At 44.5% G+C, this 60,948-nt stretch overlaps 1 long non-coding RNA gene across 3 annotated transcripts; it reads left to right on the plus strand.

Moving 5' to 3' along the window:
• Positions 1-7,547: 7,547 nt before the first annotated feature.
• Positions 7,548-57,355, plus strand: LOC139583172 (uncharacterized). 3 transcript variants are annotated; one of them, XR_011676501.1, is made up of 4 exons: positions 45,583-45,810; positions 48,201-48,340; positions 48,839-49,120; positions 56,979-57,355. It is a non-coding gene; the product is annotated as an uncharacterized lncRNA (long non-coding RNA). The 3 variants fall into 3 exon arrangements; XR_011676502.1 differs by lacking the exons at positions 45,583-45,810; positions 48,201-48,340; positions 48,839-49,120 and adding exons at positions 7,548-7,682; positions 21,027-21,254; XR_011676500.1 differs by having other exon boundaries at positions 48,201-49,120.
• Positions 57,356-60,948: the final 3,593 nt, after the last annotated feature.

The raw sequence follows: 60,948 nt of genomic DNA on the forward strand, positions 1-60,948 counted from the left end.
GTGTTATAAATACATAATACATTCATTATAAATGTTATAGTTGTATTTATAATATTACAAGTTCAATCTGTATTTCAATGCACATATGGTGTGCATTATAAACAAAAGAGGAAGAAAGAGGAGGTGGGGAGAGAGGTGTAGAAGAAAGAAAATGAAAGAGGTAAAACAGAGGAGCGGGAAGACAGCAAATGATTAATGAATTACAGTGCTACCCTAATATTCTCTCAGTTCATCAAAATTACATAGTGTCTCTAGCGGTGTCTCCTAACCAGCCGTGGGCTCCCAGTCGGCCCGAAGGTTATCTTAAGAGCGGGTGAGGTGGCGATGACATGGCTGGCTTCCTCTCTCACATCAAAACATACCTGCAGACGAGAGACAGATGGATAGAGAGAGCATGTTTAAGCCTTGTTTTTTTTATTCTAACACGGTCAGTCATCATAATCATCAGGAGGTGAAATGGTAAACTGACCTTGGATCATTAACTCTGGGACTACTACATCTCTATCTGTATTTCAATGTAAAGCATTTTTAATAATAAGAGGAGGAGTCAGTGGTAGCGTTCACTTGATGTTGCAGCACAGCAAGTGTCTCAGTAGACAGGGGGCATGGGATGTCAGGAACAATGACCCCATTGTCAGTGTTTCCAGATTACAGATTAGCCTCCTGATAAAGCAGGTCCTCCACCTGCTGAATCTGGAATGCTCAAAAGAAACAAATCTGTATTAGTGACGATACATTTAAAGGAAGATCTGTCAAGCCATTCACATATCACAGACCTCTGCATAGTCTGGCTCAGACACGGGTGTTTGGAGCATTCCGATATGCCACAGCTGGTGAGGTGTCAGGTTCGCCTCTGTACTTGAAGGGTGATTGTTCCAACTCTCTGTGAAATGCTGCAGATCTGCCCCCAGACAAGGTAGGAAAACATATCCCACACAGAAGAGGTGGATAAATCAAATCAAATGTATTTATAAAGCCCTTCTTACATCAGAAACCCAGCCTAAAACCCCAAACAGCAAAACCCAGCCTAAAACCCCCAAACAGCAAGCAATGCCGGTGTAGAAGCATAGTGGCTAGGAAAAACTCCCTAGAAAGGCCAGAACCTAGGAAGAAACCTAGAGAGGAATCAGGCTATGAGGTGGCCAGTTCTCTTCTGGCTGTGCGGGTGGAGATTATTACAGAACATGACCAAGATGCTCAAATGTTCATAGATGACCAGCAGGGTCAAATAATAATAATCAGTGGTTGTTGAGGGTGCAACAGGTCAGCACCTCAGGAGTAAATGTCAGTCGGCTTTTCATAGCCGATCATTCAGAGTATCTCTACCGCTCCTGCTGTCTCTAGAGAGTTGAAAACAGCAGGTCTGGGACAGGTAGCATGTCCGGTGAACAGGTCAGGGTTCCATAGCCGCAGCACGGCCAGGTGGACTGGGGACAGCAAGGAGTCATCAGACCAGGTAGTCCTGAGGCATGGTCCTAGGACTCAGGTCCTGAGAGAGAGAGAGAGAGAATACTTAAATTCACACAGGACACCGGATAAGACAGGACAAATACTCCCGATATTACAGACTGACCCTAGTCCCCGACACATAAACTACTGCAGCATAAATACTGGAGGCTGAGACAGGAGGGGTCGGGAGAAACTGTGGCCCCATCCGAACATACCCCCGGACAGGGCCAAACAGGCAGTATATAACCCCACCCACTTTGGCAAAGCACAGCCCCCACACCACTAGAGGGATATCTTCAACCACCAACTTACCATCCTGAGACAAGGCCGAGTATAGCCCACAAAGATCTCCGCCATGGCACAACCCAAGGGGGGGCGCCAACCCAGACAAGAAGATCACGCTAGTGACTCAACCCACTTCAGTGACGCACCCCTCCTAGGGACGACATGGAAGAGCACCAGTAAGCCAGTAACTCAGCCCCCGTAATAGGGTTAGAGGCAGAGAATCCCAGTGGAGAGAGGGGAACCGGCCAGGCAGAGACAGCAAGGGAGGTTCGTTGCTCCAGTGCCTTTCTGTTCACCTTAACACTCCTGGGCCAGACTACACTCAATCATAGGACCTACTGAAGAGATGAGTCTTCAATACAGACTGAAAGGTTGAGACCGAGTCTGCGTCTCTCACATGGGTAGGCAGACCATTCCATAAAAACTGAACTCTATTGGAGAAAGCCCTGCCTCCAGCTGTTTGCTTAGAAATTCTAGGGACAGTAAGGAGGCCTGTGTCTTGTGACTGTAGCGTACGCGTAGGTATGTACGGCAGGACCAAATCGAAAAGATAGGTAGGAGCAAGCCCATGTAATGCTTTGTAGGTTAGCAGTAAAACCTTGAAATCAGCCCTTGCCTTAACAGGAAGCCAGGTAGAGAGGCTAGCACTGGAGTAATATGATCAAATTTTTTGGTTCTAGTCAGGATTCTAGCAGCCGTGTTTAGCACTAACTGAAGTTTATTTGGTGCTTTTTCCGAGTAGCCGGAATGTAGAGCATTGCAGTTGACAAAAGCATGGATTCATTTTTAGGCATAATTTTTGGACAGAAAGTTTCAGATTTTTGCAATGTTACGTAGGTGGAAAAAAGCTGTCCTTGAAACAGTCTTGATATGTTCATCAAAATAGAGATCATGGTCCAGAGTAACGCCGAGGTCCTTCACAGTTTTATTTGAGACGACTGTACAACCATCAAGATTAATTGTCAGATTCAACAGAATATCTCTTTGTTTCTTGGGACCTAGAACAAGCATCTCTGTTTTGTCCGAGTTTAAAAGTAGAAATCGACAGGATAGAATCCGACAGGTCAACGTAGCCATCTTCCTCCAAACTGTGCAGCAAGTTGTAGTACTGACATGTCACGGCACTCCAAACATCTCTCCACAAGCCTTCCACTCTAGCAGAGAAATAAAATGTTTTGTGAAGGGGAGGAACCTAATCTCTGTGGTCCTGTGGTCTTCCTCCATGAATAGTGAACACTGAGGTGGGTCCGAGGTTATAGAAATGCACGTTGTGTGTGTGCCTCTGAGTGGTTACTGACTGTATGTGATGCAGACACCTATCTGAGTGTACCTGAAACATTTAAATATAGAGGGCTATATGTCTCACCACTTGGTTATTGCAAGGCTAACCCCCAGGGAAATCATAACTTGGCAGCAACAGATAGTCCAGTGAAAATGGCTGTGTTTATGTGGTGTACATCTGAAAATTAGCAGCTGACTTCTTAAGGTTTTTAAAATTAATGCATGTGAGACAGGTTCCATGTAACCTCTGGTTATGGACACTTTAAGCAGCAATAAAGCTTCCACGGCCTGGTCCTCGGACAGTGAACATCTGGCAATATCTACATTTTCTACCCCTTGATCAGCTCGCTCTAATGTAAAGAAAATAGCTTATTTTTTGTAGATATGAAAACAATAACTGAGATATGACCGTTCAATCTAAAGCAGCAGATGTCATTTTCAGGATACGTCAATACAGCACAGAAAGCAATCTTAGGAGGTTTGATGAGGAAGATGTCACGGGTTTTTATACAGAAAGTAACTCCTCACAAGACGTTACAATACATTAGTGGTTAGGATGAATATGTATAATACAAGTAATCATTTTTTTCATTCTACTATATCAATATTTACCTTGAAGGCCATCCATTGCTGCCGACTCAATCCATAATGTATCCAAAAGCAGTCGCTGCTTTGTTATTGGCCGCAGTGTCCAGAAAGAACATCTGATCAAGGGGTAGCCTACGCTTGACACCAAACTGGTATTGTGGTTGTTCATTAGGTGATGGGAAATATGCAATAAGCAAACAAAATAATAGACTTACCTTCCTTGAAAATCCATCTATACCGCCAAAGATGACAATGTTGTATCTTGAAAAAAATCATTGGAATTAAAAGTGAAATGTTTAACCTGCTTCATTATTTATGTATTACCAGTTGATGAAGAACAACTCCCATTTCATACATCATTGAAAATGTGTCTACGAATAAGTAAGACTAAAAAAAGTAAAAAAACATCTTAGATTTGATGGAGACATTATTCATCTTAGTACCTTATCAATTTATTTGTATCAATGTGGACGAGAGACAGGGGAGCAGGAACAGAGTATTTTTGCCGAGCAATGCAACGAAGCTGGATCATTCTGGCAATGAAACCTGCGCCATCTACACGCTGCAAAGACTCCCTAACTCTTCACCATTGTACACAATGGCCCAATGCTCAGAGACTTCCTTTGACCATTCTAAAGACCACATGGGGCATCCTTACCTTAATGGCACTGACTTTCTGGTCTAACTCTTCATCTGACATATCAGAAAAGCATTGCCTGACAGAAATATTGTGTTCTTTCAACCTTCTGTAAAAAAAAAAAAGCTAACTAATGAAATATGATTATACATCGACTTTGAAACATATAAGACATATCCTGCTTATGAGTTGCCATGAAAGAAAGTTGATTAATTCAACTGAAAACGGCGGCTCTTCACTTTTCTGAGTGTATATAACCAGCTTCTCAGGCTTCATCTCAGTGTGCTTCATTCTAAAGCTAGAGGACTCCTAATTTCCCCCAGGAGTGATATGTATAATTGTTATCTTCATCCGTTGTCTAGAACTGTCTTTTTGCTTGCTAGGACCATCTACTTTAAGTGCTGCCTGTCTTCCCAGCAGCCTACTTGGTGTGTAAACTGCTGACTGCTCATAACTTGCAGATGATTGTTGACACGTCAACCAGGATCAAGGGGCAGGGTAATTGATGACTTGTTTTTTGTATTCAATGGCTGTATTGGAGGGGAGTGGGTTCTCCTCTCCTTGGCAATCAGCGATTAGTACAGGGAAGTGTGCCCTTCACCTCTGCTAGGCAACTAGCAATTAGTGTTTGTACTTCAGTCTCCCCTGGTTTCTCAGCGGCAGCTGTAAGTGGTGGTCATGTCAGTGGCGGTCTCGTCGGCGAAACTAAGATGGTCGCCAAAACAAAGACGCGTGTTGATCGGCAGAGTTCTTCGAGGGAATGGAAGAGAGGAAGGCTCCACACCACTCTCTCACTTGAGTATCTTACCTTGTTATTTTCTGATGACCTCATTTTGCTCTTTTGAGCTTTGGCAACTGTGTGTGATTTCTATACCTGGCCACCCGGACTATTTACATTGACACCCCTACCCTTTTATTTTTATACCACTGCTGCTCACTGTTTATTATCTATGCATTGTCACTTTACAAATGACCTCAACTAACATGTACACCCGCACATTGACTCGGCACCGGTACCCCCTGTACATCAGCCTCTTTATTGTTATGTCATTTTTTGGGTTAAGGGCTTGTATGTAAGCATTTCACGGTAAGGTCTACACCTTTTGTATTTGGCGCATTTGACAAATACATTTGATTTGAAAGATGTATTGGAAAAGGAAATAATAAAATGGTGGTGTACTGGGAAATATGAATTATTTATGATATCATTGTTGGTTTAATATAGTTTATTGTTTAATAAAAAAAATGTTAAGTGTTTGATTTACTACGTTGACTTATTATAAAAATGTAAGTGTTTGATTTACTACATTGACTTATTATAAAAATGTCAATGTTACACAATCCCCTGATATGAATTATTGATGATATCATTGTTGGTAAAAGAAGAGCCAACTTTTGTTCCTCTTAAAAATGTTATTTTTAACCTTTTGTTGCACAAGACTGTTCGAAAACCACTCACCCAAGTTTCCCTCCTACCCTGTCTACGTTGACAGAATATCCAGTTATCCAGACAATGTAACTGACAACAGACGTCTTGTAGCAGCAGCCCCGCCCCCCCCCCAAAAAAAACTCTACTCAAAAGGCAACATGGAATGTGAGAGCTATGAACAGCCAGCCGTACCCTGAACAAAACAGAAGGAACCCCTCCCCCTCATCCCCCCCTTTCCTTGACTGATATTGTACAAGTTCTGAACAGCTGAACAGGCATAATCAACCACCAACCCCCCCCCCCCCCCCCCCCCCCCAGCTGAAGAGATGACATAAGCATCCTCACACTACACTGCGGATTGCGCCACTAGTGCTCCATCCGGAAGGGGTGCCTGCTGCCGCCGCCGCCACTGCAGAGCCTGTCGCAAATGACGGTGGTCCTCCTGCATCTGTGAATAATTTGGGCCCAAATTGTTTGTTTAGCTTTACTTAAGTGCTACCAGTGTTTCCAATTGTGTGTGTGTCCATGCAGTGATTCAACACAACCACGGACAAAATAAGGTCAAATTAACCCAAAAGTGAACTCCACTTCTCTGTCCTCCTACTCCTCCCCCCCCCTACCCCTTTTCCTCAGGCCATCCTCTTCCAGAAAACCACGAGCCACTTTAAGTAAATGGGGGAGTTGTGTTAAACAAGCCCCTTGAAGGAAGTGGCATGGGAACTGGTGTTTGTTGTTAGTTTGTTGTGTTTCCGTCTGTTTTAAGAAAAACCTCTCTGTTCCCCCTCAGCCCCAAATGTGTTTGTTTGTTGTTTGTGCCAACGCTGAAGAGGAACCTGGTACCTATTAGATTAAAAATACTATACTAAACTATACTAAAATAAGTATTTACAGTGCCCTCAGAAAGTATTCACACTCCTTATTCAACATGTTACAGCCTGATTTTAAATTAGATTTTTTTGGTAACTATGTTTTTCAAAATGTTTAGTGATACAAAACGAAAATCCTAAATGTCTTGTCAGTAAGTATTCATCCCCTTTGTTATGGCGAGCTGAAATAAGTTCAGGAGCAGAAATGTGTCCAATAATAGTGTTAACCATGATTTTTGAATGACAAAGCTGTGTGTGTGTGTGTGTGAGAGTGTGTGTGTGTGTGTGGTGCGTGTGCATTTGTGTGAGCTGCCTAGCCGCAGCCTCTCCTCTGAGACTCAATCCACGAAAGGTTTTCATTACGTTGCCAAGACGTTCTCCCTGCGCGCTCTAATTTCTGATCAACCAGACTCATTAACACAGAACAAAGCGTCTCTAACCTGCTTCGTAACCCTGACGGAGTTCACCGCCAGTAATGAAAAAACGATCCTAACGAGTATGCCAATTAGCCACTCAAACAGGCTCATGACGTAATGGAATACCCCACACACAGAGGCGTCGACCATGGTAGTATAAGAGAAAATATTCTACTGGGGAATAATTAAAAGGACCTAAAATGATTATGAATACATGCGATAGAGTGTCTACTTATCTTGAATTAAATCGTCTCTCTAGAGTTTGTGTCTGTTAATAAGTGCTTTCAAAATATAGCTCAAGGAGGGAGTCTTAGATGGAAGAGAGACGAGGAGAGTGGCTTAGATGTTGTGTGGGATAAAAACAATTAGCGTGTATGCGCGGTTGTGAGAGAGAGGGCGAGACAGAGAACAATAGAGAGAGAGAGAGAGAGAGCATCATTTGAAATGTACCGAGGAACAGCAGTGAGGGAACGGGTGGAGGGGGCATGTGTGTTTAAACAGGGTGGTAGAAGAGAAGTCTGTGTGTTAGAGGATGGGTGCCCCTCCCCAAAACATGCATGCCACTCCCCCTACCCTCATGATTCAGCGGAAAATCCCCAAGTTGCAGGAGTAGGGTATTGGTGTGTCTGGTGTGTGTAGAATGCTGATTACTGGGAAGTCCGCTGGGAACATGGGAATGAGAATAGGAACACACACACAATACGATCATACAAGGAAATGAACGATCAAATGTAAGTCCTGAGGGCGCACACACACACACACACACAGTCTTCATTTATCAAAGTGTTCATGTTGTAAACGCTGAGAGAGTTATGAGTTTGTGTGTGTGTGTGTGTGTGTGTGTGTGTGTGTGTGTGTGTGTGTGTGTGTGTGTGTGTGTGTGTGTGTGTGTGTGTGTGTGTGTGTGTGTGTGTGTGTGTGTGTGTGTGTGTGTGTGTGTGTGTGTGTGTGTGTGTGTGTGTGTGTGTGTGTGTGTGTGTGCGCAGTGGTGGGAAAAGTACTCAATTGTAAAAGGAAAGATACCTGAACAGAAAATGACAACTATAAGTGAAAGTCACCCAGTACAATAACACTTGAGTAAAAGTATCTGGTTTAAAATGTACTTATGTACAATGGTGGAAAAAGTACTCAACTGCCATACTTGAGTAAAAGTACAAGTAAATGCTATCAAATGATTTATATTAAGCGAAAAATGAATCACGGCGAGCTAGGGGCACAATGCAACCCTCGTGGCATCGTCGTAGGATGCCACCTTTCCAACAAGTCAGTCAAATGGCTTCCCTGCTAGAGCTGCCCCTGTCAACTGTGTTGTCATTGTGACGTGGATACGTCTCGGAGCAACAACGGCTCAGCCGCAAAATGGTAGGCCACACAAGCTCACAGAACAGGACCGCCAAGTGCTGAAGCGATTAGCAGGTAAATAATAATCTTTGTAAATTATATCATAAGTAATACTGGTGAAGTTATGTAACACATGCAGTTAACAAAAACATATGTAAATGTCTCCTCTATTCAAAATGACAACCAACTGAATGCATTATTACCAGAACGATGGAAGAGGCAAGTAGAAGAAGGGGGAGAAAGGAAGGAACTTGTCTGGCGGCCCTGCATTAAAGATAAATTGTCATAAATTAAAAAGTATACCAACTACAGCGCCTGGTATGGCAAAAAGAAAAATCTTTTCGTTTTTCAAATTGTCAGTGTCTTGAAGCAAAAATTAGGATCATGTATACTCTGCTAATGACCATACTTAAAAAGACTAACAATATGGCATACTTAGCAAAACTACTGTAGGAATTTGTAGTAAGTGCATGTAGTAAGTGCAATTGATGACAAACACAAGTCATCATGTCTCCCTCTCGGTTCCTTGAAAAACATTAGCAGCCATACCACCCTGCATTCCTCTGCTGGCTCTGATGCTAAGCTAAGCAGAGATGGCCTTGGTCAGTACTTTGACGGGAGACTTCCTGGGAAAACCTGGGTTATGTTCAGTAGGTGGAGAAAATGTTTTGAAACAGAGTGAAGCAGGAAGCTACAACCAGAACGTGTCCAATAAGAAATAATTTTTTTTGTTTTGCAAAACGTTTTGCTACGGTGTGCCCTGCTGAACACACCCCAGGTTGATTATAAAAGTGTTAGAAGGGTAGTAGAAGGCACTCTACATTCAGAACTAAGGACACCCCAATTCCCCCTGGGCGGTGACTGGGGACAATGCCCTGCAAAGGATGCCGTCCTTCACATAAGAAACTAAGGTTCTGACTCTATGGTCACTAGACATCCAATGGCACTTATCACAAGTAGGAGTGCTAACACTTGTGTCCACAAGCAAATTCTGTAGAGTCGACATCACAACAACCAAGTACATACACACGTTTATGTTTTAACGTGTCGAAGGGAGGGACAACCATAACAGAACAACAGCGAACAACAGTGAGTTCTGACTCATTGAGGCCAACGCTCAGGAAGCAACGCATCCTCTGTGTGAGTGTGAGCGTGTGCTGGTATGTGTTAATTTGTCTGCATGTCTGTGTATGCAGCTAAAAGGCAAAGAGCACGGCGGATGTGTTAGTGGGGGACTCACGGTCCAAACACCTCTGGAACAATCAGGGGCGGTCCGCTCGGTTTCCTGTTTGAGTTTTTATGGGCTATGTACTCATCACCACGGAAACACAGACAGGAAATGCCGGCCGCTCTGTGATGAACAAATAGACAGCAAGATTAAAAACACTGGGGAAAGGATAGAATGCGCAAAGAAAGATCGGATACACTCTCTAGTCTATTTTGGGGGGCTGTGCCGACACACATGCACACACACACACACATAGTGACACTCTGGAAGCTCGTCAGGAAACAGGAAGTGAGACGTGCTGATAAAGCCATATGCAGGAAGTGGGTACAGGGGTGGGGCGGTGGAACTGTAAAGGAGAATGGCCCAGACCAGTGCGAGGGAGGGAAGGGTGGGCATGGTTAGGGACCAACCTAGGCCATGGAGGGCAGAGGGGGAACACGGAGCGGGCCTGCCCCAGCCAAGGTGGAGCTTATGATGTCCGGACAGAGCCCCCCGTAGTGATACATAACATTTAACTCCATTTAATATTATAGTAAAACCAGGTGCAATCAATTAATATGCGTTCAGCTGACTAAGATCAGGAAATGGTCCTGAGAAGCGAATGCCAAATGCAAGTATGATTTTATAACTTTGTCAAATAAATGAAATCACATACAAGGCATAAGGCGCAAATTACAAGGAAACACTGACACTAATGTAGCATTCGCAATCTAGACATGCAGATCTTAAGGTTAGCTGACAAGACAAAGCATGAACGAATCAGACCTACTCAGGCCCAAGGCATTTCATACAACCTTACTCCATGGGCAGGATACAGGACGAGAGAGAGCACAACAGGCCTTCATTCCATTTATACCAGATCTGACTTGTTGACCAATCCACAGACCAAACCAGAGGTAATACAACTAAAACATCAAATCGGATGGAATCAGCCAACATCCTATAGGAAGGGGGGGGGTCACATTTATGACCTGTGATGATGACCTGAGGGGGTGTGCTGGGTGCAATAGAGATAAGACAGCATTCCTGAGAGGAAAATTGCATAAAGTGTTGTCAGAGTTCACTCTGAACAACTACAAGTCGCCACGGAGATCATACGTCCATATAGATGGCATCAAAGTTCTCCTCAGAGGACAAGTTTTCGATGGATACCAGACATAGATGCGATAGTGTTATTGTAACACACATTTTTGTAATAAATTCTCTGGTTACTGTTGAAGAGAGATACATTTTGGCCATTCAGAGGGGGGAAGGCCCTTAAATAATTGACCATTGTGTCTTCCTTGTGTCCCTGGGCCATTTTCTATGCAGCCCCAGGTGACAGAGAGCGCGTAGTTTAGGGCCGAGCCTACTCCCCCAACCTTCCCTGAGCCCTAACCCTGGAAGGGCATAAGGGGGTTAAATCCTTCATTTGAAAAATGAGAAAAAAGCAGCAATTGTACTGTTTCTCTATTTTGAGGCGCTGTAGCCAAAATAGTCCAAATTAATTTAAGATGACTCTATAAATCGTTAATTTTGATGTTTTTGCCAGCGAGATCTTAGTCCCGCGATTTTACATCGAAGATGTTTGGTTCAGTATTTCTCAAGTGAAAGAAATGTGCATGAAAACGATTAGTCGCTCATTGAATGACAACACTTATTTGAAAAATCCGTACTGTTGACCAATCACCGACTAAGGGGCGTAGACTTCAGCTGCCGACTTCAGCTAGCCTTCTGTACTACTAAGCTATATGGAATTGTTTTAAGAACGTCATATCAAGGATCATTTTGCTATTTGATTTTGAATGTTAAGACCCCTTGAAGTATCAAAAAAATATATTTAAAAAGTATTTTAGGCCTAACTGCTATTAGCCCATACAAACGAATTGAATAGCAGATTCACTACATGGAACAACAGATAGACCCCCCCAAAAAAATCTAAAGGAAGTTTGTTCTAAAGTGTCTGTCCTATATATGAGAGCTATAAAAAGGTCACATGTATTTAACGCGTTCTTTTTGTCACTAAACAGTCTACAAATATGCAGTATTTCCATAAATGTTTTCAACTGACGAGTCCTACCATTGTTTTCTTGAGAGTCAAATTTTTCCATAAAGGGGTCATAATAGTTTGTAGACCAAACCGTTCAGACGCTACTGACAATTTTGTGAGAAGACCGATTTTCGCAATGTCTGACAAACATCGCTCCAGCTCTGTCACCATTCAAATAAAATGTTATTGGTCACATACACACAGTTAGCAGATGTTATTATGAGTGTAGCGAAATGCTTATGCTTCTAGATCCGACAGTGCAGCAGTATCTAACAGGTAATATCTAACAATTCCATCTAGTAAAGGAATGGGATGAGAATATATGAGTACAAAATATATGGATGAGCAGTGACAGAGCGGCAAGATGCAATAGATAGTAAAGAATAGATAGTGAAGGATACAGTATATACACTATCGTTCAAAAGTGTGGGGTGACTTAGAAATGTCCCTGTTTCCCATGAAATGAGTTGCAAAGGCAATAGGAAACATAGTCAAGACGTTGACAAGGTTATAAATAATGATTTTTAATTTAAATAATAAATGTGCACCTTCTTCACCACACCGTCTGTGTGCGTGGACCATTTCAGTTTGTCTGTGACGTGTACGCCAAGGAACTTAAAACTTTCCACCTTCTCCACTACTGTGCCTTTGATGTGGATAGGGGGTGCTCCCGCTGTTTCCTGAAATCCACGATCATCTCCTATGTTTTGTTGACGTTGAGTGAGAGGTTGTTTTCCTGACACCACACTCAAGCCCACTACTGTGTCGTCTGCAAACTTGATGACTGATTTGGAGGCGTGCATGGCCACGAAGTCATGGGTGAACAGGGAGTACAGGAGGGGGCTGAGCCCTTGTGGGGCCCCTTTGTTGAGGGTCAGACAGGTGGAGATGTTGTTTTCGGCCTGTCAGAAAGTCCAGGACCCAATTGCACAGGGCGGGGTTGAGACCCAGGGCCTCAAGCTTAATGATGAGCTTGGAGGGTATTATGGTGTTGAATGCTGAGCTGTAGTCAATGAACAGCATTCTTACATAGGTATTCCTCTTGTCCAGATGGGATAGGGCAGTGTGCAGTGTGATGGCGATTGTATCATCTCTGGACCTGTTGGGGCGGTATGCAAACTGAAATGTGTCTAGGGTGGTATATAAGGTGGAGGTGAAATAACCCTTGACTAGTCTCTCAAAGCACTTCACGAATGACAGAAGTGAGTACTACAGGGTGATAGTCATTTAGTTCAGTTATTTTTGCCTTTTTGGGTACAGGAACAATGGTGGCCATCTTGAAGCATGTGGGGACAGCAGACTGGGATAGGGAGCGATTAAATATGTCCTTAAACACACCAGCCAGCTGGTCTGTGCATGCTCTGAGGACGCAGCTAGGGATGCCGTCTGGGCCAGCAGCCTTGCGAGGGTTAACACGTTTAAATGTCTTAGTCACGTCGGCCACGGAAAAAGAGAAGGGGGGCCCGCAGTCCTTGTTAGCGGGCTGCATCGGTGGCACAGTATTGTCCTCAAAGTGGGAAAAGAAGGTGTTTAGTTTGTCTGGAAGCAATACATCGGTGTCCGATTAGTCGCTCATTGAATGACAACACTTATTTGAAGAATCCCTACTGTTGACCAATCATCGACTAAGGGGCGTAGACTTCAGCTGCCGACTTCAGCTAGCCTTCTGTACTACTAAGCTATATGGAATTGTTTTAAGAACGTCATATCAAGGATCATTTTGCTATTTGATTTGTTAGCGGGCTGCATCGGTGGCACTGTATTATCCTCAAAGTGGGAAAAGAAGGTGTTTAGTTTGTCTGGAAGCAATACATCGGTGTCCGTGATGAGAAGAGAGAGGGATACAATATGAAGAGATTAGAGAGAACGAAAGGGAGGCCAAGAAAAGGAGAGGAAGTAGTTTATGGTAGTGTACACACTATCATACACACCTATGTGAACCCACACATTGACAAATGCACGCACACACATACACTCAATGCCCTCCTGATACACCCCCGAGCCAACAACAAACCACTTTTTTAATTACCAATGGAATATGATTATATAATGGTTTATAGATTTTAGAAATCATAAAGAGGAGAGAGTCTAGGAGCTGCCTGCCAGACCCTCTGGCTCAGAATAAACAGCTTTGTGAATGTACACTGCTCAAAAAAATAAAGGGAACACTTAAACAACACAATGTAACTCCAAGTCAATCACACTTCTGTGAAATCAAACTGTCCACTCAGGAAGCAACACTGATTGACAATAAATTTCACATGCTGTTGTGCAAATGGAATAGACAAAAGGTGGAAATTATAGGCAATTAGCAAGACACCCCCAATAAAGGAGTGGTTCTGCAGGTGGTGACCATAGACCACTTCTCAGTTCCTATGCTTCCTGGCTGATGTTTTGGTCACTTTTGAATGCTGGCGGTGCTTTCACTCTAGTGGTAGCATGAGACGGAGTCTACAACCCACACAAGTGGCTCAGGTAGTGCAGCACATCCAGGATGGCACATCAATGCGAGCTGTGGCAAGAAGGTTTGCTGTGTCTGTCAGCGTAGTGTCCAGAGCATGGAGGCGCTACCAGGAGACAGGCCAGTACATTTACATTTACATTTAAGTCATTTAGCAGACGCTCTTATCCAGAGCGACTTACAAATTGGTGCATTCACCTTATGACATCCAGTGGATCAGCCACTTTACAATAGTGCATCTAAATCTTTTTAAGGGGGGGGGGGGGGGGGGGGTGAGAAGGATTACTTTATCCTATCCTAGGTATTCCTTAAAGAGGTGGGGTTTCAGGTGTCTCCGGAAGGTGGTGATTGACTCCGCTGTCCTGGCGTCGTGAGGGAGTTTGTTCCACCATTGGGGGGCCAGAGCAGCGAACAGTTTTGACTGGGCTGAGCGGGAACTGTACTTCCTCAGTGGTAGGGAGGCGAGCAGGCCAGAGGTGGATGAACGCAGTGCCCTTGTTTGGGTGTAGGGCCTGATCAGAGCCTGGAGGTACTGAGGTGCCGTTCCCCTCACAGCTCCGTAGGCAAGCACCATGGTCTTGTAGCGGATGCGAGCTTCAACTGGAAGCCAGTGGAGAGAGCGGAGGAGTGGGGTGACGTGAGAGAACTTGGGAAGGTTGAACACCAGACGGGCAGCGGCGTTCTGGATGAGTTGTAGGGGTTTAATGGCACAGGCAGGGAGCCCAGCCAACAGCGAGTTGCAGTAATCCAGACGGGAGATGACAAGTGCCTGGATTAGGACCTGCGCCGCTTCCTGTGTGAGGCAGGGTCGTACTCTGCGGATGTTGTAGAGCATGAACCTACAGGAACGGGCCACCGCCTTGATGTTAGTTGAGAACGACAGGGTGTTGTCCAGGATCACGCCAAGGTTCTTAGCGCTCTGGGAGGAGGACACAATGGAGTTGTCAACCGTGATGGCGAGATCATGGAACGGGCAGTCCTTCCCCGGGAGGAAGAGCAGCTCCGTCTTGCCGAGGTTCAGCTTGAGGTGGTGATCCGTCATCCACACTGATATGTCTGCCAGACATGCAGAGATGCGATTCGCCACCTGGTCATCAGAAGGGGGAAAGGAGAAGATTAATTGTGTGTCGTCTGCATAGCAATGATAGGAGAGACCATGTGAGGTTATGACAGAGCCAAGTGACTTGGTGTATAGCGAGAATAGGAGAGGGCCTAGAACAGAGCCCTGGGGGACACCAGTGGTGAGAGCACGTGGTGAGGAGACAGATTCTCGCCACGCCACCTGGTAGGAGCGACCTGTCAGGTAGGACGCAATCCAAGCGTGGGCCGCGCCGGAGATGCCCAACTCGGAGAGGGTGGAGAGGAGGATCTGATGGTTCACAGTATCGAAGGCAGCCGATAGGTCTAGAAGGATGAGAGCAGAGGAGAGAGAGTTAGCTTTAGCAGTGCGGAGCGCCTCCGTGATACAGAGAAGAGCAGTCTCAGTTGAATGACTAGTCTTGAAACCTGACTGATTTGGATCAAGAAGGTCATTCTGAGAGAGATAGCGGGAGAGCTGGCCAAGGACGGCACGTTCAAGAGTTTTGGAGAGAAAAGAAAGAAGGGATACTGGTCTGTAGTTGTTGACATCGGAGGGATCGAGTGTAGGTTTTTTCAGAAGGGGTGCAACTCTCGCTCTCTTGAAGACGGAAGGGACGTAGCCAGCGGTCAGGGATGAGTTGATGAGCGAGGTGAGGTAAGGGAGAAGGTCTCCGGAAATGGTCTGGAGAAGAGAGGAGGGGATAGGGTCAAGCGGGCAGGTTGTTGGGCGGCCGGCCGTCACAAGACGCGAGATTTCATCTGGAGAGAGAGGGGAGAAAGAGGTCAGAGCACAGGGTAGGGCAGTGTGAGCAGAACCAGCGGTGTCGTTTGACTTAGCAAACGAGGATCGGATGTCGTCGACCTTCTTTTCAAAATGGTTGACGAAGTCATCTGCAGAGAGGGAGGAGGGAGGGGGAGGGGGAGGAGGATTCAGGAGGGAGGAGAAGGTGGCAAAGAGCTTCCTAGGGTTCCTAAGCAGATGCTTGGAATTTAGAGTGGTAGAAAGTGGCTTTAGCGGCAGAGACAGAAGAGGAAAATGTAGAGAGGAGGGAGTGAAAGGATGCCAGGTCCGCAGGGAGGCGAGTTTTCCTCCATTTCCGCTCGGCTGCCCGGAGCCCTGTTCTGTGAGCTCGCAATGAGTCGTCGAGCCACGGAGCGGGAGGGGAGGACCGAGCCGGCCTGGAGGATAGGGGACATAGAGAGTCAAAGGATGCAGAAAGGGAGGAGAGGAGGGTTGAGGAGGCAGAATCAGGAGATAGGTTGGAGAAGGTTTGAGCAGAGGGAAGAGATGATAGGATGGAAGAGGAGAGAGTAGCGGGGGAGAGAGAGCGAAGGTTGGGACGGCGCGATACCATCCGAGTAGGGGCAGTGTGGGAAGTGTTGGATGAGAGCGAGAGGGAAAAGGATACAAGGTAGTGGTCGGAGACTTGGAGGGGAGTTGCAATGAGGTTAGTGGAAGAACAGCATCTAGTAAAGATGAGGTCGAGCGTATTGCCTGCCTTGTGAGTAGGGGGGGAAGGTGAGAGGGTGAGGTCAAAAGAGGAGAGGAGTGGAAAGAAGGAGGCAGAGAGGAATGAGTCAAAGGTAGACGTGGGGAGGTTAAAGTCGCCCAGAACTGTGAGAGGTGAGCCGTCCTCAGGAAAGGAGCTTATCAAGGCATCAAGCTCATTGATGAACTCTCCGAGGGAACCTGGAGGGCGATAAATGATAAGGATGTTAAGCTTGAAAGGGCTGGTAACTGTGACAGCATGGAATTCAAAGGAGGCGATAGACAGATGGGTAAGGGGAGAAAGAGAGAATGACCACTTGGGAGAGATGAGGATCCCGGTGCCACCACCCCGCTGACCAGAAGCTCTCGGGGTGTGCGAGAACACGTGGGCGGACGAAGAGAGAGCAGTAGGAGTAGCAGTGTTATCTGTGGTGATCCATGTTTCCGTCAGTGCCAAGAAGTCGAGGGACTGGAGGGAGGGATAGGCTGAGATGAACTCTGCCTTGTTGGCCGCAGATCGGCAGTTCCAGAGGCTACCGGAGACCTGGAACTCCACGTGGGTCGTGCGCGCTGGGACCACCAGTACATCAGGAGACGTGGAGGAGGCCGTAGGAGGGCAACAACCCAGCAGCAGGACCGCTACCTCCGTTTTTTTGCAAGGAGGAGCACTGCCAGAGCCCTGCAAAATGACCTCCAGCAGGCCACAAATGTTGCTGACAGACACAGCAAACCTTCTTGCCACAGCTCGCATTGATGTGCCATCCTGGAAGAGCTGCACTACCTGAGCCACTTGTGTGGGTTGTAGACTCCGTCTCATGCTACCACTAGAGTGAAAGCACCGCCAGCATTCAAAAGTGACCAAAACATCAGCCAGGAAGCATAGGAACTGAGAAGTGGTCTGTGGTCACCACCTGCAGAACCACTCCTTTATTGGGGGTGTCTTGCTAATTGCCTATAATTTCCACCCTTCAACTATGACAGACAAGATGAGAAAAAAAAATCCTGAAAATCACATTGTAGGATTTTTAATGAATTTATTTGCAAATTATGGTGGAAAATAAGTATTTGGTCAATAACAAAAGTTTATCTCAATACTTTGTTATATACCCTTTGTTGGCAATGACAGAGGTCAAACGTTTTCTGTAAGTCTTCACAAGGTTTTCACACACTGTTGCTGGTATTTTGGCCCATTCCTCCATGCAGATCTCCTCTAGAGCAGTGATGTTTTGGGGCTGTTGCTGGGCAACACGGACTTTCAACTCCCTCCAAAGACTTTCTATGGGGTTGAGATCTGGAGACTGGCTAGGCCACTCCAGGACCTTGAAATGCTTCTTACGAAGCCACTCCTTCGTTGCCCGGGCGGTGTGTTTGGGATCATTGTCATGCTGAAAGACCCAGCCACATTTCATCTTCAATGCCCTTGCTGATGGAAGGAGGTTTTCACTCAAAATCTCACGATACATGGCCCCATTCATTCTGTCCTTTACACGGATCAGTCGTCCTGGTCCCTTTGCAGAAAAACAGCCCCAAAGCATGATGTTTCCACCCCCATGCTTCACAGTAGGTATGGTGTTCTTTGGATGCAACTCAGCATTCTTTGTCCTCCAAACACGACGAGTTGAGTTTTTACCAAAAAGTTCTATTTTGGTTTCATCTGACCATATGACATTTTCCCAATCTTCTTCTGGATCATCCAAATGCTCTCTAGCAAACTTCAGACGGGCCTGGACATGTACTGGCTTAAGCAGGGGGACACGTCTGGCACTGCAGGATTTGAGTCCCTGGCGGCGTAGTGTGTTACTGATGGTAGGCTTTGTTACTTTGGTCCCAGCTCTCTGCAGGTCATTCACTAGGTCCCCCCGTGTAGTTCTGGGATTTTTGCTCACCGTTCTTGTGATCATTTTGACCCCATGGGGTGAGATCTTGCGTGGATCCCCAGATCGAGGGAGATTATCAGTGGTCTTGTATGTCTTCCATTTCCTAATAATTGCTCCCACAGTTGATTTCTTCAAACCAAGCTGCTTACCTATTGCAGATTCAGTCTTCCCAGCCTGGTGCAGGTCTACAATTTTGTTTCTGGTGTCCTTTGACAGCTCTTTGGTCTTGGCCATAGTGGAGTTTGGAGTGTGACTGTTTGAGGTTGTGGACAGGTGTCTTTTATGCTGATAACAAGTTCAAACAGGTGCCATTAATACAGGTAACGAGTGGAGGACAGAGGAGCCTCTTAAAGAAGAAGTTACAGGTCTGTGAGAGCCAGAAATCTTGCTTATTTGTAGGTGACCAAATACTTATTTTCCACCATAATTTGCAAATAAATTCATTAAAAATCCTACAATGTGATTTTCTGGAATTTTTTTTCTCATTTTGTCTGTCATAGTTGAAGTGTACCTATGATGAAAATTACAGGCCTCTCTCATCTTTTTAAGTGGGAGAACTTGCACAATTGGTGGCTGACTAAATAATGTTTTGCCCCACTGTACTTGCACATACACACAGACACACATTTGGGTGTTGCTGTGGCTAGACAAGATGTGGCTAACATATGAACGCAGAAGCTTGTGAGAAACTCTCCAGTTGTGATAATGCCATTAGTTCTAGAGGCAGAGACCAATAAAAATGTTCTAGCCTGGCCCTGACCCAAGCTCTCTCATGTCCCATGATGTGTAATTGGAAAGCTCTTTCCCCCTGCTATACAAATGCTGAATTATAAATCCAACCCTAGAAGGTACTCCCTAGGCCCTAGGCACTCTAGTAGGTCTGATAGGATCAGAACCGTTTTAAGCGGTTGTGTAGATCCAGCTTCATACAGTATATACCTAAACTCCAAAGAGAAGCACAACACATCTGGATTCATCTTTTCCATAAATTTGGGAATGTGACATGTAGCTGGATCTACACAACAGAAGGCATCGAGCATAAACCTATCTAGACATACTTTTGATTTCTGAAAACATCTGACAAACTTTGATACCAGTGGTTGATATCAAGATTGGACTTCCTGACGGGCCGCCCCCAGGTGGTGAGGGTAGGTAACAACATCTCCACCCCGCTGATCCTCAACACTGGGGCCCCACAAGGGTGCGTTCTGAGCCCTCTCCTGTACTCCCTGTTCACCCACGACTGCGTGGCCATGCACGCCTCCAACTCAATCATCAAGTTTGCGGATGACACTACAGTGGTAGGCTTGATTACCAACAACGACGAGACGGCCTACAGGGAGGAGGTGAGGGCCCTCGGAGTGTGGTGTCAGGAAAATAACCTCACACTCAACGTCAACAAAACAAAGGAGATGATTGTGGACTTCAGGAAACAGCAGAGGGAGCACCCCCCTATCCACATTGACGGGTCAGTAGTGGAGAAGGTGGAAAGTTTTAAGTTCCTCGGTGTACACATCACGGACAAACTGAATTGGTCCACCCACACAGACAGCGTTGTGAAGAAGGCGCAGCAGCGCCTCTTCAACCTCAGGAGGCTGAAGAAATTCGGCTTGTCACCAAAAGCACTCACAAACTTCTACAGATGCACAATCGAGAGCATCCTGTCGGGCTGTATCACCGCCTGGTACGGCAACTGCTCCGCCCACAACCGTAAGGCTCTCCAGAGGGTAGTGAGGTCTGCAGAACGCATCACCGGGGGCAAACTACCTGCCCTCCAGGACACCTACACCACCCGATGTCACAGGAAGGCCATAAAGATCATCAAGGACAACAACCACCCAAGCCACTGCCTGTTCACCCCGCTATCATCCAGAAGGCGAGGTCAGTACAGGTGCATCAAAGCAGGGACCGAGAGACTGAAAAACAGCTTCTATCTCAAGGCCATCAGACTGTTAAACAGCCACCACTAACATTTAGCGGCCGCTGCCAACATACTGACTCAACTCCAGCCACTTTAAAAATGGGAATTGATGGAAATTATGTAAAAATGTACCACTAGCCACTTTAAACAATGCCACTTAATATAATGTTTACATACCCTACATTACCCATCTCATATGTATATACTGTACTCTATATCATCTACTGCATCTTGCCATCTTTATGTAATACATGTACCACTAGCCACTTTAAACTATGCCACTTTATGTTTACATACCCTACAGTACTCATCTCATATGTATATACCGTACTCTATACCATCTACTGCATCTTGCCTATGCCGTTCTGTACCACCACTCATTCATATATCTTTATGTACATATTCTTTATCCCTTTACACTTGTGTGTGTATAAGGTAGTAGTTGTGGAATTGTTAGGTTAGATTACTTGTTGGTTATTACTGCATTGTCGGAACTAGAAGCACAAGCATTTCGCTATACTCGCATTAACATCTGCTAACCATGTGTATGTGACTAATAAAATTTGATTTGATTTGATTTGATTTAGATTGACTTAGATTCATTCAAGAAAGTTCCATTCACACTGAAATCTGCCTTTCCCCTTTGAAGTTGTATTTCTGCATTGTAAGGACGGGAAGCGAGGTACCATAAAGACATCTGGACAAGAGCAGAACCGTGACGACGTTGACTCAGTGGATGACAGTATGACAGCACTGTTGCTGTCATGTGATGAGATAGATACGGAATCATCTGGGCCGCGGAGTGGGGCTAGGATACAAGAGCTGGTTGCCCCGCCAGGCAGGGTTATTGGGATGCCAAAGCTGGTGTTCTCACTGGGTAAGTACAGTGCCTTCGGGAATGTATTCAGACCCCTTCACTTTCAACATTTCAACATTTTGTTACGTCACAGCCTTGTTCTACAATTGATTGAATTGCTTTTTTCCATCATCAATCTACACACAATACCCCACAATGTCAAAGCAAAAACAGATTAAAAAAAAATCTTTACCCAATTATTACAAAAATGTAAAATAAATACTACATTTCCATAAGTATTCAGACACTTTACTCAGTACTTTGTTGAAGCACTTTTAGCAGCGCTTACAGCATCAAGTCTTCTTGGGTATGACTTTACAGGCTTGGCACACCTGTATTTGGGGAGTTTCTTCCATTCTCCTCTGCAGATTCTTCTCACAAACTGTGTGAAATTGGATTGGGAGCGATGCTGGACAAATATTTTCAAGTCTCTCCAGAGATGTTCAATCGGCTCTGGCTGGGCCACGCAAGGACATTCAGAGATTTGTCCCTGAAGCCACTCCTGCGTTGTCTTGGCTGTGTGCTTAGGGTCGTTGTCCCGTTGGAAGGTGAACCTTCTCCCCAGTCTGAGGTCCTGAGCGCTCTGGAGCATGTTTTCATCAAGGATCTGTCTGTACTTTGCTCCGTTCATCTTACCCTCAATCCTGACTAGTCTCCCAGTGCCTGCTGCTGAAAAACATCCCCACAGCATGATGCTGCCACCGCCATGCTTCACCGTAGGGATGGTGCCAGGTTTCCTCCAGACGTGACGCTTGGCATTCAGGCCAAAGAGTTCAATCTTGATTACATCACACCAGAGAATCTGGTTTCTCATGGTCTGAGAGTCCTTTAGTTACCTTTTCCTTAGGTTACCGCTGGAGGGTACCTTGTGTTCTAGTTTCCAGGTGACCCTGATTATTACTTATTGGATTCACCTGTGTTAAATTCCCTTCTCTGTTCACCTGGATGCCTTGTTATTTAGGTTCATCAGTTGGCCTGTGTCTTTGCTTAGGTCTCATGTTTTATTAGTGCGCTCTTGTGCGGTTGCCTTGTTTTCTGTGAAGACTCGAAGTAAAAGTTCTGGATTTACCCTTACCGCTGCTTGCTGTGTTTCTCTGAGCCTGGGTTCGAGTTCGTACTGACATTATTTTTACACCGACGGAGCTCATTGCCTTCTTCAATCATGCAGAGACGGGCAGCATGAAGGTCTCGTCTTTTATTTTGATGGAAAGGGGAGAAATTGTGCTTTACAATGGTATTCATATTACAGTTGACCTGGAAGTATTACATTTTTGGGGTGCTAAAATAAGGTAAATTGTATGTTTCAGCGCAATGTACAAAAGTGCATTAGCTAACTATACAGCTTTGTTTCGAGTCATCTTCCCTGTAGTCCGGTTGAACGTTACCATGTAGTTAATAGAATATTAATAAAATGCTCCATAGTTGAATTTGTATTGATGAGAGGAATCACTTGAAGCAATTGCGGTCTGGTCAGTTCTTTCAGTTTTGCCCAGAGGATTTTGTTTTGTGTCTGCCACCCTTTCAGAAAAGCCCATCTTGGAGAAGGGACAGGGCCAGAACACGAAGCACCGCCACACTTGAGTTGTAACCTTTGTGCCACCTTGTATATTTAGCAATGAATCCACTGTTGGGAACATCGCTGAAAGACATCCAATGGCTCTATCAAACAAGGACAACCATATCTGCAAAAATAAAGTATAGTACGATCGGTATGACATAGAGGTTTTGCGAAATGCCACAAAGCAGGACTACATTTATTTTTTTGATCTCGTATCCCCCTCAATACACCGGAAGCCATCATAGAGTGTATTATTCGGCGCGCAAAGTCCAGCCCCGCCCTCTTCGTGACCAATTACGTGTGAAACCCATCTCACGGACCTACAAATCCCTCAGACATGATCAAAACAAACCCTGGGTCTCCCAGGTTGAAATTCCTCTTTTTAAGTCTACAAAATATTATACATTTAATTTATGGAAGATTTATATGATTTAATTATATTCGATGGAACAACTTAGATTAAGTTTGAATTATTTCAATAATTTACATGGAAATTTGACACGTAATTAAAACACTTTGATCCTATGATACATTTTTACGTGTGTTGATTTCACCTTAACCATTCCTATGATCTCCGCTGACGCCGTGATACATCACCCAGCTCTCCTAATAAATCGGGTAGGTCCCTTAATTTGGATGGGATCCTGTTTTGGGTCAAAGGTCATCTTCTCTGTGCCTTTGGGGGGGGGGGGGGTTTGGGGGGGATCAGCATCTCTGTTCTGGAGGGGTCAGATGACGTGGGGGCGTCGCCAGGAGCAACCGTCAGCCAGGCCCACTCCGTCAGCCGACAGTGTGTTTGTGTGTGTGTGTGTGTGTGTGTGTGTGTGTGTGTGTGTGTGTGTGTGTGTGTGTGTGTGTGTGTGTGTGTGTGTGTGTGTGTGTGTGTGTGTGTGTGTGTGTGTGTGTGTGTGTGTGTGTGTGTGTGTGTGTGCGTGCGTGTATACCACTCTGTCTGCTGACAGGCGACCAGGTCAGGCTGTTCAGCACTTATCTGTCCTCATCATGGTTGAATTACTTCCCTTAGTTAGACCTTAACAAAACCAATATGAAATTGGGGTTATGACACATTGCTCAACAGCAGCCAGCCTGTGACCCCTCCCTGCTCGCTAACTAAGGGAAGTAATTCAACCATGATGAGGACAGATAAGTGCTGAACAGCCTGACCTGGTCGCCTGTCAGCAGACAGAGTGGTATACACGCACGCACACACACACACACACACACACACACACACACACACACACACACACACACACACACACACACACACACACACACACACACACACACACACACACACACACACACACACACACACACACACACAAACACACTGTCGGCTGACGGACTGGGCCTGGCTGACGGTTGCTCCTGGCGACGCCCCCACGTCATCTGACCCCTCCAGAACAGAGATGCTGATCCCCCCCAAACCCCCCCCCCCCCCAAAGGCACAGAGAAGATGACCTTTGACCCATAACCCTAACCCCATGTTAATCTCTGAGGAGGGGATAGTGTAGAATGGGAAAGTATTCCACCAGCCTATCAGAGGATGTAACGACTAATTTCATTCACTTTTTCGTCCAGTTTTTAGTGGTTGGGGTATGGGTTGTTACTGGGATGGCTGACCATAAATCCTAACCTGAGATTTGTACACATTATTTAAGATTTAGCAGAAATCATAACATTTTATATAAAAGTCTGAGTTAAAGGAATAGTCCAATCAAAAACTATCTTTTGGTATTTTCTTTCTTAGTTTATGAGTTGATAGGGTCCCAAAATAGTTATAATATTTTCAAGAAGCAAAGTTTCCTCATGATGTGCGTGCTTGTCAATGATGCAAAAAGACTTTGTAACCTAGGAGAGGAAAGTCAATGGAGTGGCGTCTCTGTCCGTAAATAATCTTTCCCTGAGTTTGACATACAACCCATCTGACCTTCCATCTGTCTTTGTAGCCTCCCTTCAGAATTTAGATCAGATAAGACCAACAGGTAAACACAAACACACTCACAGAGGAGAGAAAACAAGACACACATGACAAATGAGACACACACACACATCCAGGCATGCAGTCAGACATGCGCACACACACACAAACAGAAATTGGCAAGCACACAGGCAGGTAGGGGTCATGAGGGGTCATTTCCTTGGGCTAATTATACTTGCTTTCTGAGGGGGTTATGATCAGGGAACGAAAACTCAGCCCTCGGTGGAAAAAGTACCCAATTGTCATACTTTAGTAAAAGTCACCCAGTAAAATACTACTTGAGTGAAAGTCTAAAAGTATTTGGTTTTAAATATACTTAAGTATCAAAAGTAAAAGTATAAATCATTTCACATTCCTTATATTATGCAAACCAGACGGCACGATTTTCTTGTTTGTTTTTTTATTTATAGAGAGCCAGGAGCACACTCAGACATAATTTACAAACGCAGCATTTGTGTTTAGTGAGGTAGCCAGATCAGAGGCAGTACGGATGACCAGGGAGGTTCACTTGATAAGTGTGTGAATTGGACCATTTTCCTGTCCTTCTGTACATACGAAATGTAATGAGTACTTTTGGGTGTCAGGGAAAATGTATGTAGTAAAAAGTACATTATTTTCTTTAGGAATGTACTGAAGTAAAAGTTGTCAAAAATGTAAATAGTAAAGTACAGATACCCCAAAATTCTACTTAAGTAAAAATACTTTGAAGTACTACTTATGTACTTTACACCAGTGCCTTCAAGGGGTGTGAATACTTTCTACAGTGCCTTCAGAAAGTATTCACCCCCTTTGACTTTTTAAACCCTTTGTTGTGTTACAGCATGAATTTAAAATGGATCAAATGTAGATTTCTTTGTCACTGGCTTACACACAATACCCCATAATGTCAAAGTGGAATTATGTTTATGTACATTTTTACAAATGAATTACAAATGAGGAGTTGAAATGTCTTCAGTCAATAAATAATTACCCCTTTGTTATGGCAAGCCTAATAAGTTCAGGAGTAAAAATGTGCTTAACAAGTCACATAAGTTGCATGGACTCACTCTGTGTGCAATAATACTGTAGTGTTTAACATGATGTTTGAATGACCTAATCTCTGTAACCTACACATATAATTGTCTGTAAGGTCCCTCAGTCAAACAGATCCAACCTGTCACGTTCTGACCCTAGTTCTTTTGTATTTTCTTTGTTTTAGTGTTGGTCAGGACGTGAGTTGGGTGGGTTCTATGTTTTCTGTTTCTATGTGGGGTTTTCGTTTGGCCTGATATGGTTCTCAATCAGAGGCAGGTGTTTGTCATTGTCTCTGATTGGGAGCCATATTTAGGTAGCCTGTTTTCTGTTGGGTTTTGTGGGTGTTTGTTTCCGTGTGAGTGTTTGTTGCCACACGCTACTGTTTCGGTTTCGTTCATGTTCACATTTATTGTTTTGTATTTCATAGTGTTCAGTTTATGTTTTAAAATAAACGTTATGGACACTTACCACGCTGCGCATTGGTCCTCCGATCCTTCAAACTTCTCCTCCTCAGATGAGGAGGAGGACAGCCGTTACACAACCACAAGACCAGGGTGGTTTTTCTTTCAATTTAGAAATGTGGAATAGGTTATGTACATCGGTTGACAAAAAATCGAATTAAATAAAAAATTATATATTTCATTTTAAGGCAGCAAAATGTGAACACTGTGGAAGGGGTGTGTACATTTAACTAGGGACTGTATCAAGAAAAAGTACTTTCTCTAGTTTGGAAGTAACTTGTATGTAAATAGAGGGACTGTAACTACAGAATAGACCCAGTCTGGATAGGCTGACGCCGTTTCTATGCAACCAGCTGTGTATATTGATGAATGCTTGCTGTCACGTTTTGCTATTTGCTGCCAGAGCCACAGCTATATTTGTAGTCACCTACCTTGCCTTGTCACCTAAAACCCTGACAAACTTTTACAGATGCACAATCGAGAGCATCCTGTCAGGCTGTATCACCGCCTGGTACGGCAATTGCACCACCCTCAACCGCAAGGCTGTCCAGAGGGTGGTGCGGTCTGCCAAATGCATCACCGGGGGCAAACTACCTGCCCTCCTTCTGGATGGTAGCGGTGTGAACAGGCAGTGGCTTGGGTGGTTGTTGTCCTTGAATATCTTTCTGGCATTGCTGTGACATCGATATACAAAGATATTCAAGGACAACAACCACCCAAGCCACTGCCTGTTCACACCGCTACCATCCAGAAGGCGAGCTCAGCACCCGATGTCACAGCAATGCCAGAAAGATATTCAAGGACAACAACCACCCAAGCCACTGCCTGTTCACACCGCTACCATCCAGAAGGCGAGCTCAGTACAGGTGCATCAAAGCTGGGACCGAGAGACTGAAAAACAGTTTCTATCTCAAGGCCATCAGACTGCTAAACAGCAATCACTGACTCAGAGAGGCTGCTGCCTACATAGAGACTCAAATCACTGGACACTTTAATAAATGGATCACTAGTCACTTAAAACAATGCCACTTTAATAATGTTAACATATCTTACATTACTCATCTCGTATGAATATACTGTACCTTATACCATCTATTGCACCTTGCCTATGCCGCTCGGCCATCGCCCATCCATATATTTATTGTACATATTCTTATTCCATCCCTTAAGATTTGTGTGTATTAGGTAGTTGTTGGGGAATTGTTAGATTACTTGTTAGATATTACTGTACTGTCAGAACTAGAAGCACAAGCATTTAGCTACACTCGCATTAACATCTGCTAACCATATGTATGTGACCAATAACATTTGATTTGATTTGAGGTTGGAGTTAGAGATGTCTGACCTTAATTTGACCCCTTTTGTTGCAGGAGGAAAATATTCCTGCAAAAGGAGGATTTGAATATCGGATAAAAAATATTTAGAATTGCCACTAGCAGGCAGCTATAATCAGTGTTTGTTTGTGTACAATGCAGTATCGTACCTACATTGCACCTTATGCAGCCTACATGCAGGCTAATTCTTATGTGGATTATAATACATTTACATATTTATAGATCTTTTTTTTTTAGATCAATTGTTTTATTATATGTTTAAGGCAAGCAACAGGTAAAATACATAACTTGTTACATAAGTGTATGTGCGGTTTAGCGGTTACAGCCGCTTACCCGGCACACATATGCCAGAGTTGGGATGGGTTTGAATCCAGCCCACTGCCCATTGACTAATGTAATAATGTCTGTTTTTACTAATTAATACTACGTGGTTACAGAGTTAATTCCACGTGGTTAAAGGGTTGAAACAGAAACAACTCAAAGGTTAACAGTTTAGACATTATTTTATGTCTTTATTTCACCTTTATTTAACCAGGTAGGCCAGTTGAGAACAAGTTCTCATTTACAACTGCGACCTGGCCAAGATAAAGCATAGCAATGTGAACAGACAACAACACAGAGTTACACATAAACAAACGTACAGTCGATAACACAAAGGAAAAGAAAAATAGAAAGATCTATGTACAGTGTTTAAATGTAGAAGAGTTGGGAGGTAGGCAATAAATAGGCCATAGAGGCGAAAATAATTACATTTCATCATTAATACTGGAGTGATATATGTGCAGATGATGATGTGCAAGTAGAGATACTGGGGTGCAAAAGAGCAAGAGGGTAAGTAATAATATGGGGATGAGGTAGTTGGGTGTGCTATTTACAGATTTGCTGTGTACAGGTACATTGATCGGTAAGCTGCTCTGACAGCTGATGCTTAAAGTTAGAGAGGGAGATATAAGACTCCAGCTTCAGAGATTTTTTGCAATTCGTTCCAGTCATTGGCAGCAGAGAACTGGAAGGAAAGGAGGCCAAAGGAAGTGTTGGCTTTGGGGATGACCAGTGCAATATACCTGCTGGAGCGCGTGCTACGAGTGGATGTTACTATGGTGACCAGTGAGCTGAGATAAGGTGGGGCTTTACCTAGCAAAGACTTATAGATGACCTGGAGCCAGTGGGTTTGGCGACGGATATGTAGTAAGGGCCAGCCAACGAGAGCATAGAGTTCATAGTGGTGGGTAGTATATGGGGCTTTGGTGATAAAACGGATGGCACTGTGATAGACTACATCCAGTTTGTTGAGTAGAGTGTTGGGGCTATTTTGTAAATGACATCGCCGAAGTCAAGGATTGGTAAGATAATCAGTTTTACGAGGGTATGTTTGGCAGCATGAGTGAATGAGGATTTGTTGCAAAATAGGAAGCCGATTCTAGATTTAATTTTGGATTGGAGATGCTTAATGTGAGTCTGGAAGGAGAGTTTACAGTCTAACCCGACACCTAGGTATTTGTAGTTGTCCACATATTCTAGGTCAGAACAGTCCAGGGTAGTGATGCTAGTCGGGCGGGAGGGTGCGGGCAGCAATCGGTTGAATAGCATGCACTTAGTTTTACTAGCATTTAAAAGCAGTTGGAGGCCACGGAAGGAGTGTTGTATGGCGTTGAAGCTCGTTTGGAGGTTTGTTAGCACAGTGTCCAAAGAAGGGCCAGATGTATGCAGAATGATGTCGTCTGCGTAGAGGTGGATCAGGGAATCACCAGCAGCAAGAGCGACATTGTTGATGTATACAGAGAAAAGAGTCAGCCTGAGAATTGAGCCCTGTGGCACCCCCATAGAGACTGCCAGAGGCCATCCGATTTGACACACTGAACTCTATCTGAGAAGTAGTTGGTGAACCTGGTGAGGCAGTCATTTGAAAAGTCAAGGCTATTGAGTCTGCCGATAAGAATGCGGTGATTGACAGATTCGAAAGCCTTGGCCAGGTCGATGAAGACGGCTGCACAGTACTGTCTTTTATCAATGGAGGTTATGATATCATTTAGGACCTTGAGCGTGGCTGAGGTGCACCCATGACCAGCTCGGAAACCAGATTGCATAGTGGAGAAGGTACGGTGGTATTCGAAATGGTCGGTGATCTGTTTATTAACTTGGCTTTCAATGATTTTAGAAATGCAGGGCAGGACGGATATAGGTCTGTAACAGTTTGGGTCTAAGTTGTCTCCCCTTTGAAGAGGGGGATGATCGCGGCAGCTTTCTAATATTTGACGATCTCAGACTAAACGAAAGAGAGGTGGAATAGGCTAGTAATAAGGGTTTCAAAAATTCCGGCGGATAATTTTAAAAAGAGAGGGTTGTCTAGCCCAGTTGATTAGTAGGGATCCAGATTTTTCAGCTCTTTCAGAACATTAGAAGTTTGGATTTGGGTGAAGAAGAAGCGGGGGAGGTTTGGGCAAGTTGCTGCAGGGGGTGCTGAGGTGTTGGCAGGGGTAGGGGTAGCCAGGTGGAAAGCATGGCCAGCCGTGGAAAAATGCTTATTGAAATGATCGATTATCGTAGATTTATCGGGGGTGACAGTGTTTACTATCCTCAGTGCAGTGGGCAGCTGGGAGGAGGTGCTCTTATTCTCCATGGACTTTACAGTGTCCCAAAACTTTTCGGATTTAGTGCTACAGGAAGCAAATTTCTGCTTGAAAAAGCTAGCCTTAGCTTTCCTAACTGACTGAGTATATTGGTTCCTAACTTTGCATATCTCGGGGTCTATTCAATGCTAATGCAGAACGCCACAGGATGTTTTTGTGCTGGTCAAGGGCAGTCAAGTCAGGGGGGAACTAAGGGCTATATCTGTTCTTAGTTCTAAAATGTTTTAATGGGGCATGCTTATTTAAGATGGAGAGGAAAGCACTTTTGAAGAGCAACCAGGCATCATCTACTGATGGGATGAGGTCAATATCCTTCCAGGATACCCGGACCAGGTCGGTTAGAAAGGCCTGCTCGCTGAAGTGTTTTAAGGAGCGTTTCACAGTGATGAGGGGTGGTCGTTTGACCGCGGACCCATTACGCACGCAGGCAATGAGGCAGTGATCGCTGAGATCCTGGTTGAAGACAGCAGAGGTGTATTTCGAGGGCAAGTTGGTCAGGATGATATCTAAGAGGGTGCCCATGGTCACCGATTTTGGGTTGTACCTGGTAGGTTCCTTGATCGTTTGAATGAGATTAGTTTAGATTAGATTGTAGGACAGCTTAGATTGTAGGACTGCCACTTATTTCCAAGTGGTTAAGGTTAGGGGCGGGCTTTTACATTTTTTATTAACATTCAACTGCCGTAGCACATTGGTCTAAGCAGTGCGCTCCGGCACCGTGCCTCAAGAGTTTGCGTCCAGTTCTGGGCGGTCCAGAGCCTACATTAGGCTAACAAGTTAATTTCATTGATTTAATAGCCTGATAATTGACACATTAGAGAAAAGTATCTCAGCTTTATGAAATGAAATATTAAAGCCACACAATACAGGGCTTCAATTCACACCAAAGACTATAACTAAATAGACAAATTATACAGAGTCTAACTATAAAATGTGGGCGAGCATCCACACTGGAGGAAAGTATCTTTCTACAGCAGGCCTACATCTGCCTAAATCAGCTCATTAACACAGCCAGGGAAACACAAACAGTAGCCTATTATCGATTTTCACACCTTACATTATGTGACAATGGATAGGCTAACGGGTGGCCTACAGAATAGCCTATTGGAATTCAATCAAATAACACGGGTCTTATTGCAGCCATCGATGGCACTAGATTATTGTAAACTGACCTAAAGCTTGTTAGGGCTCTGATTATTTATTTGAATTGCGCTGCCTCCAATTTCACCGGAAATTGTCGACAGGTGTCCCGCTGACGGGACGTCTAGCCCTAAGAAGTCTTGAAGAAGGGTTGCTGAGGGGATAGATTAATTTTCATTTGTGTATATTAATTGGTGAGCTAAGCCTTTATTACTACTGATATTTAAACATACATGTTTCAACCAGAGTATAGCAAAGAGGATGCGAAAAAACATTGTTGGATCTAGCTAGAAGCTCAGCTACAGCCGATGCCAGCACCAAGAGGTCAGAATACAAATACAGTCGTAAGCTAAGTAAGTTATATTTTCTGCAAGCCACCTAGCTAGCTAGATATCTTTAGTTTAGCTACTGAAACTGATTTTGTGTGTTGCGGGCTAACATAATACTGTGTTACAGTGGGGGGAAATCAAATAATTGTTCTGTTTGCTTACTTAGCTAGCTAAGTAGCTAGGTTCGCTAAGCAACTATAGGTAGCCATATCTATGACAAAGAATTGAAGAGGTTTTACAATCGGAGATCAATTGTATGTTGATTGTAAAACCTCTTGACTTGTTGTCATAGATATGGCTACTTAACAGCAAGCTATATTGCTACAACCAGCCACCTTAATCTAGGTTTACCAGCAAACGTGAGCACGTGATTGGAGTTGGCTAGCTAGTTAGCCTGGCACCTGCTAACTTGTTACTATAAGGCAGGCCTCCCGTTTGTCATTGTTTTGAAAGCATTGTAACATCAGCAACTGTAAATAGCTAGCTATGTAACATAATTGATGAGGGTTGACATGGTTATGATTATGACCGTGGATGCATTTCAAAATCACGAAATTTAGGCATGATGCAAAATAGGATTCCAAACAGATGTAAATAACAATTATTGGCTATCCAGCAAGCTAGCTAAATTTACTAGATAACAGTAAAGAGAAACAATAACACAACAATTTAACTTTAACTTTATAATTGGCTCATTCATCCCCCTCCTCTCCCCTGTAACTATTCCCCAGGTCGTTGCTGCAAATGAGAACGTGTTCTCAGTCAACTTACCTGGTAAAATAACGGTAAAATAAAAAATAAAATAAAAAACGGTTGTAAAACTGATAATCTGGTTTTACTACACAAATATTTGCCTAAGCATGCCTGTTAGACATGGCTGTAGCTAGTGTTGTAACGTGACTATTCATTCATGTGAAGACTGTTATATCAAATCCATTCTCGATGTGTAATTATTATTACGTTAAACTAATGACATAAAAAGTAATTAACTAGGAAGTCGGGGCACCACGGGAAAATGTTGTTTAAAGAGTAACTATTTCCCGAATGTAACTCTTCAGATATTTTCATGTCTTATGGATTAGTCACTTATTCATGTATTATTACCTCATCAGTCATATTCTGAATGTCGCAAACCCTTGGATATCTGCGTGAACCCTAGCATAAATGATGAATCAGGAATATACCAATTGGCTTAATTATTTATTTACTAACTAACTAAATAATGACACAGAAGTACATAAACACGGGCCTCCCGGGTGGCGCAGTGGTCTAGAGCACTGCATCGCAGTGCTAACTGCGCCACCAGAGTCTCTGGGTTCGCGCCCAGGCTCTGTCGCAGCCGGCCGCGACCGGGAGGTCCGTGGGGCGACGCACAATTGGCATAGCGTCGTCCGGGTTAGGGAGGGTTTGGCCGGTAGGGATATCCTTGTCTCATCGCGCTCCAGCGACTCCTGTGGCGGGCCGTGCGCAGTGCGCGCTAACCAAGGGGGCCAGGTACACGGTATTTCCTCCGACACATTGGTGCGGCTGGCTTCCGGGTTGGAGGCGCGCTGTGTTAAGAAGCAGTGCGGCTTGGTTGGGTTGTGCTTCGGAGGACGCATGGCTTTCGACCTTCGTCTCTCCCGAGCCCGTACGGGAGTTGTAGCGATGAGACAAGATAGTAATTACTAGCGATTGGATACCACGAAAATTGGAGAGAAAATGGGATAAAATTAAAATAAAATAAAAATAAAATAAAAAAGAAGTACATATACACACACAGGATAGGTTATACATTGGTTAATAACATAGTTTAGCCCATAGTGGACTAAACCGATATGACGGCTTGGTAGACAAAGGGTAGGGGTGGGGAAAGAGAAAGAGTGGGAAAGAAAAAGTTGACCCACTTACATACAGTTGATAACCACGCTCATGGAAATGCTACCCCTTTGCACATGAACAGCCACTCATTCAAAAACAAATTGCAATTTACGTATTTACGAGTGCATGATGACAAACATAAGTGAAAAACAAAAATAAAAAAATATGCTAGAAAAGTTCTGAGATTACTGTGTGTTGGTTGTTCGAAGTTAACAACACCATGAACCAAATTTGTTGGCATGCCCTATCTACCTAGCGGGACGGTATCTGAAATTACTATGAATGCTGGACTTTGTGGTTCTCTATGACCAGATAAAACGTTATGATTCTACCAGTTCAATGAAAATGCACTAGTTCTAGTTTGTGGTTTGGATAATATTAATGTTTATGACAAATATGTAATGTTGTAAATGTAGTAATGACTACATACGTGGCAGAGCCAAGGTGAAATTCCCCTTTAAAGCTATATAAAACTACGGTTGTTGATGTGTATGGCTGCATTTCAGATACATTTTTGTTCATTTGAATGTTGCACTAATAGGACCTAGGCCTAGCATTTGAGCGAGTGAACGAGAGAGAATACCTTTTTGCTAGCAAGCCGTTATCCCCAATGACTTGACTGCCCCCGGATTGAGAGAAAGAGAACTGCTTATTTTCAGAGGTTCACTAGGCTCATTTGTAATTTCCAGATGCAGCAGGAAAATTCTCGGTGACAAAAGAGTGATCCTACATCTGTATAACACATTGTGACAATAGTGTGATATACTGTAAGGTTAGGGGCTAGCGATTGTTTCAGGACAGGGCCCGAGTGCATGTAGTCGTCCCTTGGTATGGAGTTGTGATGGATGATAGATGGTCCATCCATCCCCAGGTTGTCACCACTGTTTAGGCATCCTACATTCCAGTGGAACTCTGGATGTTTGTCTGTCCTTCTACAGCACAAACAACCTCCCTCCCCTCCCATCAATGCCACATGCTGATACACACATATTGGCGGATCTGCTCGTCTGTTAACTTAACCTCTGTTAATGCCTCATTGACTACTAATGGTTTACCTGTCTACAGTCCTTCCTACCTCCGTGTATACAGTGCATTTGGAAAGTATTCAGACCCCTTGACTTTCTCCACATTTTGTTACGTTACAGCCTTATTCTAAAAAGGATTCAAAAAATGTTTGCACCAATCTACACACATAATGACAAAGCGAAAACAAGTTTCTAGACATGTTTGCAAATTAATTATAAATAAAAATGTTAGTGATGGCTATGATGGCTGTTTAAATGTTAGTGATGGCTGTTTAACAATCTGATGGCCTTGAGATAGAAGCTGTTTTTCAGTCTCTCGGTCCCAGCTTTGATGCACCTGTACTGACCTCGCCTTCTGGATGGTAGCGGTGTGAACAGGCAGTGGCTCGGGTGGTTGTTGTCCTTGATCTTTTTGGCCTTCCTGTGAAATCGGGTGATCAAATCAAATCAAATGTATTTATATAGCCCTTCGTACATCAGCTGATATCTCAAAGTGCTGTACAGAAACCCAGCCTAAAACCCCAAATAGCAAGCAATGCAGGTGTAGAAGCACGGAACTCCCTAGAAATGATGTAGGGGTCCTGGAGGGCAGGTAGTTTTCCCCCGGTGATGCGTTGTGCAGACCTCACTACCCTCTGGAGAGCCTTGCGGTTGTGGGCGGAGCAGTTGCTGTACCAGGCGGTGATACAGCCCGACAGGATGCTCTCGATTGTGCATCTGTAAAAGTTTGTGAGTGTTTTTGGTGACAAGCCGAATTTCTTCAGCCTCCTGAGGTTGAAGAGGCGCTATTGCGCCTTCTTCACCACGCTGTCTGTGTGGGTGGACCATTTCAGTTTGTTCGTGATGTGTATGCCGAGGAACTTAAAACCTTCCACCTTCTCCACTACTGTCCCGTCGATGTGGATAAGGAGGTGCTCCCTCTGCTGTTTCCTGAAGTCCACGATCATCTCCTTTGTTTTGTTGACGTTGAGTGTGAGGTTATTTTCCTGACACCACACTCCGGGGGCCCTCACCTCCTCCCCGTAGGCAGTCTCGTCGTTGTTGGTAATCAAGCCTACCACTGTAGTGTCATCTGCAAACTTAATGATTGAGTTGGAGGCGTGCATGGCCACGCAGTCATGGGTGAACAGGGAGTACAGGAAAGGGCTGAGAACGCACCCTTGTGGGGCCCCAGTGTTGAGGATCAGCGGGGTGGAGATGTTGTTTCCTACCCTCACCACCTGGGGGCGGCCCTTCAGAAAGTCCAGGACCCAGATGCACAGGGCGGGGTCGAGGATGCTGAGCTGTAGTCGATTAACAGCATTCTTACATAGGTATTCCTCTTGTCCAGATGGGTTAGGGCAGGGACAATATATGTATATGTAGAAATTGTTCAGCACGCAGGTCATTCTGTCTCGACTCTATGGTCCTAATTGGGATGACACTCAATTTCTCTCTGACCTCATCGCAACACTTCCCCAACTTAACTCTCATCATTTGATATTGGGCGGAGATTTCAATTGTGTATTGCATCTAAGTCTAGACAGATCCAGACCGAAGCCCAACAATGTCATCTCTAAATCAGGCGCAGTAATCAACTACTTTCTAGAATCCTATAATTTGTCTGATTCATGGTGGAGGAGCAATCCCACTGCTAAACAATACTCCTTTTTATCTCCAGTTCACCACTCATACTCTAGGATTGACTTTTTCCTGCTGGACAATAGAATTCTTCCTTTTGTAACAATAGCCAATATCACAGCATCATTATCTTAGACCATAGCCCTGTCCAGCTAGATATCTGCTTTCCGGACAGTACTGTGTCATAACGCGCATGGCGACTTGACCCACTACTACTATCCTGTAGTGCATTTAAAAAATACATATCAACTCACATTGATGTCTTTTTTCAGATCAACTGCACCCCTGATGTGTCTCATTCTACTGTGTGGGAGTCGTTATTAAAAGCATATCTAAGGGGCCAAATGATTTCATACACAGCGTATGACAACAAACAGCGCACCAAACACTTAGCTATCTGAACTCATTATAGATGTGGACAACAGATATGCTTCTTCTCCGACTCCTGAACACTACAAATTGAGACCGCTACACCAATCGGAATTTGACAATCTTTCCACCAAACAAACGGAGCAGCTTCTGTTTAAGTCAAGGCAAAAATTCAATGAACACGGAGAGAAAGCTGGCAAGTTGTTATCTCACCAGCTTCGACAATCCACTGCTAACAGCACCGTACCTGAAATCTGTGTTGCAGCAGATTTAACTTCTAACAATCCCAATGAAATCAACAATCAATTTAAGCAATCCTATTCTGCTCTTTACTCGTCAGAGGCTCTTCCTGACAAATCTCATATACATGCATTTCAAGACAATCTGGACATCCCCTGTCTCAATTCAGATGAACTAACCAACATGGATGCCTCAATAAGTGATGAGGAAGCTACTCTGGCAATCCAGTCCATGCAGAGCAGTAAAGCCACTGGGCCTGATGGCTTCCCTATTGAATTTTATAAAAGCATTCTCCTCTAAATGATCCCCTATCCTCAGCTCATGTACAATGAAATCCTTTCTAGTCAGAAAGGACAGACACTTACACAGGCGATTATTTCGGTTTTGCTTCAAAAAGACAAGAATCCCCTAGACTGTGGCTCATACCGTCCTATAAGCCTTTCGTGCTGCGATTATAACATTCTCACTAAGGTCCTCTCGTGCCTTTTAGAGACAGTGATGCCTAATATAATTAACTCTGACCAAACCGGATTTATCTCAGGTAAGCAATCTTTCCATAATATGCGGCCGCTATAGAATGTTCTTTATTGTCACGCCCTGACCGTAGATTGCTTTGTATGTTTCTATTTTTAGTTTGGTCAGGGTGTGATGTGGGTGGGTATTCTATGTTGTAGGTCTAGGTTTTCTGTTTCTGTGTGTTTGGCCTGGTGTGGTTCCCAATCAGAGGCAGCTGTCTATCGTTGTCTCTGATTGAGCCATATTTAGGTAGCCTGTTTTCCCACTTTTGTTTGTGGGTGGTTATTTTCTGTTTTGTGTTTTTCACACCTTTACAGGACTGTTCGTTTGTCGTTTTTGTTGTTTTGTTCAGTGTCCTGTTGTTTTATTAAAATAATGAACACTTACCACGCTGCACCTTGGTCCTCCTCTTCTTCTCCAGATGACAATCGTTACATTTATTCTGCCCACTCAACTCTACAGCCAAAGGTTGTCATCTCTCTTGATGCTGTAAAAGGCTTTCGACCAGGTTGAGTGGGAAAATCTATTTACAGTACTAGAGAGATTTGGGTTTGGCCCGTCATTCCTTTCCTGGATTAAGTTTTGTACTCGTCCCCAGTGGCTTCTGTTCACACCAACAATGTTACCTCCAGCTACTTCCCTCTCCACAGGGGGAACCAGGCAGGGTTGCTGTTTATCCCCTTTCCTATTTGATATGGCTTTTGAGCCTCTTGCTATCGCCCTGCGGGCGGAGGAGAGGATTAAGGGAATACTAAGGGGCAACATAACTCACAAGGTGTCCTTATATGCAGACAATCGTCTTTTATACATCTCTAACCCTGTGGAGTCTATACCCTATCTCCAGATTATATGACATAATACAGAACATTAATCCGCATTCCTTTGCAAATACAAAATCTACATGGGAGCAAGACATAGGTCGCGAGCTACCCGATGATATATGGCAACAAAGTATTGAGCGTATCCACACATCATCATGTTGCATAAGGCATGGGCTTATTCAGTTTAAGGTTTTGCACCGTCTCCATTACTCAAATGGCAGATTGGCAAACATATACCCAAATGTTGACCTCAAGTGTTTGAGATGCCACCAGAGCCCAGCAACTGTGGAACACATGTTTTGGTCACCAATCTTTGAGTGGCTTCTGGGACCCCATTTTTGATGCATTCTCACATATGTGTAATACAACCTTTAGCCCCAACCAGTTCACTGCCACTTTTGGGGTACTTCCCCTAGACCAGAATGCTACCACGCATCAGGCGAATGAGAAAGCATTTGCCTCGCTGCTAGCTCGTCGCCTTGTCCTCTTTCACTGGAAGTCTAGAAAGCCGCCCTCCTTTATGCAGCGGGTTAATTAAGGAGGTGATTTCATCTCTGCCTCTGGAGAAGGTTAGGTACACTGTGCATGGGTCACGACAAAAGTTTGACTTAATCTGGTCCCCATTAATAAAATATTTGGTGAGCCTGTCTTTTACTTAGTGTAACTTGCATAGTTTGGTAAGCAGTCATGTCTGTTCTAGTGGCCATTTGTGCTGACTTTTTTTCTCCATTGTTTTTGTTTCTATTACTGTTTGTTTCTGTTTTTCTTTCATATTTAACTTACTGTTATAGATGCCTTGTCGGGTGGGTGGTTTGGAGGGAGGGAGGGAGGGAGGGAGGGAGGGAGGGAGGGAGGGAGGGAGGGAGGGAGGGAGGGGATGGAAGGATGGGAGAATGAGGGGTTGTACTGTTTTTGTTGTTATATCTGAAAATCTATAAATAAAGTTTTTTTTATAAAAGACATTAAAACCTTGCATTAAAACCTCACTGACTCCCAAGTCCAAGCAATAACCTGAAAGTGAAAAGAAAAAATAACGGAAGTGTTGCTTGTTCACCCTCATCTCTTTGTACTGGTGGCGGAGAGCAGGTTCATGCTGAAAGCCAAATTCCATGAAAATAGGTAAAGCAATTAATGAATTAATGTCCTATAGCTTGTTATTGCCTGTTGACTACCACAGCTGTACTAAAATGCCCGTAACACTTAACCTGCTTCCAGCCCAACAATGGCAATGAAGACACACGATAACTAGCTAGATTTAGCAAACATTTAGCTTCATAATTACCAGCTGGCTAGATATAAATGGTATTCAAATGGTATTCAGCTAGTTGAACATGCAGAAAAATACCTCATTTATGATCCAATGTCTAGCTGTTTAGCTATAATTTCATCGTGGCTACCTAGCTAACTTAGCCTGTGTCCCTATAACATAACATGGGGTTTGATTAGCTTGTTAATCGATTAGCATTCGCACCACAGTGGCTATTTTCAATAGCTAGCTAGTTAAACATGACAAACAGGCAAACATGAAAAAGATGATCATCATGTCATGCATGCCTTAGCACATCAACAATCGACATTAACAGCAGAATGCAATTGGCCAGCTCAGCTAGCTGTCTTAACCGTACACTGTCTCTCAACGAGCAATCTAGCTAGCTTTATAGCTAACAATAGCTACCAATGAAAACTACGTTTTAGTACAAATGAGACAATAACACATGTATATGTAGCTATCGTGGCATTTTAAGTGTAGACTCTTACCAATGTCTGGATTATGATTATTCACAGCAAACTGAAACACTTTCAAAATAATCTTTCCCACTCTGCTTCAACCAGTCCAGACTGCTTTAGCCACAGAAGACAGAGCTGTGTTGATACCAGCAGCTGTATTCAGGACAACACTGGTATTGAAAGCTGTAGCTACACTTTGCATTTAGAAAATATTGGTAAATCCAATGGATCTTTCAAATATCCGTGGTAGCAAAGAGCAGGATGTGCCATTTGACAGAGATGCCTTGAGTGACAGAATGGACTTTCATTCTCGTGAAGGTCCCAGCCCCCCTCATTATCTCAACCAATCACTGCTAGATTCTGTATTTTCAAAGTGTCTGAACAGCTTCGTGATATCACATTTTATTCATATTTACAGATAGACATACGAGTTTGTTATTAAGGCACATGAAAGCTCACAGGTTCAAAAAAAAATGTATGAAGAAAAAAAAATGACATTCAAATGGCTCACCTGTGAAATTGTGATGTGTGTCATACGCCCACATTTCTGTAAATGGTCACTTATGTGTGGGGGGCTGGCGGGTGAGGCTACCTTCCCCAACTCGAACTCATCCCACCCCAATTAGTGACTGCTAGCACTCTTCATCCCCCTCGCCATCATCAATCATCATCATAATCATCATCCATATTCCCATCCTTTTTCATCTGCAGATTCCCACATAGGAGTAATAATGAGAACGCAGAGAAGCGATCATACACCATGCCTGCGTCCCGAATGGCACCCTATTCCCTACATAGTGCACTAATTTTACCGCAGCCCTATCGGCCCTGGTCAAAAGTAGTTCACCGTGTAGGAAATAGGGGAAATAGAGTACCATTTGGGATGCAATCCACATGTCCTGACCATGTGTCAAGAACTGCAATGTTGCTGGGTTTTTCATGCAAGAATGGTCCACCACCCAAAGGACATGTAGCCAATTTGACACAACTGTGGAAAACATTGGAGTCAATATGGGCCACCGTCCTTGTGGAATGCTTTCGACACCTTGTAGAGTCCATGACCTGGCGAACTGAGGCTGTTCTGAGGGCAAAAGGTGGGAGAGCAAATCAATATTAGGAAGGCGTTCTTAATGTTTTGTACACTCAGTGAATGTTTCCCGACTCGTTATTCCAATCAAATGACCCAAGCCTAGATGCCAGGGCATGCCTTGCCATTATTCCTAGTCTTCACAGAGATCCCTATAACAATTACTTATAGGAACTTAACCATCACATGTTGAAACTGAAACTTCCAGCCCATATCGGTTTTCCACCTTCGTCTAATGGGAAGGACAGATGTTTAAATGTAAGGAGACGGTGTCTGGTGTGTGTGTGTAGGGGCCCCCCTATAGCAGCTTAATCTGACAGAAGGTAATCAGATTGATGTGAGAAGAACAGAGTGCTGTACTGTACACAGAGAGTCACAGAGAGGCAACATGAGCTGGGAGAGAGCGATAAAGATATAGACTCAGAGGGAGGAAATCAGGTTTAGAGGGATGGAGAGATGGAGGGTGATGGAAAGTTATCCGCTAACAAGGACGAGGAAGTCCAGGGAAAGAAATATAGAAAGAGGCAGAAATGGAGAAAACGAGGGATGTTTAGAAGGGTTGAGAGGTGGAGGGAGATGAAAAGATATCCCAGTACGGTTGATAGAGACTGCACAATAGAGAGAGAACGGTTGTAAGGGTGAAGAGAAATGGGAGGGGAAGAGAATGACAGAGGAGGGATAAAAGGGGGAGAAGGCAGGAGGGAGAGAAGGAGGGAAAAGGGGGGATGAGAATGAGTCACGTTGGCAAGAGAAAAGGGGGAAACAGCTGAGAGAGTTTTTTAATTGCATCTTTGGCTCCGCTCTCACTTTTATTTTGGCTGAGGTAAGGAGATACTTATGACTGTTGGGTCTCTCTCCTTCCTCTCTCCCCTCTCGTTCTTCCCTCTCTCTCTCTCCCTGCTCTCCCCTCACTACCCCCCCACCCCCCCCCCCCCCATTACCCATTCCCATTTTGAAGTGGTCTTTGGCTCCGCTCTCACTTTTATTTTGGCTGAGGTGAGGAGATACTTATGACTGTTGGGTCTCTCTCTCTCCTCTCTCTCCTTCCTCTCTCCCCTCTCTCCATCCCTCGCTCCGTCTTGCTCCCCCTGCCAAGATCTTGTCATAGGTGGTGATCTGAGTGTTTCCACATGTGGTAGCCCTGCCTGTGCTACTGGTTTGGCCTGTAACATTCGCTCTCTCTCTATCTCGCTCTCTTTCCACAAAAAGGCTCCACAGAGCAGCAAACAGGAAAAACAGGAAAAAGCATAGGATCACCACATGCTTACCTCACTGTTAGGAGGTTGGAGAGAAGGTAAAACAGTTGGCTGTAGTGAATTTGATGGGGGTTGGTGGGGTGGTGGTCTATGGTAAATCATTAATTAGCCTATTACCTATCAGTGAAAGCAAGCCCCTGCCATAAAACCCCCTCAAATGTCCTTACCAACAAGTCCCCTCTCTCTCTCTCTCTCTCTCTCTCTCTCTCTCTCTCTCTCTCTCTCTCTCTCTCTCTCTCTCTCTCTCTCTCTCTCTCTCTCTCTCTCTCTCTCTCTCTCTCTCTCTCTCTCTCTCTCTCTCTCTCTCTCTCTCTCTCTCTCTCTCTCTCTCTCTCTCTCTCTCTCTCTCTCTCTCTCTCTCTCTCTCTCTCTCTCTCTCTCTCTCTCTCTCTCTCCCAATTGAAGATGGTGGATAATACCAGGACCAAGATGTCTTTTAACCATTAGGGGTGAGTCCTGCACCTGCCCTGTTGAGCCTGGTCAGTTTGTGATTGGTGATAGACAGTGTTCTGGGATAAACATTAATCTAGCATAACGTATCTGTGTGAGATGGAGGGTGAGGCATGAAGGTAGCTAGCCTTCTCCCTTCCAACTACTTAAGTGGGAGGGACCCCCGAGAATGCTCGAGGCTAATCCTGTATAGGGACCCCTGAGAATCCTAGAGGCTAATCCTCATGGAATGCTCTAGGAATGTGAAAGTTGAGTCAGGGATCAAACAAGAGAGAGAGAGAGAGGTGGGAGAGCTGGAGAGAATAGAGAGAGAAGGGCTAGAGAAAAGCGGCATTGAAAATGAATGAAATGAAAGAGAATGAGAGAAAAGGGGGGAGAGGGGAGGTTAAGATTAGAGAGAGAGCTGGGAGAGAGCAGAAAGAGATAGAAAGGGGGAGCGAATGATAGGGAGAAAGAAAGGGGTACAAAGGAAGAAGGAGGTCACTGAGAAAAAGAGGAAGGAGAGGTAAAGTCACATCATTTTGGAGGCAGATTGTGGGGAGTGTGTGCGTGCAGTGCATGTGTGTTTGCTCATTCATGCATGTGTGTTTGTGTGTGCGTGCGTCCGTGTGTTTGCTCATTCATGCATGTGTGTTTGTGTGTGCGTGCATCCGTGTGTTAGCTCATACATGCATGTGTGTTTGTGTGTGCGTGCGTCCGTGTGTTTGCTCATTCATGCATGTGCGAGTTCGTTTGTGCAAGTGTGTCTGTGTGTGTCAGCCAGGTCACTCGTGATATAAGTCAGTATTCGACGTCCATCCATGTCTGAGGATATCGGGAGATGACATGGAAACCAGCCACTAGGGGCAACAGTGGGCGCTGTTACCTTCAAGTAGGTTTCGGTTTTGCTAGGGCATGGCGGATGGGCCATGCATGTGCCTCTGATTCCAAAGGTTGCAAGTTTGAATCCAGCGATATAAAGTTGTTAACCTTAAGCCTATCCCAAACCTTAACCCTTACCTTAACCATTCAGAGTTAATACCTAACCTTAAAATTTCGGAGTTTATACCTAAACTTAACTCTAACCTTATCAATTCGGAGTTAATGCCTAAACGTAACCTTAAACACTTTGACATTTGATCTCAGCAACAATTTCAAAATTTGACGTTTGAAGAACATGAGACTGTGAGAGCTAGTTGGTGTGTGTAGGCTGTTCTCAAACACTAAGAACGGAATTTGACATTCCACCAGTCATTACAGGAGCAATAAGCCTGGTAATCTGAATATTGGGAAATAGTTTTCTTCCTGACCTACAAGAAGATAACACAGCTATGCAGTGGGCATAAGAAACCTGTCATGTCATGAAACACACACACACACACACACACACACACACACACACACACACACACACACACACACACACACACACACACACACACACACACACACACACACACACACACACACACACACACACACACACACACACACACACACACACACACACACACACACACACTGAAACGTGTGCATGGTTTCATAATAACAGCAGTTAGGAGCTAGGCGTACACCATTAGAGCTTATACTGCTCAGGATGTGCCCTTGCTTGTCTCTGGCTTCCTGGTTCCACTCACAAAGAGACTCCCCACGTTGACTCACAGACAGGCAGATAGACAGACATGCTGACAGATAGACAGATGGACAGGCTGACAGACAGACAGGACAGGACAGGACAGGGTAGATGTGGGTAAATGTGTTATGTGATATGTGATATGCTTGGCCACCTGTGATATACTTGTCTGTGAGTGAGTGTGTGGGAGGGAGGGAGGGAGGGAGGGAGGGAGGGAGGAGGGAGGGAGGGAGGGAGGGAGGGAGGGAGGGAGGGAGGGAGGGAGGGAGGGAGAAATCGTGGTGTGTGTCTGGCTGTCTGAAAATATGCCTGAAAAGCTGTCTACATCTGTCTCTCTGTCTCTCTGCTCTTGAGTAAAGGTAAGAAGTTACTGTTAAAACAAAACACAGCACACAACACTTGAGACCTCTGCATGCAACAGCTGCCCTGTCTGTTGACCTCTGTTTATGTGTGTGCATGTGTATATGTGTGTGATGGCCTACATCTGTTCCAAGGAATCCCCCCTTAGTCAATGTAGCAGCATACTGTCTAGTGTGTGTGTCTTCGGGAGGCTGTGAAGTTCAGAGCGGGTTTAATTGGTGTCTGCCAGGCCTCAGTGAAAACCCAGTAGAAAGTGGGACAGACTGGGGCACTCACAGAGACAGGAATCCTTTTATTAGGACAAACCTGCCCTCCTCCACTTACTGTAGGACTCTATCCAGCTCTCTCGGTCTGTCTCTATCTCTCTGTCTCCCTCCTCCAACTCAGGACTTTATCTGTCTCCCTGTTTCTCTTTCTCTATCTATTTTTCTCTCTCTCTGTCTCAATCTCTCACCATCTCTCAATCTCCATCTGTCTTCTCTTCCTCCTCGCCCACTCTTTCAGTCTCTCCCTGTCTCTCCATCCCTCTCCAGCCTCTTTATCTCTCAACCGCCCACCTTTCCCCTCCCCCTCCCTCCCTCTCTCGCTCCGGCGGCGGAATAGTTTTTCTGTCTGATGTACGTCCTTGACCGTGTGTCTCAGGGGCATGTAGTGACCACAGCAGCACACGAAGCCAGGCAGCCCTAATGATTGGAGCACTTGCTGGCATACACACGTGCACACACTTACGCATGCACGCATGCAACCACACACGCGCACACACGCATGCACGTTTACACACACACACACGCCCGCACACAACTGAGTTTGGATATATAGACAATCCAATTTTTTTTTACTCATTTGTTTGTGTGAACTCAGTTTAAGGCTTATGGCTTGTCTTCTGCCTAAAGTATAGAGATCTGTTTCTGTCTGTTAGTGTTTTACAGTCTTGATCTCCTTTCTCAGCCACAGGGCCTGAACTTGACTCCAGGTGCAGTGTGGAGCGGAGTCAACCTGAGGGCATGGGCGGGATATACCGTCTGTATCCCATCCCCCCAGGTTTCTCCATCAAGCATGGAGACGCACACGGATGCAAGCACACACACGCACACACACACACACTCCTATGCCGTCACTCTCTTTTTCCAGGGCCAGTGTGGAATCTTCATTGATAAAAGCCTACAGTCCAGTGGTCCCTCAGGTCAGTTCATCCTGCTGTCTGGTAGTGCTTTTAGAGATAGCGGCAAAGAGGAGGGATTTGGAGAGATTGGTGGATTATGGTGTGTGTGTGTGTGTGTGTGTGTGTGTGTGTGTGTGTGTGTGTGTGTGTGTGTGTGTGTGTGTGTGTGTGTGTGTGTGTGTGTGTGTGTGTGTGTGTGTGTGTGTGTGTGTGTGTGTGTGTGTGTGTGTGTGTGTGTGTGTGTGTGTGTGTGTGTGTGTGTGTGTTTAACTATCGTTGCGGGGACCAGCAATCTCCAGAAGAATAGTAAACAAACAAGAATGTGACATTTTGTTTGTGCCAACGAGGTCAAATGCTATTTCTAGGGGGTTTAGGGTTAAGGTTAGAATTAGTGTTAGGGTTAGAATTAGGTTTAGGGTTAGAGTTAAGGTTAGGTTTTAGGGTTCGGTTTAGGGTTAGGGGTTAGGAAAAATAGGATTTTGAATGGGACTGAATTGTCTGTCCCCGTAAGGTTAGCTGTACAATACTGTGTGTGTGTGTGTGTGTGTTTGTGTGTGTAAATTGGTTAACAGCATGGCACACGCCGGACCTCATTTACTTATAGCTTCAAAGGAAGCCCTGAGATCTCTCCAGAGCTCCTCAGAGAAATTAGAGCAATAAACACACACACACACACACTCACCCCCACCCACATCCTGGAAGAAAACAAACTGTTGCCCTGACGACTGAACCCTGACCATCAAGCCCGCCCTGCTGGTAACCATCTGTTTCTACAATTTGTTTGTTCATTGACACAAACACACCAGAGACTGGACTTTTGGAGGGGGGTATTTTCTTAAAACTGCATCGTTGGTTAAGGGCTTGTAAATAAGTATTTCACTGTAAGGTCTATAGACCTGTTGTATTCGAGGCGCATGTGACAAATACAATTTGATTTGACTAAGCGGCAGGGGTTATCTTCACATAGGTCCAACTGAAGACAAAAAAAAATGTAATTAGATGTGATTGAGCCAACCCTAAGGAATTATGGGCCGGCTGATTTGAGTGGTTGAGATAAGCTGTGACCACAGCGGAATGACTAGCCTTAGGGAAATATGGCTGTGTTTCTGGTCACTCGACACTTTCTCAAATCATGACTTAAGAATGTCTGTCCTAAAGAGCAGACATCTAACAGTGTCTGACTTTCTCAATAGTCATACATGACATCTGTAACGAGGTCGCTGAGAGTCGGGAAGCAAGTTCAGGGAGTGAGTGTTAATAAATAAACAACATGATACAAGATAAGAAACAGGAACAACGCACAGACATAACACAGAAACAGAAACAACGACGGCTGGGGAAGGAACCGAAGGGAGTGACATATATAGGGAAGGTAATCAGGGAAGTGATGGAGTCCAAGGGGAGTGATGACGTGCAGGTGCGCGTATCGAATGGGACAGTTGTGCTCCATAATGAACAGGCTGGTGACCTAGAGGCCAGAGAGGGAGCACATGTGACAACATCAATGTGAGATTCCCTAAAAAGTTACTTGCATATCTCCAGTTAGAGTTTTTCCCATGTGGGTGAAAGCTCAGCGAAAGACTATGGTTGACTATCAGATTGGGATGCTCAGCACATGCCAAAGAGGTCGCATTCCCCAGGTCATTGCTGTAAATGAGAATGTGTTCTCAGTCAATTTACCTGGTAAAATAACGGTAAAAATGTACGGTCGTATGTCAAATTTGATGGACGATACACTTTTAAATTTGAATTCAATAAATAGCTGTATTTTGAAGGGCACTTTTTCATCTGAGGGTCTCGAAACCTCACAACCACACAACTGTCCGTTCCTGGAAGTAGAGTATATCAATAACCTCCACCGGTGTGTAAAATGCAAACTGCTAGGCCTAACAGCAGCAGAAGCTCACCAGAACATCCTCAATACACACACACACACTACTTCAGTCTTTCAAGAGGTGTGGAATTTGACAGGGCGATAATGTACACCCTTGCACTGTACGCCACGGAAAGACTAAAAACCTAGCAGAGATCAATCAACACTTTTCTTTTATCTCCTTTCCCAAAGAGGAAATGCAGATAAACACTCTCTCTCCGAGATCAATCCATGCCTGACACTAAAAACCTTAAGTGTGTCCCAAATGGCACGTTATTCCCTATATAGTGTTACCCTAAATAGTGCACTATATAGGGAATAAGATGCCATTTGGGACTTATCCCTGGTCTTTTATCCCAAGTCCCAGACAACCTAGAGAGACGGTGAACATAAATGTTTAAGTTTCGGGAGCTGGGAGGCACTGTGGGGAGTGCCTCCCAGAGCCTGTTCTCTCTGAGATAAATCATGCTGATATCCGATTGCCATGGGAGGAATGTCAACACCGCTGACCTCTGACCTCTTGCCTTGTGTTTTACAGTGTTGTGTTGTGGCGATGACCTCCTGCTGTACTTGCCAGGACCTCCACTCGGACCCGGTCGAATGGAGATTTTATGGGGAGTATTTCGCTCACTCGTGACTAGAAGATGTATCGAACTACCAAGGTTGATAAGAGTAATGGTAATGAGCGGTTATGGTGGTGGTGGTGGGGATGATGGTGGTGGTTATGGTTATGATGATGGTGGTGAACATGATTTTACGGAGGCTATTTCACTTTGTCCACCTGACTGGATTCTCTGGGAACCAGATTTGTTATATCTAACTAACTAGGCTAATAAGAGTAATGGTAATTAGTGGTTATGATGATGATGGTGATGATGGTTAAGGTGATGGTAGTGATGGTGGTGATGATTATGGTGGGGATTGTGATGGTGATGAAGTGGTGGTGATGGTAATGGTAATGAAGTGGTGGTGATGGTAATGACAATGATGACGAATGATCCCAATAACTTCGATGTTGAAAGATAATGACGATGACACTGAGCTTGACGATCACAACGAAGACACTTGCAACATTCGGACTTCAGACAGGCCTTCTGGTTAACATCACACTGTTTCTCCAGACAAAGGACACTCAAAACTAACACTACCCCCTTTTCCCCTTTTCCCTGGCCTTAGAGTGGTTGGGCTACAGAGACCTGGGTAGGCTTTGAGGGGCTCAGTGGCCTGGAGACAGCTTCAACCACAACTGACAAATCCAGAGGGGCCCTCTCATCGCCTTGCTACAGGCACCCGGCACGGGAAAGCACCTGGAATTAATGTCTCAGCTCCCCGGAGGGAATTACTTTTTTAGGAGCGAGGGATGGAGGAAATGATGGCGGGATTGGGGGGGGATTCTCAAAGGAATCCGTCATTCTTCAATCCCAAGATAGAACAAACCTCCAGGGATGCAAAAAGGAGGTACCAGCTCTTTCTAGACTTTCCCATCCTCCCCTTCATTATCTTCCCTCTCCGTACCTTCCTCCACCCCTCCCTCCCTCCATCCCTATGGAGGCGAGTGTGAACAGCTGTGATGCATGTATGTCTGGGGCTCTATAATGTAGCCATGTCGTTAGGGCTGGACATTGCTAACATGTGTGTTTGTGCCTTTTTAAACGAGCCTGCCACAGTTCAAAGAGGCTGCCGCTTAGGCTATTGGTTGCATCCCAAATGGCGCCCTATTCCCTATATACTGTAGTAGCGTACTTTTGACCAGAGCCCTTTGGGTGTCATTTGGAACACAGCCCTTGTCCTTTCTGGTCCCGATACCTGCTGTGCCTGTAAAAGACGAATAAAAAAGTAAGTAAAATGAAATTAATGTTCTACTACTTATACCTCCAAGAGAGAAAACAGGGGAGTCCCCGGGGCAATTAGGTGTGTGTGTGTGTGTGTGTGTGTGTGTGTGTGTGTGTGTGTGTGTGTGTGTGTGTGTGTGTGTGTGTGTGTGTGTGTGTGTGTGTGTGTGTGTGTGTGTGTGTGTGTGTGTGTGTGTGGAGGGGGTGTGGGAGGGCAGAAGTAGGAAAATGGGTGAGAAAGAGGGAATGGTATTTTGAGGGGGAGGGGTCATTTAGCTAAATGTATCTATTGAAGTTCAGGCCCCTTGTTTGACACAGTCCATCTGTAGCCCATTTCCCTTTCCCCCAGCTGCACATGCTCACATGTACAGGAACAATAAGATTGAGGACCATAAATCATCTCTCTCTCTCGCACTCCTCCTTTTCCCTCTCTTCTTTCCTCTCTCAACCCCTCTCCTCTGTTCCCCTCTTTTTGTCATCTCTCTCAATTCAATTCAAAGGGGCTTTATTTGGCCTTTATTTATATCCACCTCACTCTCTTTTGCTCTCTCTCCTTCTTCGCTACCCTCCATCTCTCTTTCTGTCTCGCTCTTTTTCATCTCTCTCTCTATCTCTCTCTTTCTTGCTCTACCCCCCATCTCTTTCTGTCTGCCCATTGAATTCCCCTCTCTTTGTTTTCACACTCTCTCTCCTCCCTTGTTCTAGTTCCTCCCCTTTCATGTCTCTCTCATCATACAGTAGCTGCTGACTCTGCAGCAGTAAACCTTATCACAGACACACCGCCATAAAAGGTATGAATTAATTGATTTCCTCTTAGCGAGAGAGAGGGTCCTATCTCGTTCCGCTCCGGTTTCCGACAAGCCCCCTCCCTCATCCATTACACACAAACACACGCACTCGGACACATACGCACGATCAAATGAAGACACACAAATGCGCGCCCTTGAATGAACAAACACACATGCACAGACACACTCTCTCTCTCTCTATGTCACTCCGTCCCCCCTCTCCCTCTGTCTCTCATCGCGGTTGGCTCGCGGAGAGTGGAAGTATCAGTTGGCCCCTGGGCGGGTCCCGTTGTGGTCTGGGTGTCCGTGGCGGTAAATGAAATATGGTAGCTGTCGCATTAGGAAATCCATTGATGTTAATGAGGGCCGGTGTACTCTGCGGCTCGGCTGCTGGAGCCACATCTGCTCCTGGTTAGGCGCCCATCCCCACAACCCAGACACCACTATAAGGGGATGGAGAGGTTGGGTGGTGGGGGTGCTGGGAGGGTGGCGGTAGTCCAGCAGGGTAAGGCTGGGGTGAAATCAGGAAAACGGACCTCAGGGGTGGAGGTATTAAGTGGTTGGCTTATACGGGTGGTGACATGTTATAGACACGTGACAGGTGATTCAACATGGAGGTTTCATCTCAAGTGGTACCCTATTCCCTATGTGATGGGAGTTCTCGGAGTGTTCCCGGAACGTTGCTGTGCAAGGTATGCACGGTCAATGAGAAAAGACATTAGCCTGCTTGCCAAAATATTGTTAAATGCTAACGACTTGTGCAGCGGAGCTGAAAATATCCACCTATTTGGGGGTATCTTGGGGGTATCTGCCATTGGAGGGTAATGGACTGTAATTGGGCAGTGATCATGGCCTTGATAGAACGAGGCAGAGTGAAGACTGGTCTAAGAGCAAGGCTCTTAAGAGTTTAAGAATGAATGATTTACAGTAAGTAGCCTACGTTACACTTCAGCTGATGAACATGACTAAACACTGTTGAACAGACAGACAGATAGGCAGGCAGACAGAGTAATATGTGACAAAGTAATTGCCCCCACTGGGAAAACAACGGAATAATGGCGGACGGAATAATGGCGGACGGAAAACAGGGTGGTGCGGCAGGTGGCGCTTCTCATACGAATGCTGTTATTTTATCGAAAACATCAGGTGTACGCCGACCCCAGCTAAGTAACTCATGCAAAGCGTTAAAGCGCAACTATGTGTTTTATCTCCAGTACTTTGCCATGATTGTCAGTTATGTAGCTGCTCTACTGATAATCTCAGTGCGTCCTTGCTGGGATGACACAATCAGTCTACTACCGGAGAATATCAACACCAAACACATTGTTTCACTGTTCCACGGGAGCGGACAGTACACAGCATACCATAATGTTCTGAATAATGGCCAAGTCTACCTCGCTCCCTATTCCCCTGAACCGCTGAGGCGTAACAAACACAAGTCCAACATTTATCGGAAACTTTTAAACTACCTGTTCACTACCCTCCTACCCTCCTTCACTACTGATCGTCGCCGCTGTGGAAGTGGGTGAGTGCTATGGTCCCATGGTTTCTCTCGACTCACCCGGCTCCAGGACAGATTTTGACTCTTCAAACATACCCACGTCGATATATGCGATCCCTGACTCTGCTTCTGGTACGCAAGCTGTTTTAATTAGTTCCCCGCATCCAGTGCAGGCGGGAGGGATTGTTAATTGCGCTACCGAACTGCCCCTAATCAAAATGAAACAAAACGGCCTAAACCCAGCCATCAGAAAACACCGAAAATTTAACTTTTTTCAATGTGTCAATCACTCTCGAGTCATCTGGGACCCACGAGCTAAACCCAAGGGACTACTAGGGGGGCACTTGAACATTCGTAGTGTCATTCCAAAAAGTGATCAAATTCAACATCTACTCACAGACTCCAACCTTGACTTCCTCTCCCTCTCAGAGACATGGCTCCATAAAAACTCTCCATATGCTGTTTTGATTGTGCCTGGCTACAATGTTTTCAGGAGAGACAGGATTGAAGGAAGAGGAGGGGGTGTGATGATTTACATTAAAGAACATATCCGATGTAAACAAATTGAGTGGTCATGTGATAATGAACTAGAATGTATTGGCCTGAACGTTACACTGTCTCCCCAAATGTATTTTACCCTTATTGAAATGTATAGGCCACCTTCCACCAAAAGTGTGTTTTTTGATCAGTTTAATAACATGCTTAGGTAATGTGATTTTGGGAAAGAGGTCATCTTAATGGGAGATTTTAATATTAATTATGAAGACAAGTCTTGTAGGAAAACCCTCAAACGGATCACTAATACCTTTGACCTTACGCAGCTAGTTAAATGGCCAACCAGGGTGACTTGTTGCTCTAAAACACAGATTGATTTGGTGTTCAGTAATAAACCAGAGCGAGTGACTAAATCATTCAATATGGTTACTGGGCTATCTGATCATAATCTGACACTTATAGCCAGAAAGCTGTCTAAGAGCAGGTTTAACCTCTCTACTGTTAGAAAGCCGGATCAACTAAGAATACCTAAGAGTGAATTAAACTATTTTGAAAACGCAATTAAGGGAATTAACTGGAATGATCTCTTGTCCTATACAGACGTGGAAGCTGACAGTCAGGTTTTTCTATCCACAATCCAGACTACAATAAATGGTTTCCTAAAGAAAAGAAAATCCAAACCTGGCCAAAAGAGCACTATTCCTTGGCTAAATGGAGATATCTGGAAATTGATGAAAGAACGAGATTATGCTCTAAAAATAGCCCTAAGATCCAAATTAGAGCATGACAGACGTAGGTTTACCATGTTGAGAAATAAGGTAATGAAAGAAATCAGACAGGCCAAGGCAAACTTTTCTATAAACATAATTGGTGAAGCAAAGGGAAATTCTAAATTGATCTGGGAGAATCTAAAAAAGTTAACAGGGAAAGACCTTAGTAACACTGCAAAAAGACTAGAAATCATGGTGAATAACAATCTAACACGGGATGCAGTCGAAATAGCAATAGCCTTCAATTCCTACTTTATTGACTCTGTCAGGGTACTGACACAGAACCCTCCACTGGTTTCTTGGGCTCAGTGCTAGTGAATGACGCTCAACCTGTCTTCATCATAAGGGAGGTTTCTGAGTCAAAGGTGAACAAGGTGATTAGCTCACTAAAGAACTCTGAAGCCAAAGATGTGTTTGGGCTGGACTCTACCTTTCTTAAAAACTACAAAGAGTCACTCATTGGCCCCATTACTAAGGTCACCAACACATCTATTGGTCTCGGGGTGTTTCCAAGGGTATGGAAGTCGGCCATAATAACGGCCATCTTTAAATCGGGCGACCCTGCTGACGTGAGTAACTACAGGCCCATTAGTATACTACCTGTGGTGTCAAAAAAGTGTGTAGCAGAACAACTGATTGCCCACCTCAACAACAGCCCCTTCACATTACACTCCATGCAGTTTGGATTCATAGTGAAACACTCCACAGAAACGGCCAACTGCTTTCTTCTGGAAAATGTGAAGTCCAAGATGGACAAAGGGGGCGTTGTTGGTGCTGTGTTTCTGGACCTAAGGAAGGCTTTTGATACTGTTAACCATGAGATTCTCATTTCAAAATTGCCCAAGTTTAACTTTTCCCCCGATGCCTTGAGATGGATGAAATCATACCTTGAAGGCAGAACTCAGTGTGTCAGAGTGAGCAAGGAGCTGTCGCCCACTCTTAGCTATGATGTGGGCATGCCCCAAGGGTCAATACTGGGGCCCCTCCTGTTCAGCCTGTACATTAATGATCTGCCTTCTGTCTGTACCGGGTCTGAAGTTCAAATATATGCAGATAATATAGTGATATATGTGCATGCAAAGAGCAAACAACAAGCTGCACAAGAACTCACTACTGTAATGGTCCAGGTTACAAAGTGGCTCAGTGACTTGTGTTTGCATCTCAATGTGAAAAAAACTGTTTGCATGTTCTTCACAAAGAGGGCAACAGATGCTACTGAGCCAGATGTCTATGTGTCAGGGGAGAAGCTCCAGGTGGTATCTGATTTTAAGTACCTTGGCATCATACTTGATTCCAACCTCTTTTAAAAAGCATGTGAAAAAGATAATTCAGATAACCAAATTCAACCTAGCTAATTTCCGATTTATACGAAATTGTTTGACTACAGAGGTAGCAAAACTGTACTTCAAATCTATGATACTCCCCCACTTAACATACTGCTTGACTAGTTGGGCCCAAGCTTGCTGTACAACATTAAAACCTATTCAGTCTGTCTACAAACAGGCTCTCAAAGTGCTTTATAGGAAGCCCAATAGCCATCATCACTGTTACATCCTCAGAAAGCATGAGCTCCTGAGTTGGGAAAATCTTGTGCAATACACCGACGCATGTCTTGTATTCAAGATCCTAAATGGCCTGGGTCCCCCCTCCACTCAGTATTTTTGTTAAACAGAAAACCCAAACATATGGCAGCAGATCCACAAGGTCTGCCATGAGAGGTGACTGTATAGTTCCCTTAAGGAAAAGCACCTTTAGTCAATCTGCTTTCTCTGTGAGAGCTTCCCATGTCTGGAATACACTGCCATCAGACACACATAACTGCACCACTTATCACACTTTCACAAAATGCATAAAGACATGGCTAAAGGCCAATCAGATTTGTGAACATAATCCCTAGCTGTGTATTGCCGCTTTCCATGTTGTCTGTTGTCTGTAGCTTGTGAGGTGTGGAAACACTGTTGCTTTTATGACTTTTGTCTTACTGCTTTTTGTTCTATGTTGCTCTGTCTGTATGCTACGTCTTGCTTGTCCTATGTTGCTCTGTCTCTATGCTATGTCTTGCTTGTCCTATGTTGCTCTGCGTGTGCTCACTGCTCAATGATTGTATATATTGTAATTGTTTTTAATAACCTGCCCAGGGACTGCGGTTGAAAATTAGCCGGCTGGCTAAAACCGACACTTTTACTGAAACTTTGATTAGTGTGCACTGTCCCTTTTTAAAAATCAAATAAACTCAACTCAAATAAACTCAACACACAGATGGATGGACGGACCCGCAGACAAACAGACCCACAGACAGACAGACCCACAGACAAAAATACCTTAAATACCCATCTGACTTCTCTGAGTCCATACAGTAGGAGGTTTTGTAAAGCGACAGATAAAAGGTGTCTAAAGTTGAACTACAGTACGGGTGACAGGTTGAATGAGTGAACGAGGAAAGCATTGAGACTTAGACAGATGATTCAGTTGCCTTGAATCGGCAGTCACAGCTCTTTTAGAATACGTTCCCAAAAGCACCCCAGTTCAGACAGGAGTCCTAGGGTCATCCCAACTCAGACAAAGAGTGATGAGAACGCTCACTTAACCCCAAACAAACCTCCGACAAACACTGTCCGCTCACCCATGGCATGAGGTCCCAGACACAAACAGTGGGAGTGAGTCATTCGTCTGCTGACGACGTTTTCAGCTAAGCATCTTCAGTATGTGACTCCAAGACATCCATCTTGTCATTGTCATCTGTCTCCGGCCCACATTCTGTGTCTGTCCTCAGTGTGTCGTTTTCACGTCATTTGTCAATAGTTCAGAGTGCATCTTCGCTCATTCGTCTTGTGTGTGCATCTACAGGGATCTAAAGTATACTTTCCTCCAGAGAATCAGTGCTCATTATACCACAGCATTGTTGAATACTCATTTCTGATTGGCTAAAAGGGCATTCGTCTTGTGTGTGCATCTACAGGGATCTAAAGTGTACTTTCTTCCAGAGCGTTACTGCTCATTATACCACAGCATTGTTAAATACTCATTTCTGATTGGCTATAAGGGAATTCCATTGTGAGGCATGGTTGTGGCAGCATCATGGTGACGGGATTTTTTTCAGCGGCAGGGACTGGGAGACTAGTCGGGATCGAGGGAAAGATGAATGGAGCAAAGTACAGAGAGATCCTTGATGAAAACCTACTCCAGAGCGCTCAGGACCTCAGACTGGGGAGGGTGAAGGTTCACCTTCCAACAGGACAACAACCCTAAGCACACAGGCCAAAACAACGCAGGGGTGGCTTCGGGACAAGTCTCTGAATGTCCTTGAGTGACCCAGCCAGAGCCCGGACTTGAACCCGATCGAACATCTCTGGAGAGACCTGAAAATAGCTGTGCAGCGACGCTCCCCATCCAACCTGACAGAGCTTGAGAGGATTTGCAGAGAAGAATGGGAGAAACTCCCCAAATACATGTGTGACAAGCTTGTGGGGTCATCAAAATCTATTTTTTTTGGTCACATACACATGGTTAGCAGATGTTAATGTGAGTGTAGCGAAATGCTTGTGCTTCTAGTTCCTACCGTGCAGAAATATCAAACAAGTGACAGAGTTAGAGAATATTTGACTCGTGGCTGTAATCTCTGCTAAAGGGGATTCAACAAGTACTGAGTAAAGGGTCTGAAGACTTATGTAAATGTAATATTTCAGTATTTTTTATACATTTTCAAACATTTCTAGGAACTGGTTTTAACTTTGTCATTATGGGGTATTGTGTGTAGATTGATGACGGAAAAAAACAATTTAATATATTTTAGAGTGAGGCTGTAACGTAACAAAATGTGGGAAAAGTCAAGAGGTCTGAATACTTTCCGAATGCGCTGTATTATACTTTATAACCGTCAGGCCCTGATCTGTTTCACTTGTCCTTGTGCTTGTCTCCCCCCCCCTCCAGGTGTTGCCCCTCTTCCCAATCATCCCCTGTGTATTTATACCTGTTTTCTCTGTCTGTTTGTTGCCAGTTCGTCTTGTTCGTTCAAGCGTTTTTCCTGTCAACTCCTCGTCAACTCGTTTCCCAGCCTCTCTTTCCTCATCCTCCTGGTTTTGACCTTTGCCTGTCCTGAACCTGTACCCGCCCGCCTGACGTCCCTGCCTGAGCCTGTGCCTGCCTGCCGTCGTGTACCTTTGCTCCACCTCTGGATTCCTGACCTCTTCCTGTCCCTGACCCTGAGTCCACCTGCTGTCCTGTACCTTTGCCGTACCCTGGATTTTTGACCCCTGCCTGCCTTGACCTGTCTTTGCCTGTCCGGTTGCTACAATAAACATTGTTACTTCGACAGCCTGCATCTGTGTCTTACCTTGATTCCTGATAATAACTTGTTATTTATTAGCCTTTATAATGTCTTATAACACGTTTTACTGGATTTTTCACTCCAAAATCAAAGTGATAGTATATTGAGATGTCCAGATCTCAGACCATCTGTTGTGTAGATCCACCTATGTGCCTCAATCCAAATTGAATGGGAACCAAAAGCGCCATATGATTTCATGATTTTATTTGGTGGATATCTTTTCAATGCATTTTGGGTCGGGGTTGGGTTAAGTAGCTGGATCTACACAGTTCATGGTGTGGGACGTGGATTCATCTTTACTTCATGTGATGTCTGAAATAATGATTGACACCCGCGTTCTCATATCAGCAAAATAGCAAGATTAGTACTATAAAAGGTGATATACTGAACATTCTTTGAGTTGAGTGAAACGGAACATCAGTTTCCCTACTTTATCCTGCAGTGAACTGCACATTCGCAATAGTTATAAAGCAGAGGTCATGTGAGGCAAGCACCACTACCTCATTCCCTCTTGTGTGTCCTGCCTGCTGCATTCTTGGCAGAGGATCAAGGTGAATACAGAGTAGCGCTCACAGAGCGGGAAAGAGGGAGAGAGGGGGAGAGAGGGAGAAACAAAGAAAGGGGGAAAGAAAGAAGAAAAAGAGATAATGTAGGGAGAGAATGAAAGAGAGAGTGTTGAAAGATGGAAAGAAACTGTTCCATGTTTAAAGTTCTAATTAGCAAATCGCCTGGACTTGACTTCACTGTTTTAACTTGCACTCCTCCCCTTCCCTTTGCTTTCAACCTCTTAATTAAATGAGGCTAATAAACCCCCCTCCCTCTCTCCGTCCCTCCCTTTCTTCCTCCCTTTCTCTTTTCCTCCGATCCCACCTCTACATCTTCTTCCCTACACACCTCCCTTTCTGAGACCAAGCCGTCTTTTTTTCCCTTGTTACTCTTTCTTCGGGAATTGGTCATTGTTGCAGGCTAAAGCTCTAGGATTTCCTCCCATTCTCTCTCCTTCCCAGTTCAGCGCCGCAATTAAAGCTTTGAAGGAGGAAGACGACCAGCTGTGAATGAGGAGGTAGCTAGCTTCCATGTCGAACTGTAAGGGCACCACTTAGTGGCCACAGTCTGAAAGTACATCCACTTTCTTTATAGTGATTTTGTGGAAATCCAGTGTTTCCCAACACTCTCCTGTGTAGACCGCCCACCAGACATTCCACATGTTTGTTGTAGCCCTGCTCTAGACTGGTCCTTGATCTGTTTGTCCCAACTCCTATAGTTGTTGTTATGTTTGGCAATGCAACAACCATATGAGTTTGCTATAGGCTATAGCACTGGCGCACTAAGGTCTCTGTGATTAGTCGATGAGTTGAATTAACTAATTAAATCAGGTGTTGAGTGCAGGGCTAGAACAAAAATGTGGACTGTCTGGCGGGCTATCTAGGAAACAGTTGGCAAACAACACTTCAGTATACAGCTAGGTTCACACAGACAAAGACCACACCTTCTGTTCCCCAGAACGTGGTTGGGTTACACTGACCGCACAGGAATTACTACTTGTCAAGGCGATACAATGTGCAAGGTTTTGACCTGGCGCTCAGGTCCTAAGTGTACCAACTGATAAACAAACCTGAAAGTAATGAACTGTGCAGCTATTGGCTTTTTAAATACACTTTTGGGGCAGAACTCTATGTATGTACTGTTTTATACAAGCGATATCGAAGCTATTTTGCAAAATGTAGATGTGGAGAGACCCATCTCGCAATTGAGACTGGTTGATACACAAACACATCCCTACATAAACATGTTCTTTTTGTAACTCTGGTTCCATTGCGACTGAAGCTCATGCCTTGCTTTACTGTGGGTTATACAGCAACATTTCAGATGATATTTTCTGTCAGCTGTGCAGCCAAAATAAACATTTGAACGGTCTTGATGAAAATAATAAAATAGTAGATAATTTACTAGATAACAAGAATGTAAATGTCTACGCCTAAGCCTGCCATCTTATCCTCCAATGGAGACGTTTCTTTTAAGTGCTTAATTATCCTTTAATAAGCCACTGTACTTTGCCTTTTTTTGTTATTTTGTTGATGTATACATGTGTATAGATTATATTATATATTATAGATGACGCCTGTACCATGTTTGACCATAATTGTTTTTGTGTCTCAAAACTCCATTTGAATAGTCCAATCTGGGTTTTTTTTAAACTGTATTTTGTATTATTGTGGAGTAACACTTAAATACATTGTTCTAACTTTAACACACACACATACACACACACACAACGGCGGTGGAAGGAACATGGGGTGATATGAAGGAAATGCGAAGAATGTATTAAACAGCCTTGGCAGTGCTTATCTTAGACTGCATGTGGGGAGGGACATCCTCAAAGCACAACACACACACAATCACCCGCACACACCACAAACCACACACACGCACGCACGCACACACACACACACACACAGATAAAGGCAAAGACACAACAAAGGAATACATGGATTCCACCACCCATACACACACTCACACAAACAGTTTTTTATTAAAGACAAACCTGGACAGCTGGGTGCATCGGGGTGGTTGAATTTGTGTAATGTTATTTTTGTGTTACGGCGTATCAATATAGAAGCCATATAAATGCTTGTATGGTAGGCAAATTTGCAGGTCATTCAAACACACATTCATACACATTTGCACTCCTGTGCTTCACGGTTGGGATGGTGTTCTTTGCAAGCTTCCCCTTTTTCCTCCAAACATAACGATGGTCATTTTGGCCAAACAGTTCTATTTTGTTTCATCAGACCAGAGGACATTTCTCCAAAAACTACAATCTTTGTCCCCATGTGCAGTTGCAAACCGCAGTCTGGCTTTTTTATGGCGGTTTTGGAGCAGTGGCTTCTTCCTTGCTGAGCGACCTTTCAGGTTAGGTCGATTTAGGGCTCGTTTTACTGTGGATATTGATATTTTTGTACCTGTTTCCTCCAGCATCTTCACAAGGTCCTTTGCTGTTGTTCTGGGACTGATTTGCACTTTTCGCACCAAAGTACGTTAATTTCTAGGAGACAGAACGCGTCTCCTTCCTGAGCGGTATGATGACTGTGTGGTCCCATGGTGTTTATACTTGTGTACTATTGTTTGTACAGATGAACGTGGTACCTTCAGGCATTTGGAAATTGCTCCCAAGGATGAACCAGACCTGTGGAGGTCTACAATTTTTCTTCTGAGGTCTTGGCTGATTTCTTTTGATTTTCCCATGATGTCAAGCAAAGAGGCACTGAGTTTGAAGGTAGGACTTGAAATACATCCACAGGTACACCTCCAATTGAGTCAAATTATGTCAATTAGCCTATCAGAAGCTTCTAAAGCCATGACATCATTTTCTGGAATTTTCCAAGCTGTTTAAAGACACAGTCAACTTAGTGTATGTAAACTTCTGACCCACTGGAATTGTGATACAGTGAATTATAAGTGAAATAATCTGTCTGTAAACAATTGTGTATGTATGTAAACTTCCGACTTCAACTGTATGTAAATATATTTACATGTATATCTTATCCATATGTGGTAATGTGAATTTTAAAT

Source organism: Salvelinus alpinus, chromosome 8, assembly GCF_045679555.1.
Source record: "Salvelinus alpinus chromosome 8, SLU_Salpinus.1, whole genome shotgun sequence".
Classification (NCBI taxonomy): Eukaryota; Metazoa; Chordata; class Actinopteri; order Salmoniformes; family Salmonidae; genus Salvelinus; species Salvelinus alpinus.